Source organism: Euprymna scolopes, chromosome 17, assembly GCF_053919585.1.
Source record: "Euprymna scolopes isolate OS-2025 chromosome 17, ASM5391958v1, whole genome shotgun sequence".
NCBI classification, from domain to species: Eukaryota; Metazoa; Mollusca; class Cephalopoda; order Sepiida; family Sepiolidae; genus Euprymna; species Euprymna scolopes.
The window spans coordinates 71,098,630-71,170,718 of NC_136498.1; the positions used below are offsets into that span (position 1 = coordinate 71,098,630).

The 72,089-nt window shown below is 34.7% G+C and overlaps 1 protein-coding gene across 1 annotated transcript; it reads left to right on the forward strand.

Moving 5' to 3' along the window:
* The first annotated feature begins 1,019 nt into the window (after nt 1-1,019).
* Nucleotides 1,020-30,721, forward strand: LOC145296784 (uncharacterized). Its single transcript, XM_080142850.1, has 6 exons — nt 1,020-1,406; nt 9,802-9,910; nt 15,203-15,311; nt 18,654-18,673; nt 21,847-21,968; nt 29,503-30,721. Exons 1-6 carry the CDS (start codon nt 1,281-1,283, stop codon nt 29,626-29,628), a joined length of 612 nt encoding a protein of 203 aa, XP_079998976.1. The 5' UTR covers nt 1,020-1,280; the 3' UTR covers nt 29,629-30,721.
* Nucleotides 30,722-72,089: the final 41,368 nt, after the last annotated feature.

Sequence of the window (72,089 nt, forward strand, 5' to 3'; positions counted from 1 at the left end):
CCAACCGTGACCATATCCACGAAGAACTAAAGCACAGACAGGATATACAAAAAACCTATCACGATAAAACAGCCCATGACTTACCAGCACTTGTCCCTGGACAACACGTACGTATGTGGGATAACCAAACTGGAAAATGGAAACCAGCAACAATTCTCAGCAAATGTACAGAACCTAGATCGTACATCCTCAAATTGCCAGATGGATCGTCAAAAAGACGTAACAGAGTCCATATCAGAGCAGATGGAAAAGCAACCCATAAACATGTTCACTTCAATGACCAAACCCAATCTCAATCTGGACTCCCTAACACAAGCATCTCAAACCAAATAAACACTAAGAAACACGCACCAAATATAACAAGACATGGTCGTGAAATCCATAGGCCAAACAGATTTAAACAATAAACATCTGAACAATGTGTACTACTTTTCTTCCTTCTGGTAAGGGGGGTGTAGTGTTATCATAGAACTACTTTCATACGCGTAACAAGGAAATCATGGCGTATGAATATTGATGTAAACCGCCTAATACATATCGTATTCGACAACATGGCGTAGACCTATACACACGTACCTTCAATCTCTCTTCCTATGTAAATATGTAATAAAGTTCTATATCAAATAAAACCACAACTTGGTTATCAATTACTTATAAGAACAAACATAAATAAACGACACCCCCCTTTAAGGGGATAGGTAAATTAAGACATTTCCAAGTTGAAATAATTTAAAATGTTTGGGTCTCATCAAAGTATAGTATCTGTTTGTACTGATACATTTCATTTTTCTGTTCTCGGTCATTCTAGATTGCCCCTTTTTTTGTTCTCAGTCATTCTAGAGTGCCCCCATCTTTATTTATTTTTTTTTTGGAAGCAGGATTTTCCCCACATAACAAACGACCTTGTATCTAAGTCTGTCCTCGTGAGGAGGCCAATGTGCAAATTCACAGGGGGGGGGGGGCAAAAACAAAGGGACGTTACTCTCAGCATAAGTTATCTCCCTTTGTTTTGTTTTCCTATACATTGTGAACGTCGAAATAGAAATTTAATTAAAAACTTAGCTTTGATTATTTAATTTTTAAAATTTACATAGCTGTCCCGTTTTAATTTCGATTTATCAGATTAATATTATAATTTTATTAGTTTCAAAAAGGTTAAAAGAAAAAGTCCAATGATTTTATTTAGTTCATGAGCGGCCGATGAGAGAGAGAGAGAGAGAGAGAGAGAGAGCGCGCGCGAGCGAGCGAGCGACATCTTTACGTTTACGAAAGATCACGAGATGGCTTCCGAGAAAAAACTTCAAACTGTTATCCAAGGAGAGGCATCTGAATCGGACGATGATGATGATTTGGGTCCAAGTCCTTTAAGATCTTGTGATGTCCTGATTCCTATCCCAAGTTATCAGGTAAGAAATGTGACGACCACCAACAATAAAAAACAAACAAACACTGTTTAGTGTTTACAAAAAGCAGACTGTTTGTTATGATAATGGTCCCCAATATTATATGCATGTTTGCTACGTATATACTTTTCTTTTTTTTATATACAGAAACGTTACCAACAATACGATGCCCCCCCCCAAAAAAGTTACCAGGAAATACAAAATTTATTGTAAAAATGAGTATAGAAACAGAATAGTGGTTAACAGTATTCCCCACCCGGGCCCACCCGGGCCCTGGTCATGCTACGAATAGCATAAAATATTTAAATAATAACTTATTATTTAGACATCCCGTTTTTTTTAACATAAGGGCGTTTACACCCACTTTAAAATTTTTACAAGCAATACGAAACCCTCTTTAGAAAAAAAAACAAAACAAACAAACAAAAAAAAAACGAAGAAAAAACGTTATCAAAAATAATAAGCCCTCTAAAAATCGTTATGAAAAATATGACAGCTCCCCCCCCACTAAAACGCGAAAACGTTACCAGTAGTAATACGAAGTCCCCTAAGATCGTCGTTATCAACAATAAAATCTCCCCTAAATGTTATCAGTCATGCAAGACTTTCTTGAAATGAATAAATAAATAAATGAATAAATAAATAAGCATGGCAGGTGTGTCAGAAATTTCGTGAAAATAGTGAATAATTCCACCCCATCTTTCCAAGCTTATAACTCCTCGAAAAATACAATTCAAGCCCTAATTTTTTTTTTCAATTAAAGGAGCAAGGACCAAGGTTTAATGAAAAAAAAAAAAAAAAAAGAAAAAACGTGTTTTTTTTTTAAAAAGGTTTTAAACTTCGGACTTTACAGGTAAATTTCTAAAAAACAGTATATTTATTTTGTTTTAAATTTGAATATATTATGTATTGATCTTTTCTCTTCAATTTGTGAGTAAATAATTATTTACTTTTCGGTGTCTAAATTAATTATTATTAGACATTTCAAAATGGGAGGCGTGAATTATTCGACCCCCTGTCTTTCCAAGCTTATAACTCCTCGAAAAATGTAATACAAGCCCTAATTTTTTTTTTCAATTAAAGGAGCAAGGACCAAGGTTCCATTAAAAAAAAAAAAAGAAAAAACAAATAACGTGGTTTAAAAAAAAGGTTTTAAACTTCAAACTTTACAGGTAAAATTCTAAAAGAACACTGTTTTTTTTTTTTAAATTTGAATATATTATTTATTGACCTTTTCTCTTCAATTTGTGAGTAAATAATTATTTGGCCCGCGTGAATATTTTTTTTCGAAAAGACGATTATTCCGGTAGCTAAAAAATTGTATAATTTTAAAAGTATTATGACATGCTGAATGTTTGGAATTAAAACCGGTACGTGTACAGTTTATTCAAGACATTAAAAAATGAAAATATCTAAAAAAAAAAAAAAAAAAAAAAGGTTATATTGTACGTATCTGTTTTGGACTGAAAATCTCCGAAAAAAAAAAAAATCATTTAATTTGATCGAGTAGTTTTTTTTTTTTTTTTTTTTTTTTTACAGCGGAAAAACAAAACACGTTCTTATGAGAGCGCATTGAAGTCAGCCAGTGGCTGACTCAGCCACTGTGAAATTTGCTGAACATGCCACGGGGAGATAACTCCATGTAAAGCGCCGATACTCCCTCTCCATCTTTAATTCTAGTTTTTCTTCCTAAAAATCGAACTTTTTGCTCGGTATCATAACAAATTGTTTTTTTGCTGTAAAAAAAACAAAACTACTTGATGAAATTAAGTTAAATTTTTTTCCGGAGACCTTTTCGTTCCATAACGGATACGGGCAATATAACCTTTTTTTCGATATTTTCATTTTTTACTGTCTTGACTAAACTGTACAAGTACCATGGTTTTAAGTAAAAATAACAGTACTTAATTGTCATGACGAAAATAGTAATATATCCAAAAATTGCGAAAATCCAACGGAGTAGAACAACTGCTATTGTGTATTTTAGTAAAAAAAAAAAAGAAAAAAAAAAGTCTATCGCTATCACCTAATAGTACAAAACGTCAGCCATTACAGTGGTGAAAAGGGAGATAAGTATGTTTCTGTAATCGTAATCTTCAAGATGTTCATATCTAGGGAAAATTGTGAGAAATTCCTCTTTCACATGGTTTAAATCCAAGACAGTGGCAAAATAAGACAAAATACAACAAAGGCCTACCTTCAAATTTCAATACAAAATTTTACTAGTTCCTCATTGCAAAAAAGGAGTGCCCGTTTTGCCTCCGAAATGGAGCTGGCATCAACCTGGAAAGGTAATAGCTTTTATGTTTTCAACAGAAACTGGATGCAGATTCATCTGTCTTTGAAGACCTGTGAATATAGCCGTTAGAAGGGGGTTGGTATGATTCTTCCTGATTAAAGGGTTGAAATACAATTACAGGAGACTAAACCTGACCTATTGTCCTCGAGTGAAACTGGCATTAACTCATCTGCTTCCTTAGCTGACTTTTCCATCAAAGGTTAACTTTCATCTAAACCTGACCCTCAAGGTTGACATGGAATATGTGCCTACATTAGGGATAGTTTCACCTGCGGCAGGGACATCTCCAAAGAAGACCCCAAACGTCCATACGTGTGCTTTAGAGTAGCACTTACAACACAGCGTTTATATTTGCTCTCTGTCAACCCTTACAATGATGGAGTAGCAATATTTGAGAGTATTTTTAAGAAGATTGATCATATCCTGTCTACTTATCCCTCAGCCAACATTCATGTAGAGATTTCAATGTTCACAATGTTAAATGACAAGTCCACTCAAGCAAAACTGAGGATGAAAGGAGGTTTTGTCATGATTTCTCACTTGCTTGACCTAACACAGATTTTTAATGAACTCCCCTGAGTACCCGATGCTGACGGACATTTTGCGGGTCTTCCAGATCCTTTTCTACCAACATGCTCTGAACTGTGCTCATCCGCAGATCTGTCTCCATCAGGATTTTCTGATCAGTTGATTGTCTCGATAAAAATAAAAACAAAATATAACAAAACTCGAAATGTCACTTTCCATTGAGTAATGCATCGATACTCGTTGGCTGACTGGGACAGTTACTGAACGTTCATAACTGAACTACCTCTACGCACCCTATCCAGTCTTGATAGAGTTCAAAATTGGATTGAAAACCTTTTGCCTCCAACCTTTTTCTCACAAAAGAAACTTTTCAAGCCTGTCTCTGCTCTGTTGTTATTTTCATAGCAAAATTATTTATTTATTTTTTTACAAGGGAATCACCACTTATCAAGACCCAGAGGCCACTCGAGTATAAGGATTAAAGAGTGTACAGTGGTCAAAAGGACAATATAGTAATCATTAGAAGTGTAAATTTGGTAAATTGGATTACTTAAGGCGAATGGCTCATCAAGAACTTGTTTAAATTAGACTTGAAGACAACCATATTGTAGTCAGCTGGAAAGCAGGCAAACGGATGAGAGTTCCACAGGTGTGCAGTTCTAAGAAAGAAGCTTTGTTCATGGAATCTACGTTTAGGTTTAGGCACAGCTAAAGAGTGAGGGAAATTATTGATAGTATTTTCAGCCAGACGAGTATTTCTCGTGAATGTTTAGTGAGGGGGGACCATAGATTGTAACTCAGACGAGCACTTGCCATGAAAATAACGATAAAACAGAAACAGGCTTGCAACGTATTTTCTGTGAGAAAGAGGTTGCAGGGAAGAGAAAAGGGCATCTCTCACTAAACTACATTCTGAAATCTGTCAAGGTCTTCCTAGCAGCTCCTGTCCAGATGTGACAGCAATACTCCATCCTTGGATGTACCTGGCTTTTATATAGGTACAGAATTGCATCAGGAGTGAGATATTTACTGGATCGATAGAAGGATCTCATCATTTTTCCAGCGACCTTGGCAATGGATTTGATGTACGTGTTCCATTTCAGATCAGGAGTAAAGATCAAGCCCAGAAGCTTGTCAAAACATGGAGCCTCCCCAAGACGAGAGCCATTCATTTTAATTGATGCCAGATGGGGATCAGAACGTTGATGATGTAAAGATAGAAGCTTGATTTTAGATGCATTAAAAGTAACCAGCCACTTTTTCCCCCATTGTACCACATGCTCAAGATCAGAAGAAAGAGAATCAGAGAGAACTTTGTTGTTTACGGCCTTTGATGTGCTACCATAGATAGTAGTGTCATCAGCAAAAATGTCTACAAATAATCTAAGGATGTGATTTGAAAGATCATTAATGTAGATCAGGAAAAGAGTTGGACCCCCGAGGGACTCCAACATTAATACTATGAGCTTCTGATTTCTGCCCATCAACCACTACTCTTATGAACCTATCAGAGAGAAATGATTTAATAATTGAAAAGACAAAAGACGGAAACCATATTGAATGTCACTAAGAATGCTATTTTTGCTGAAGTGGTTGACTTAATGCACAGGAGACTTATTGATCTGTATTGAGAGAGAGAGATGACCGATCACCTAAATACTTTAATACAGGGCATACCGATGAGATTTTCCAGGGTGTTAGGAAGCAATTTTCCTTAAGACAATGCTTAAACAGCTTTGAAAGTATGGGAGCTAGTTCTGGTTGAAGCTTTTTGAGCATTATAATTGGAATACCATCAGGGCTAGTTGCTTTACTGAAATCAAGGTTTTGATTATCTTGGCAACGTCATGCACAGATATTTGTATATTACATAGCGTGTTTTCTGATACAGGAGGAAATACGGGAGGTTGGCAGCCTTGGTCGCAAAGGGTAGAATCAGTTGCAAAGTTCTTGGCAAAGAGTTTGGTTTTGTCTGATGCAGATGAGATTACCTCAGGTCCATTGATGATAGTTGGGGTAGAGCACACGTTTCTGGTCAGGATCCTGTTTGCTATTTGCCAAAACTGGTGGGAACCAAGCTGCTGCCCAGCCACTTTGGATTTGACGGACAAAGCATACAACTCTCCTGCATTCTTTATTACTCTTTTACAGTGGTTTCTGGCAGTCCTGAAAGCGGCTTTAGTCTCAGTACACTTGTTACGTTGGAAGCAATGGTAAAAGTGATTTCTGTGCTGTTACATCCTTGGTCCGGGTTTAAACGCACAGCAGTAATTTAAATTCCAGCTTATGGACTTACTACAGTTACTACGTGCACCCGGCTTAAAGAAGGGTAAGGGGATTTACCTCCAGGGATGGCTATGCAACTGGTCCCCAATCTAGTTGAGTGTAAGCAAATTTCATGGTCTATTAAATTTTTCTGAGTCTAATCGAAACAGTGAGAAGTGAGCATGCGAAAGGCGGCAAAAATAAATTCAATATGAAATAATGAGGAGGTCGGAAGCAGAAATATAGTTTATATGCATTTTTTTCCTTTTATATGGGTTTTATTTATCCTTTTTTTTTCTGTATAAAACAAATGAACAAACAAACAAACAAAAAATAACCTAGGATTGCAATAACATAAAAGTCTTTTTGGTGAGGAAAGAGGAGGAGAAATTCACGAACCTTCATGGCTAACTCAGAGTCAACCGTATAACGTTTTTTCCTTTTTAAGGTATCATACGTTTTTTTTTCGCCTCTCACTCCATGAGCCAAGAAAATGAAAACATTCTCTTCCCTCACAGAAAATGCCAACTCAGACTAATTCTTTTTCTTTCTTTTTTCCTCTTTCTCCTTTTTCTGCTACTGCTAGTGTTCACGATGATCTTGGCATGACCTCATATTGACTCCAAAAAATAACTTAACCCCAACATCATCGCAGTCTTTTCTGCTCTGCCATAGACTTACATCCACTGTGACTTTCATCCACTTTGGGGTCTCTGTTTTGTCCCATGGCCTTTGGACCGTGACAGTGTGCAATAGCAGCCGCACATTCCAGAGAGAACCACAGCTGGCTGTTAGATTTTTGCTGGAATTTTTTGGAAGGTAAATGGTCTATACCTACAATTAACCATTCCATCAGGTCTGACTGAACTCCAATCTATGGTCTTCCCCTTGTCAAACTTTCACAAAAACACTCGACTAGCTACAACCACTATATACAATTTCCCCCCACTCTCTATCTGTGCCTAAATCTAAACGCAGATTCCATGGACAAATCTTCTTTCCAAGAACTGCCTGCCTGTGGAACACTGTTCCGCTGGTCCGCTTCCTGGTTGAATACAACATGTTAGCCTTCAAATCCGATGTAAACAAGTTCTTGCTGAGCTGTCTCCATAAATAATTAAATTCTACCCAATTTATACCATTAACAATTACTACATTACCACCCTTATTAACCTTTATGCTCGAATGGCCTTTGGACCTTCATAAGTGGTGACTCCCAAGTAAAAAAAAAAAAAAAAGAATGAGTCAGCTATAGTATTTGACTTAGCTGATTTGTTACTCGTTGACATAGACATTCTAACAGAAACTGAACCGCTAGCTACACTATACTCCTAGATATGTTGCTGTCATTGCTCAGAGAAACCACCACTTCAGTTGCTTTAAACGTAATAGATACTTTAAAACTAAAATCATTTTTAGGACTATCAGCAATCATTGTAAAATGATTATAAAAGATGCAAGAGTGATATGCTCAGTTCAAGTCCATCCAAAGTAGAGGAACAGAGGCTTTGCTTCCATGAGTTCTGTCAAAGAACAAACATGATCCTAAACAGATGTGCATCATGTGATATCATTTAATGACAGTGTTAAACCTTCGAAAAGTGGCGAATACTTATATCTCGGCAAGGATCAATTCTTCAACCATCTAGTTGATAGTCATCGGCTCTCATTCATCACTGAGCAAGCCACTAAATCACTTTGATGTATTTAAAAAAGTTTTTTCAACTTATTTTGTCATGTCAGCACATAACCAAATGCCTCACGTAGTTCAAATCTAATATATAAAAGGCTGTCTGTCTGTCTTCATATTTTCAAACTCTGTCTCCTCCGAAACTAAAAGTAGCAGAATGGCCTAAATCAAAACGTGGATTTCATGAACAAAGCTTCTTTCTCAGAACTGCGCGCCTGTGGAACTCTGTTCCGTCTGCCTGCTTCCCACCTGACTACAACTTGGATGTCTTCAAGTCCAACGTTAACAAATTCCTAATGAACCACCCCCTTAAGTAAACACTTCATCAAATCTCCACACTAATGTACTGTACTTGCAATAACCCTTATCCCTGAGTGGCTTCCGGGCCTTGATAAGTGGTGACCACTGTGTAAAAAAAAAATAAAAAATTGGCGCTAGGGGCCTCAAATGATTGGATTTTTTATGAACTGTTCTTTTATGGGTCTTTATCCAGTTAAAATAGTTTTTCAGGGGTTAAAAAAGTTAAAAAGGTTCAAAATTGAAAAAAATCGTTATACATTTTGTACATTCATTTTAATTTATTTCTAATCAGTTCATATATGTGTCACGTTGGTAGTGTAGTAACGTCACCAGCTTTGAATGCTACAGTTTTGCTTTTGATTCTAGCTGATGACACCCAAATCCTTTTTTTTTTTTTTACTTTTGAAATCACAACTCTATAATGATATATACGAAATCTGGACAAGTAACATATTTAAGCATATGCTATGACCGGGCAAAGCTGGGCACCCCATCCCCACTAGTACTATCTAAAGTTAATTTCAGTATCTGAGTTTTTGAGATGAGGATTATTTGTATTCTGTATGAAATTTGGTCAGTTTTGCAATAGCCTCAGCATGCATGTCTAAAAACTGAACACATGTCTGACAGAGGGATATTTCCTGAAATATAATTATACGGATACTCCATCTGACCATACTGATGCAAAACTTCTACCCAGTCATGGCTGACAGAATGAGAGCACGCTATCTATGTGGATTAAATGAAGGGTTTCTATTCAGATTTTTGAGTTTGACAAAGAATCCTGAGTTCAACAAGATACACTTGAAGAAGATCAGAGGTTACATTGGCTGAAACATTGTGAGAATAACACTCAGGATGAGAACAGATTGCCTGAAGAATCCAAATAATACTAGTTAATTTCAGATTAAAATTTAGCTAATAACTGTATCAGTTTATTTACTTATCTCCCCTCCTTCATGGTGATCCTGGATATGACCTTAAATTATATCCAGTGGTGAGGCCCCAGCTTGCGGACTTTGGGGAGTGTGAAGCCACCCTTTAATTACCATTGCTCCCAGGTCCATTCTGACCCGGAGTGGTAGTACCTGTTAAGGTCCCAACTATGGGTTAAATAGAAACTGATTTGAAAACAACAAATATATTCTATTAAAAAATTTTTCTTCAAAATCTTTGGATTCGGCATTAAATAACCCCAAAAGGGTTGATATGCCGTAAAACAAAACAACCAACCAACCCTCATATGGTGTTGATATTCTCTCCTTTGTGTGTGTGTTTTTTCTTTATTCAATAGCAAATCACCTTTGGTGTTTCAGGAATTAAAGACACCAGTGTTTAAGGGAATCGTGGTAGTTGGAGAAGCTTCCGAGTCAGATGAGGAAATCAACACAAGCAGTGTGAACACATCCCTACCTCCATTAAAAGGTGAAGTGTTTTTTTTTTCTTAGTATTCTAGTTTAAATGATTGAGCACCACAGTTATACAAGCAGCTGAAAAGGACAAGTTTAGTATTTTTATTTTCTGTATTGGTAATATGTAATGTTATTGTTTTTTATTTTCTGTATTGGTAATATATAATGTTATTGTTTTTTATTTTCTGTATTGGTAATATATAATGTTATTGTTTTTTATTTTCTGTATTGGTAATATATAATGTTATTGTTTTTATTTTCTGTATTGGTAATATATAATGTTATTGTTTTTTATTTTCTGTATTGGTAATATATAATGTTATTGTTTTTTATTTTCTGTATTGGTAATATATAATGTTATTGTTTTTTATTTTCTGTATTGGTAATATATAATGTTATTGTTTTTATTTTCTGTATTGGTAATATATAATGTTATTGTTTTTTATTTTCTGTATTGGTAATATATAATGTTATTGTTTTTTATTTTCTGTATTGGTAATATATAATGTTATTGTTTTTTATTTTCTGTATTGGTAATATATAATGTTATTGTTTTTTATTTTCTGTATTGGTAATATATAATGTTATTGTTTTTTATTTTCTGTATTGGTAATATATAATGTTATTGTTTTTTATTTTCTGTATTGGTAATATATAATGTTATTGTTTTTTATTTTCTGTATTGGTAATATATAATGTTATTGTTTTTATTTTCTGTATTGGTAATATATAATGTTATTGTTTTTTATTTTCTGTATTGGTAATATGTAATGTTATTGTTTTTTTTTTTTTTAATTGTATATTGTTGGTCCTCTAACAAAAGGAGGGTGGACCTGTAAATTCACCTTTGTCCGTTCGTCTGTCCGCACTTTTCTCAATAATTGCGCCTTGGAATTTTTTGAAATTATGCACACCATTAAACATGATATGAGTAAAAACGTAACAGAACAGATTTTCCAGGAAAACTCCAGTTGCTCCCCTAGGGATGCCTTTTGGGTTAAAATGGCTAAAATTGCCACTTTTGTGCTTATCAAAAAAAATTGATTCCTTTGATTTTTATAAAACTTTTTGAAAAGTTGTAACTAACTGATTTCTATATAATTTTGGGTGTCTATACTTTGTGATAACTCTTGGGTATGCCCCAGGGGCTCTTTTAGGGCTAATAAAAACACTCCATTTTTGGAACTATTTTACCATATTTGTCCAAAATTTTCTGTGTATGTCTATTTAGCAGTTTTGCATGGTGCTGAACTCAAATTTAAATATGTTAAGGCCTTGGGGACTTTGGAGGCTAAATGGGGGTGGAGGGACAAATGATGGAATAAGTCATTTCTTTTTTTGCATGGTGCAGAACTCAAATTTACATATGTTAAATCCTAAAACTGCACCGTTTGTTCATTTTCACCACGATTTGACGTCCCCTGGGGACTTTTGGAACTAAATAGGGGAGGGAGGGGGGCAAATGCTGAACTTTGTCATTTTTTTTATGCGTCGTTTACTGTGTACTCACGGGGGACCATGCGTGCTTCACTTGTATTTAATTTTATCATGAGTCATCATTTATCAAGGAGAAAAGTCACTCAAGGATAAATATCAATGAAATGAATAGATTGTCAGTTTTATGATGAATATTATGAACATGAAATTCTTTAGCATATTTGTATATATATATGTATATATAACAGCTTTTGACTACCTGTTTCTCTATATCTTTGGATAATCTACAGCATGAATATGTATATAATCTTCCTCTGAGTAAACAACAATGTCTTGTAACAAGTATAATCTCATGACTTTCCGAATGGTATATGGTGTTGAAATAAGATATTGATGGGATTAATCCACCACAGCTTTTTAAATATCGGTGAAACTATGACTGCAGAGAAGCAAGGCTTTACGTTGCGAATGAAACAGTTGCATTTGTGAGCAATTTTTTTTTTTTTTTTTCAAGTGACAAATAGAAATAATAAAAAACTTATCATTTGGCAATTGTTTCTTTTTTTTTTTTTTTTTTTTTTACTGACAATCTTTCAAAGCTTATTGCTGATGTCTTTTCAACCTTTTTTTTGTTTAAATAAAACAAGCAAAGTCAAATTATTCTAACAATAACAGTTTACTAGAATATGACATTTCTGAATTTTTAAAAGGAATGGTTATTAGTATTATTTGGATTCATCAAATTACTATTCTCATCTGGAGTCTAATTTTCACAATGTTTTTGTCGATGTAACCTCCGACCTTCTTCAGGTGTATCTTGTCAAACTCGGGGATGTTTCTGTCGAACTCACAAGGACCCATAACGCAAGCAGAGTACTTGGAAAAATCAATTGTAAAAAGTGATATTCTCCTGAGGGTTCAATCCTCAGTGTGGGCGACTGAAAAATACAATGCCAAATTACTTAGGACCTTTATCCAGTCATGGCTGACAGAACAAAAGCATGCTACCCCCATGAAGTAAATAAAGGGTTCGTTTGAAATTCCATTCAAATTCCCGAGTTCAACAGAAACATTCCATTCTCGCATTTGACAAGATACACCTGAAGAAGGTCGGAGGTTACATTGACTGAAATGTTGTAAAAACTCACACTCAAGATGAGAACAGTAGTTCGATGAATCCAAATAATATGAATTTACGAGAATAATATACATTTTTTTTCTTCTCTTTTTTTTCTTTTTTAAACAAAGGCTGTCCAAAAATCGTCTAATTAAAATTTTTATACTTTCAAATTTCAACATAAAATTCAGTGTTTATTTAGAATTACACGGTTTTCCAAATAAAAAATTCAGAAAAATCTTTATAATGTACATGGAACAAAAATATCATATTCCAAAAATCATGCGAGTTTGGCTAGTAACTTTTCTATTTGGCTAGTAAACAAAAATATTTAGTTGTCAAAGGTTAACTCAAGATAAATTTGTCAATCGTGCCCTGAGAAGTATAGTCAGAAACTGGTAAGCGTTACATTCCAATGACCAAAGGATAGAATCGGTCTACGATCATATTTTTTGTATATTTTTTAGACTTTTAATTGCTTTATTTATTTTTATATAGGTGTATGATTATATTTTTCAGTTATTGTCTTACATGTGTTTCGCTATCATGATGAAAAATATAGTATCTATGCTATCATGCAGCTCATCAGAGACGAACAGATATCATTAAATATTGCCACAAAGCTCAAGAGATAAAATTAAAAGAAGGATACCTAAGATGAGGAAGATGAAAATTCAAATACTTGAAACACAAGTAATACTGTTGCCATATCTGGGCAGGAGCTGCTAAAAACAGCCTATCCTGCCTTGACAGAGTACAAAATAGACTTCGTGGCTTAGTGGGGGATGCCCTTTTCTCTACCCTGCAACCTCTCTCCCACAGAAGAGACGTTGCAAGCCTATCCTTGTTTTATCGTTATTTCCATGGCAGGTGCTCGTCTGAACTCCAATCTCTGGTCCCCCCTCGCCAATCTTTCACAAAAAACACCCGTCTAGCTGAATCCACTGTGAAAAATTTCTCCCACTCTATATCTGTGCCTAAATCAAAACGCGGATTCCATCAACAAAGCTTCTTTCTTAGAACTGCACACCTGTGGAACTCTGTTCCGTCTGCCTGCTTCCCACCGGACTACAACTTGGATGTCTTCAAGTCCAATGTTAACAAATTCCTAATGAACCACCCCCTTAAGTAAACACTTCATCAAATCTCCACACTAACGCAATGTACTTGCAATAATCCTTATCCCTGAGTGGCTTCCGGGCCTTGATAAGTGGTGACCACTGTGTAAAAAAACAAAACAAAAAAAAAAAAAAACATTTATTCTCCAGAGAACATCACCAGGAGAGACATCTAATCGAACAATGGAAAGTTCTTAAAATGCCATGTTGGATTGTGTCGAGCAAAGCTAGGAGTGTAGATTCATGATTTGAAGTCAGACAATTCCAGTAAAGTTTGAAAGAGTCTATTTATAAAATATTTATAAGATATTTATAAGAAAATTTTACCTAAAAGAACCCTACATAATAATGTCTATATGCTGCTAGAAAACATTGAATAGTTAAATACGGAACAATCATTAGTTAACTTAGTAATTATACACACACACATGCACCATAAAATGTATACACTCTTTAAATTATCTCAACTTGCTACATGATTACGCTATACCACATTCTGAAGAGATGTTTAGGAATAAAAAATGGCACTTCCAGCAGAATGGAGCACTTCCCGAGTATAATCCTGATGTAAGAGCATATCATATTAGTCGTGTGCGAAACATGTAGAAGGAAGAGGAAGTATCGAGTACTGTCCACGTTCACCGGATTTGCCCTCTCCTCGAATGGATATTTCTCTTTTTTGGGGTGGTGGGTCGGAGTATATTAAACACAGGGTTCACACCACAAAATGAGCTACAATGAATGAGTTGAAAGCAACCATTCAAAGAAGATGTGTCAGAATACCGATTAAACTATTAGGAACGTTTTCGATTCAATCAGTGAGCGTTGTTAGCTGTTCATGGAGCATAATGGCCAACAATTTGAATTTTTAGTAAATTTTTAGTTTTAATAATTTGAACACTTGCGATAATTAGCTGTTTCTATCTTTGTTCACAGTATTTTGATGTATGAAACTTTTCTTTCTTATAATAAATGTTGGTTTTATGGTCATTTAAAGAGTGCATACATTTTGTTGGGGCACACTGTGTATATATATATATATATATATATATATATATATATATAAAGTTGGTTATTTTGATTAGTTGATAGTCTTGACTATTTATTTACAACTAAGATTTTCTAGGTCTGTGCCACTTGGAAAATTCACCATCCTATTTCACAGCACACAAGGTAAGATCACTTTATCTGATGAAGACAATCCTCAATTTCAACACACAAATGACACTGAACCTGGTTGCTGCTATTTGCCAACCAAGTACTACATCTGGTAGGACACCAACATTTAACCCTTATTCTTGAGCGGCCTCTTGGCCTTGATAAGTGGTGATGCCTATGTAAAAAAAAAATCCCTGTAAAAAAACTAACATTGTCATTTCCCCTGACTAAGATATCGTCGTGTGACTGGGGACTGTTTGTGAATTTAATATTTCCTAGAAACTTCCTACTATGGTTGAAGCGCAATCTGCTCAGGTTGGATGCTGCATCAGGTACAAGTCTGAATCAGAGCCATTGGAGATGGTTATTGAGTGATTCATTTCCATTAGAACTTGATAAAATTGTTTCAAACGTTAATTTTATTGCATATTTAAGTTATGATCTTTATAATAATAGAGCTTTGTTTTCTTTCTAGTTGATAAAGCTGTCTACGGTGATGACAGTAGTGTGAATAATTCCCTCACAGCTTCTCCGTTGTCGCGGCAACGGTACCAAGACGTGGACCAACACCCAAAATATGATACGTAAGCAATTCTTTTCCTTCTCTTACAACATTTAAAAACAAAAAATTGGCACTTCTACACTATTGAGACAGAAGTTCAGAAATCATAAAATTGAATTTCACATGAAAACAATAGTATCTACATATTCCTCATATTTTTCAAACAATTATATCCCAAAATTATGAAAATCGACAAGGTAGAAAATTATTTATTAAAAAAAAATGAAAAATAGAATTTGATCAAAACGATCGGAAGATGCAGGAGCGTTCAAAAGGGAGGTAATTTTCCATTTTGATTTAGACAAGATGGTAGCAATTTTTCACCTGCTAACATGATTAAAGTTGTTTTGTTTAATAATTCAGTAATACTCATGTAATTTTGACTGCATAATTTGGAAGCGAACATTGTAACTTATTAGGATTGACGAAAAAAAATTAGTTGAAACCATTGTTTTTTATTGAAAACTCCATTTATTGACTAAAAAATCTTGTCCTAATTCTGAAGAAGCGCCAAAAAATTCTGAAGGCCATGTTTTTTTGTTTTTGTACGTCACCTTTATAATAATCCGTAAAAATTGGTTAACTCGTTGGATCAATATGGAACGTTAACATATTTATTCCAATCTCAGGAGTATCAAAAGTACCAAAAGTAACTATAACAGCATGCAACTGAGGTTGGTTGAGCCGGCTTCAAATGAGCTCACTGCATTCCACGCCATGGCATATAGGAGTATGTATAATGGTAGCACCTTAAATGACTCCTTTGTTGTATCTTGAGAGTATCAAGATAGGTTGCCATGTCTGGTCCTTGTGCATTTTCCAAATCTTTGTTGCTCCAAGTGCCATACATAAATCATCTCAGTTGGTGAGCTAAACTTGATGAATATATCTGCTGCCTTGTAAGATTTGTCTGTGGAATAGCAAAGGCCCATCACTTGTAGCATGATCATTTGCCAGAGAGTGTAACTTTGTGTCTTTACGTTGTGGCGACATTTCTGGAAGGTTTGTTATGTCCTGGCATGACACGACTAGCTCCCAAGTTATAAATAATGTGTTAATCCCGTCTGTTGATTGATGGATCTGTGGTCTGATTTCCGGCATCATTCTCTGAAATGTAATGCTTGTATATGATGTGTTTTTTTTTTTTTTTAGAGGTGGCAAACTTTAAATTGACAACTCTATTTTCTTTAATCCGAGGAAAACATTTGATGAATGTATAATTTCCTGAAATGGACCTGTTAACCTTGTTTGTTTGGTTTAACCCCATTAGATTATTTACATTGGGAATATGTAAAGATCCCTGTCTATGCTGATAAATTAGACACAATAGACAACTTAGAAGACAACATTCGACGTGTTATTGCCGAAATACAGTTAATGTGTGGAGTTTGTGAAAATTGAACCTCTAAATTATGCAATGTATGTGTGAGCAATGGGGCCCTATGTTTGAAATTTTATTTAAACTGTCCTGGGTGTCCGGTGTTGCCCGGGTTTTTGGAGGTGTGTATTGAGCAAAAAAAAAAAGTGGTAGTAGGCAGGCAGGCTCAAATCTATACCTCGAAGGAGAAGAACATTAAAAAAAAAGTGACATCTTTGCTGTTGTGTCCATCGCTAAACCAGAAGTGTCGAAAGTTTAAATTAAGGCTAATCAGTCGAAAAAAAGAGGGGATGATTTTTTGAAAATATCGGTAAAAAAAGCGACCCTTCCCTGAAAAAAAGTGCCCAGTTGAGAGTGAAGGAATTAATGCTTTTAGCCAATTTTTCGATATTTGTCTTCTGAAGGGTTGAGCTTTAAAACGATACCGATTTCATGAAAATCAGTTGCCTCTGTTGAAAGTTTTAGGCAGACATACATACGTACATACATTTAAACAGACAGGTGAGATTTATTATTATAAATGTCAAAAATTATTCTTGGGAATAAAGTACATATTTTTTAATTTAAAAAAAATTTTTTAAATTTTTTTACAAGATGATCAAGGCCCAGAAGCCACTCAGGGATAAGGGTTAATGCATGTACAGTACGTTAGTGTGGGGATTTAATAAAAGTGTCTACTTAAGGGGGCGGTTCATCAGGAATTTGTTTATGTTGGACTTGAAGACATCCAGGTTGTAGTCAGGTGGGAAGCAGGCAAACTGAACAGAGTTCCACAGGCGTACAGTTCTAAGAAAGAAGCTTTGTTCATGGAATCTACGTTTTGATTTAGGCACAGATAAAAAGTGGGTAAAATTTTTGACAGTAGTTTCAGCCAGACGGGTGTTTTTCGTGAAAGATTGGCGAGAGGAGACTAGAGATTGGAGCTCAGACGAACACCTGCTATGGAAATAATGATAAAACAAAGATAGGCTCACAACGTCTTTTGTGTGGGAGAGAGGTTGCCGGGAAGAGAAAAGGGCACCCCCCACTAAGCCACGAAGTCTATTTTGTACTCTGTCAAGGCAGGATAGGCTGTTTTTAGCAGCTCCTACCCAGATATGGTAACAGTATTCCATCCTTGGGCATACTTGATCGGGAGTTTGAAAAAAGTACTTTCAGGTAATGTATCTTTAGCCATAGTTATTGGTGGTTGAGAAGGTTTCTTGTAATTATTGAAGGAAACAAGCTTAGTTTTGGCAGCATTGAATGTGACCATCCATTTTTGTCTCCATTCAACCACAGATTGGAAATCTTCTAGTGTTCCTGCCATTTCCTTAGATATGTGTTCATTCGTTTTCGCCTCGTGCATGTTATAGAGTGTGGTGTCATCAGCAAATATACCCACCTCGGAGACAATTTGGAACTCTTCATTTTATCTATAGGAGTAGCATGCTTTTATTCTGACAGTCATGACTGAAGAGGGTCAAAGGTTACATCAACTGAAATGTTGTGAGAATAAAACTCCAGATGAGAACAGCAGTCGAAATGAATCCAAACAATCCAAATTATCAATCCTTATCTCAAAAATTTAGAAACATACTTTATCTAGTTTCAAATTTTAATTTTTCTTAATGAGAAGGGAGTTAATATTCTCTTACACAAATCAAGTACTCTTTTTTTATACTCTCTTAGAGATTTGGAAGAATTTTACAGTCAACTATTAGGTTTTTTCATAAATAATGACATTTTCAAATACATTTTTTTTAAATATTTAAAAATTAAAAACAAAAACAAAAAAAAAAACAATACATTTATCCATTTAGCTTAAAGAAATATAACATTTATTATTTTAATGGATACCCTGGTATCCAAAGATAATGAAAACAAATTTTCCTAAATGATTTTAGAAATTTCTTTTATATAAAAAATAAATAGATTAACAATTATTTTGTGTTTATCATTCCGTTCTCTATTCAAACATCTTAATATCGTTTTATATATTCACAGGTTGCTGCATACAAAACTTCGTAAGTATCACTGCTGTAAAAATAATTATCATTGTTGTTCTCCTGTCATCCAAATCTGATATTTTATTTTACTGATCTTTTTGTAATGGAGATTTTGTGTCTGTAACCCAAAATGTGTCACAGTTCTCTCAGTTATTAGACCATATTTTCATGATTGTATTTAAAATCTCTTAAACACACACACACATATATTTTCATATTGTCGACTTCTTTTTGTGTGAATGTATGTATATATACAGATCATGTCATATGCTACTGGTACAATGTAACCCAGTACTACCTGCCTCATGGTCGGGTCACCGGCGACTAAACTGGTTCCCCCACCAGACTTGTTTGGTGAGGAGGGCGGCTAGTATCCCTGAAGGATTAAAAACAAGACCTTCCAAAGGGCGAATGAACTCTTTTTCTGAGTCAACGGCCAACTAGCACCGTGTATATTTGTGTGTGTATATGTGTATTGGGGTGGAGAGGGCTCCCGTAAGCCGTGGTGAAGGCAACCTTTCTAGGAGAAGCAAATCTCTGATTTAAAAAACAAAGCGGGAGAACAGTACCCGCATTAAGCTGGTCTGCAGTTTAATTTGTTGCTGGCTATCTTGCTCTTGCTTGTTGCTGGATCTCAACATTTTGAACCGAGAGAGAGAGACTTAGCTGTTGTACAAAGCTAAGACTCTGTAACATCATCTTTGTATAGATACTCCCTCAGGTATTTGGGCTCATGGATTTTAAATGTCTGAGGGAGTGGCACTCGTCTGACAAGACGTTGCAATCATCATATATATACACACATACACACAAAAGGAAAAATCGACAATACAAATATACATACTAGTGCATATTAATTTAAGCATCAATTTAATAAGGAAATTACATTCAATAGGAGTAAGGGATATAAATACTTTTTATAACTAGGTATTTCAAAGACTAATGCTTTTCATTAGAAAAGGGGAGGAGGTGATAGGGAGTATGTATTTTTGTGTTTGTCCATTTTTCTTTTTTCCTTCCTTTTGTATCTAAGCTTCACCTTACATGTTGAGTTTATTATCCCAATAAGTCTCCATTAAAAGAATCTTTTAATTCTTCTTGGAGCCCCTCATGCATATATATATATATATATATATATATATATGGGTGTGTGTTTTCAATAATTTTTTTATGATGGATATTTGATGTCTGTAATCTAAATTATGTATCAATTTTACTTAATTATTATACTATAATTACATTACTCATGATTTTATTTAAAACTCCACAGATAAAAAATTTATTATCTTGTACAGGGTGACTTAAGTCTATGCCTCACTTGCCCACCAAGTTTCAGCCATCAGTGTCTAACAGTTTTTGTTTTATCATTGGTCAATGATAAGTGCACCTAGATACGATTTTCCAAATTGTCAATACCTGTGACACACTCTCCTCTCTTGACACTGCTCTGATTTTGGCTCTGATGACTCTCTTCCGGTTTAGGGATTGTCTAGGGATTGTTTTGAGAAACACTATCTTTGAAACACCTATACAGATAAACATTTAGGGAGTGTGAAGCCCATTCAATATCATACTTCATACTGATGAAACGATTACCAAAGTGTCCCTCTTTATAAATGAATTGCAATAAAAAAGATTGCTAGATATTTATGAGTGATTATTTTGATAAGGTAGGCATAGACTGACTGTTAATTGTACCAAATATGTTTGTATTGCAGAAAGGATTGTAAATTTTATTAATGATTCCATGAAAAAGAATGAGGCTTTATATATATATAAATTACAATTAAATTTACCAAAATGATTCAAGATGGTAAAACTAAAGTATATTATAAATATTAAAGAATTAATTAAGTACTTCCTTTAATTTGATGTGCTGCAAGCCATATTTTGTTTATAACTTCTTTGAATCATGTTGTGGTGGCCATCTTGGATTTCCTGGTCGCCATCTTTGATTTTTATCAAATTACAATGTCCATCTTCATGATGATAAAGCCTTATTTACTATTTTTCTTAGCTGTTTTTATGATGTTTCATTTAAAGCTGTTAAAATTAAACCGAAATATGCTAATTAGTATGCAAGTTACCAAGTGAAATGATCATAAATAGTCATCTGAACCTCATTGTGTTATGATAACATCTTCAAAATGTCATCATAATATCTTAAAAATTAATAATATCTTAAAAATTAATATCTTAAAAAGATCTGAATTTACAGCTTTTTAAAGATGGGTTAGTCTGCAAAATTTTGCAAATTTCCTATCATTTTCAGTCACAAGCTTATATGCCTTTAAATAGGACTAACTTAAGACAGAATGTCCAGTGAACAATGCATTGTTTTTGATACTTTGAATAATCATAACTCCAGTTCTAATGGACCAATTTTAAAAAAGAAACCAAAGATATTATTTCTTTGCTTTATATATTCTTTTCAATAATGCTTGATTTGAGTTTATTCGATGTAAAGAAAAAAATGATGTGGTATAGATACAATGTATTGTTATTATATATTAGTTTGTGATAATCACTAGTCACATGATTTGCATAGAGTATGATAGAATTCCTAAATAGCTAATTTTTTTTGAATAAAATTTTATTTCTTCAATTTCACATTTGAAATACATTTGCACATTTCTTACATTCCCCAAAAGTCCTTTTCTCATTATTTCTCATTAGTTTCCAGTCCCTTCATCCATCCCACCACTTAAACATTCCTGTTGCATTTTTAAGAATATCTTTATACCACCCCACATGCCACACACTACCTTAACCCAACCATAACATTCTGCCTTACTTCTTCCCCCACTTTCTAATACACTATTTTATTACATAACTATTCTCTACCAAAATACTGCCACACAAAATTTCTCGTCCTACTTTCTACTATATTTCCTCCAACTCTAAATTATCCCTACTTTACCAACCCTGCCATTACCTTTTCATTCTTCCACCACTACTAGAACTTTATGTATATCTACTTGACTCTGTTTAATAAAGTGTTTTCTTGACAAAGTTTCTTACACAAAACTAAATATTGAAGTCAAAACCAACATGAACTCGTCTTAATTATTTTGTTTTATGTAGTTTGTCTTTGCATCCTTTGTTCCTTTTTTATGCATTGGATCTTTGTTTACAGATAAAAAAAAACTTGGGATAAATGTTCATGTTATTTGTGTTATTTATTTGAATAGGCGATCGGAATGTTGCTTTTGCACGTCATATGAGAGACGTCGTGAAACATGTTTACATTTCTGCAACGAAAGACCTCACCTCCAATTCACAGAATTTGTTTAAAACGCAGGCAGCCATTCAGGTGAGGGTGAAAGGAACTTTATCTCAAATTTGGTTCTTCTTTAAGGCAAACAAAAAAGTTTTAATGATTTTTTTTTTTTTTGTCTTAAACCAATTTTCCCAATTTTGGAACTGTGGATAACAAACCACTCCCCCATTATTAATCACTCTTACAATTCATTTTCAGTCAAAAATTTAATACACACATTTATGCTTTATATATTATTTTATTAAAAAAAAATTTTTTTTTAAAATCTTTTGAGATGAAGCTTCAAAATTTGTGTATTTTTCTTTGCGGACTGTTATCCTCATCTTCATCGTTGTTGTTTCACCACATTTCAACCAGCTCATCTTCTGGCCTTCTTCAGGTGGTTAATCACGACAGGATAGGAATCCTGAGTGTTGTAACTGTATCCTCAGTAATTACTGCCTTCCATAGTTGCTGTTGTCGCACCAGGTTTTTGGCCAACTAATTCTCTGGCCTGCTTTGGGTAGAATTGAAACCGCTATCTTCAGACAATGCTCACGTGGAATCATAGAAACTCGATGCATCTATCCACTGCACCATAGATCCTGAAGAAGGCCAGAAGATGAGCTGGCCAAAGCGTGGTAAAACAACAACAAATATCTATCTATCTATCTATATATATATATATATATATATATATATATATATATATATATATATATATATAATCTTGGAAGTTTCTTTAAAATCTTAAAAAAAAAATTTGTCCTTCATTGGAACATTATTTTGTCAGTAAGTCAATTAATTTCCCAGATCGTTGAATAGTTTTACTTACATGAACAAACAATAGTACCAATATTCTTAAAGGAATCAATTAGTTATTTACCATGAAACACTGTTTTGAGGATTTAAAAAATTCATATATATGTATGTATATATGTCATAAATTCACGCATAAGCTAAATAGCTCATTAGTTAATAATGACCTGTCTATCCAAAAATAAACAAGAAACAAAATGATATTAATAAATAAAAATCGATTACAAGAAATAATTTTCATATGACTATTTTTTAACACCCAGACTTTTACCAGACTTTTATTTTTCTGTTGAGGAAATTACCAGACTTTTATTTTTCTGTTGAGGAAATTAAAACAAAGCAAAGTCTTGCCTATATATTACTGTACTAAATCCGAGTTTATCAACGTTTGTTTCTATTAAGCTTTCTTCCTATACAAAATTCATATTAAAATATTCTTTAATTCTGAGGTTGAATTATATTCATAAAGCATTCAAATTCATTAGTAAAATGTTTTAAGAGTAAACCTGAATTATGTCCCTTCGGCCAATTTTATTTTTTATACATGTTTGAATATACAATTTATGGGGAAAAACATATGCTTTGATCCAACCTTTGTACTACTGTTCTCATCTTACATAACATATCCAGATATTCTTGGATGTGAATTTTGTTATCAGTCAGTCATATAGTTTCAAGGAAGTGGGTGAGATCGTTTGAGATTTTGGTCTGTAATTGATGTTTCTTCTGCTGATTGTTGTGGATTTTATCTGGGACAAGCTCATGCCCTGCATATCTTGTGATCCTCTTAGAATTGACTGGTAGTTTCAAGGTTAATCCTAGCTTTAATGGTCTACAGCATCTGTATAGGCACGTGTTGTAGTTGATCATTCTTGTCAGTGGTTTGATATAGTTTTCTTTTTTTTTTTTTTTTTTTTTTTTTTTTTTTAGTCCTTTCTATTTTTGTAGCGATTCAATATTATGTTTCTGAAATTTTGAGATAAGGATTAATAATTTTTTGTCACTTGAATTTTTCAGACTACTTTTTTCATCTCTGTAATCCAAATAATCTAAATAATTAATCCTTATCTTAAAAACACATAACCCTAATTCTATTCTAACTTCTAATGGATTTTTCTGAGCCCTCCTTATTCTAGCTTTATGTGGAAAATTCTGTTTTTAAGCTTATTTTAATGCTCCTGCATCTAATCTTGTTGCAAATATATATCTAATCACTAGCAAAATGTCAAGTCAATTTAAAAATTCATGTTTTTAATTTGGAAAAGTATGGTGTTAGAAGCATGTTAAGTGTGGTGCCATGTTAAATCCATTCCTTTCAACTGCAATCATGCTTCCATACACATGCACTTTATAGTGTACCTGTGCATTATCATCTTTCGCACACATTTAACATGATAAGATCGTCCGATTAGTAAAGATGGTGACTATTGATTAATCTGATGTTGCCAAAATAAAACATTCTGACTGCATCCATTTTAAAATGAATTATTCTCAAATCAAATTATGTTGTTGCATCAACTAAAATAGTTCTGCGTATATGAAATTTCATGCAAATGTGGAAAACTGTACAAAGGTGAAACCGGTCGATCCCCTAAAAGGTAAGGCTAGAAGAACACAGGGAGAGATCGAAAAGTCCGGACTAGCTGATTGATTACATATGGAAAGTAAAAGGAACGCACTTCCGTTTGTGGAACGAGGTAAAAATAATTAGCAGAGATGCAAGGTGGAGGGTCAGGCAGCTCAAGGAGGCAGCATATATGCTAAGAAAAGAAAAAAAATTATCAAGCATACTAAGTCTAGAAATTAGTAACATTTGGGAACCTCTAATTGTAGAAAAAACATATTGTATACCATTAAAATTTTGGCGATGAAAGGGAAATAATCCCGTGTCGATCTTTATTAGAGTTGCATCCACTTTACCATAGAACAAACTAACTCACAGAATACAAAAAATATCTACAGAGTCGGTTTTCTCTTTACTTTTCCAAACAACAACCAACATGCCTGGGAACAGTCAAAGACTAATTCTACCATAACGTTGTACAAATAACACTCAAGATGAGAACAATAGTCCAATCAATACGTGCAATATAAAATAGTACAATATATCTATAAAAGTGAAAATGTCTGTCTGTGTGTTTGTCCCTACCAAACTACTCTGTCAATTTTTAGTCTACAGACATGCGATTTGACATAAGGGGTATTGAGAATTGGGAAAGTCTTTTTAATCGGTTTTCAGACAAAAATTTGGCTGTCAGGGGGTCAAAGTTCAACGATTTGATCTTTGAAAACTCTATCAAACTCCTCTGCCAATTTTGGGTATAAACACTTGAAATTTTAGATGTAGGTTACTTGGATATGGATCTAGCTTTTTAATTTGATTTGAGCCCAAAACAATAAATGTTAAGGGGTCAAAATTGGGATCAAAGTTAAAAAATAATTAACCTCTGCGGTCTCTACCAAATTATTCAGTCAATTTTTGGTCTGAACATTTGAAATTTTACATAGTGTATTCAGATATAGAGCAAGCTTTTTAATCGGTTTTTGGCCAAAAATTTGGTTGCCAAGGGGTCAAAGTTCAAAAGATTTGACCTTTGCAGTCTAGAAAACTATTCAGCCAATTTTAGGTCTAAACATTTGAAATTTTACATAAAAGGTATTCAGACATGCAGCAAGTTTTTAAAACAGTTTGTGGGCGAAAATATGGCTGCCAAAAGGTCAAAGTTGAAAGAGTTGACCTTTGCAGACTCTAATAAACTCCTCCGCCAATTTTGGGTCTAAACACTTGAAATTTTAGATGTAGGTTACCAGGACATGAGTCAAACTTTTTAATATATATATATATATGCACATAAAGTTATGAACAGTACATAGGGCCTGAGCAAAGTAGGGCTGAACTGGTAGTTTTAAATAAATATATTGAGTTGGCCAAGAATTTTCAAAATGGGAATACAAAATGATCTTTAGTAGGTTAGAAAGATAACATTAAAAAATGAACAAATTTTTTGGCCAATTGAATGTTTTAGAATGTGATATTCCTCTTAATGACCGACAGAATATTTAACTGATCATTATTTTTATGGCAATGAACCGATGGTTGTTCAATGTCAAGTTAAGACCCTGCATATCGTATATTGACGAGGCTGATTATACCAAAACTTGATAAACTCCTGACAATTGGTCAGGTACGTTGGTTAGCCCATGTTATAGGAGCGACTTTTGGATAAAAAGATGTAGAGACCATGAGGTAGAGGGTTAGAGCAAAGTTGGACGATCCAAGAAACTTGGATGCAAACCATCAACAAGATGAATCCATATTAAATAAAGAAGTAGTCAACCACTTCAGCAGAAATAACCTTCTTAGTGACATGCAATATGGTTTCCGTTCTGCTAGATCTACAGCAAATGTGCTAACGGTTATATCTCATAGGATTAGTGGATCTCTTGACAAAGGCTTCCTTTCTAGGGGAATTACTCTTGATATATCAAAGGTCTTCAATAAGGTATGGCATAAAGGTTTACTTCACAAGATTTCCAGCTACGGTATAACAGGAAATGTTTTCTCAATTATTAAATCATTTCTCTCTGATAGGCTCATAAGAGTAGTGGTTGATTGGCAGAAATCAGAAGCCCACAGTATTAATGCTGGTGTCCATCAAGGATGCATCCTGGGCCCAACTCTCTTCCTGATCTACATCAATGATCTCCCAAAACATGTACTTAAATAATTTGTTGACATCTATGCTGATGACACGACCATCTATGGCAACACATCAAACGCCGTAAATGACAAAGTTCTCTCTAATTCTCTCTCCTCTGATCTTGAGCGTGTGGTACAATGGGGGAAGAGGTGGCTGGTTACTTTTAATTCATCTAAAACCAAGCTTCTATTTTTACATCATCAACACTCTGATCTCCATCTGGCATCAATTGAAATGGATGGCTCTTGTCTTGGCGAGGCTCCATGTTTTGACAAGCTTCTGGGTTTGACCTTTACTCCTGATCTGAAATGGAACACTTACATCAAATCTGTTACCAAGGTCGCTGGAAAAATGGTGGAATCTTTCTACCATTCCAGTAGATATCTCACTGCTGATGCAATTCTCTATCTATATAAAAGCCAAATACGTCCAAGGATGGAGTACTGTTGCTATATCTGGGCAGGAGCTGCTAAAAACAGCCTGTCCTGCCTTGACAGAGTACAAAATAGACTTCGTAGCCTAGTGGGGGATGCCCTTTTCTCTTCCCTGCAACCTCTCTCCCACAGAAGGGATGCTGCGAGCCTGTCGTTGTTTTATTGTTATTTCCATGGAAAGTGCTCGTCTGAGCTCCAATCTCTGGTCTCCCCTCGCCAATCTTTCACGATAAACACTCGCCTAGCTGAAACCACTGTCAGTAATTTTCCCCACTCTTTATCTTTGCCTAAATCAAAATGTAGATTCCATGAACAAAGCTTCTTTCTTAGAACTGCATGACTGTGGAACTCTGTTCCATTTGCCCACCTGACTACAACTTGGATGTCTTCAAGTCCAACATAAACAAGCCCCGTATAAACCACCCCCTTAAGTAAGACACTTTATCAGATCTCCATTACTAATGATTACTACAATATTATCCCATTGATTACAGTACACACAATAACTCTTATCCCCGAGTGGCTTCCGGGCCTTGATAAGTAAAAAAAAAAAAATTGTAATGAAATTTTTATTAAATGGATCTTCAAGACTTGGAGATTACAGGCTGTCAAAAAATGTTAGACATTTGACTAAGATGATAAAATGGATGATGAAGATGATGACAAAAAATATTGTTGTAGAAAGAATTAATATGCAATGATTTGTGATGCTGACATCGGGAAGAAAGTTGGCGAAAGTAATGCACACCGTGACTTACACAAGCGATGGTGCCTCTATCTATCCTGTTGTATGATGGAAATAAGGAAGGAAAAATAATGCCAACCTTTCATTTATAGATGACTTATTAATATGCATATGGTGACAATGATACATTTGAAAAGGATGAATGAGAAAGCACAGATGAGTTTTGATAGATGAGAGAGAGAGATATCGACAGAGTGGATGGTAAAGATTACAATAGAAGTCAGGAGTTAGCAAGAAGGAGCTCAAACACGTATTTATGTTTTAGGTACTTGTACAGTTTAGTCAAGGCATTAAAAAATGAAAATATCAAAAAAAGGTTATATTTTACGCATCCATTATGAAACAAAGTTCTCCGAAAAAAAAATTTCACTTAATTTCATCAAGTATTTTTTTTTTTTTTTTTACAGCGAAAAAACAATTTGTTATGATACCGAGCAAAAGGTTCGATTTTTAGGAAGAAAAGCTAGAATTAAAGATGGGGAGGGAGTGTCGGCACTTTATATTGAGTTATCTCCCCGTGGCGTGTAGTTCAGTTTCAGCAAATTTCACAATGGCTAACTTCAACACGCTCTTATAAGAACGTGTTTTTCCGCTGTAAAAAAAAGTACTCAATCAAATTAAATGAAATTATTTTTGGAGATCTTCAGTCCAAAACGGATACATACAATATAACCTTTTTTTCGATATTTTCATTTTTTAATGTCTTTATTAAACTGTACAAATGATATGGTTTATTTTTATTTCATTTTCACTCAATATATTATATTTAACCAGGATTCCTTCATTTAAACAGACGCAAAATGTCACAGAATATAGCCTTTTTATTCTTTTGTACTTTTCTGTTATTTTTGTGGATGAAATAAAAATAGCTACTGAGTCTTTTTAATGTACAGGAGTAATCTTGATGATTGCATAATTATCTGCAGGTGACTAATATAGAAGAATAAAATGCTCCAGAAAAAAATGTATAACAATGAGATTTTAAACAGAAGTTGTGGATTGTTTTGAAAATTACATTTATAAAATAATATATTACATATTATTTATAGATTTATCCATGAGTACACATTTTGCAGTATATATGGCCCTTAATGTGTGCTGACTTACCAAGATTCGAAACCACAACAACAGTTACTGGTGAAGTTTGCATATACCTTCGAGTTTTTATCTTACTTTCTTTGTTACCCAATTATTACTTTAGTTTTTCTTTAAAGAATATTTTACTGAAAATGACAATTCTTACGGAAAAAGAACATTTTTTTACTTAATAGTATTAATCTTGAAAAACATTTATTATTTCCAAAATAATATTATTATAAAAAGTAAATTACATAGGTTGCTGTAGAAAATCTTATGGAATTTAAATGGAGTTTCATTAATTTAATAATATTACGAGGTAAAATATTCTGACATTTCCCATTTTAAAATGAATTGTTCTCAAATCATGTTGTCGTATCAACTAAAATAGTATAATTTTATATAAATATTAATCTATTACAATCTATACTTAATCTCAGTTTTTAGCACTATGTTTAAATCATTGATCTTTTAAATTTTTATCAATTTTTGTGTTTTTTCTTTGATTTTTTTTTTTTTTTTTTTTTTTTATAAACTTTTCTTCATTCCCAACAAGTATATTGCCATCAAGATGTGAGAAGCTGTGGTGAGGGGAAACTTGACGGGGGGACATCCTAAATGGGGAGCTATGCTGTAAGATATTTGTTCTAAATTTCTTCATAGGTGGGGAAACAGGGGTCAGGATAGGAATTCCACAGGCAAGCAGAAAAAAATTATCGGAATAGGGTTTGTTTTTATGGTCATTATCAAGAATGATGTTATTCATTTTATTTCTTTGCTTATTTTTTGTTTTCTCTCGTCTTTGCTTTCAGGATGTTTCTCATAATATGCGCCTGCTAACCAACGACTTGTTTCATATTCAAGACAAGATTGATATCATTACAACATGCAACCTGCTGCCTACAATGAAGGTTGAGTTACCACTCAAGATGAACTAATCCAAGAAAAAAATCATCTAGTATTTTGGAGAAGGGGTGGGGAGGGTCATGTTCTGTAATGATTATGAATGCAGACTGATTCCAGAAAATTGAGTGCAATGTCGACTGAATCTGTTTTTGTCCAATTGTATACCTTCTAACTATTAGCAGAAAAAAATGTGTGAACGTACAACACCTTCTCTCACCTTTATGGATACGATGGCAATTTGACTTTGAATAGCTTACAATAAACCGTTTACAGTATTTGCATGCATTAAGCAAAGGGTTGATATGTCATAAAAGGTACTTGGCCATAAGCTACTAGTTATAGCCAACATATTATCTTAATGTAAGTTTGGAAAAATTACAAAAAACAAATATTCAGAAGTCTGGTTCTTCTTTTTTGGTACTTATGTAGTTTTGGTGCAGTGCTAAAATAATAATGTTATTATTTTGAAAGCCATTCTTAAGCTGGGGAGGGGAGGGAGTTTTGTAAGTATTCTGTGCTTCCACCTAACAATTTAATAAAAAAAAAAAAAAAAAAAAGAAGATATCGTGAAACTTGAATTTAACCTGAAAAAACTATTTAAAAATATTGCGGGACCAAAAATACATAATGACCTCTTTTTCCTCAGTTTTTTTAAAGGTCACATTCTTCATTCATTGCCTCCACAATTTTCTGTTGTCTGTTGATTCATGAATTACAATGTCTTCAGCCACCAATTGTTTCAAAGTTCTTCAATGTCTTCTTGTTTTTTGTATACAACACAAACTCTATTAAAACTAATTTCCTTGAATTTCTTGAAGACATACCTCAATCTTCATCAGATAACTTACGTCCCCAACTTTTCCATTGATGAATTTGTTCTCGCGATCTTTATTAATTTCACTAGGCTCATTCTAGAAATGCGACCATTAGAAAAATGCATTGATTCATGCAAAGCAAAAACTTTATTATGTTTCTTAATTATTTAGATGACGATTGATAATTTGTTTTATTTTTATTATTTGAACTACTGTTCTTATTTTGAGATTAAATAAAAGATAATGGAATAGATTTAAACCTGAAATGAAACCTAGCATCTAATTTCCATGAGAAAATCAACATTGTAAATGTTTGGTTGTTTTTGTAATTTCTCTTAAGATACTTGAGTTGACCATAAATACAGGGTGTCCAAAAAGTCACTGAAGGGTTTTGAACTTAAATAGATTCTTTATTTTTGATATCTTTCTGTAATTTTAACACAATCTAAGACATTGCGAAATTAAAAATAATCCTTCAACCCTTCAGCGACTTTTTGGACACCCTGTAGTAATATATTAGTCAATCTACAGACACTGTTTCGCTGTATCTTTATTCATGAAAAATAATGTCTTTTAAACGTTGCCCATTTTCAGAATATTGTGTAGTGAGCTGTGACATATTGACAATTGTGTGGAACGTCATTGAATCAATGTTTTAGGATGCTGCTCCACGCTCTTACACTCTTTCCCTATTTTCATTTGTGATGATGTTTCAAGGTCTGCCAGCTTGTGGAAGATCAAATACAGCTCCTTGGTCTTCAAATCGATGCACAAAGTTTTAAATTGTGTTGTGACTTAAGCTGTCTCTTACATCAAAATGCCATAGATAAGCTCTTCAAGTCAAAACAATTGATCCCTGATTTTGGTAAAACAATTTCACAACTTGTGTACATTTTTTAACGCTAAAATTATCTATGATTAATTTCGAAAATAGTATCTTTAAAACATCTGAAATGGAGAAAAAATTAATCATTAATGGTTAAATGACAAAGATTTTCAACCCTTCAGCGACTTTTTGGACACCCTGTAGTAATATATTAGTCATCCACAGACACTGTTTCGCTGTATCACAGCTCTTCGGTATGACTAGATTAGCACTGATCTAGAGTCTGGGATTGAACTTACAACCATTTAGCTGATAGTCAAAAGCTCTGATCCCCAGTCTATGGGATCGGTGCTCACAAATGGTCTCCTCAAATATTTATTTAGATAAACATTTGACCGCTGTTTTTACAGTGCTCGATTTGTTTGTTTATTTACGTTTGCTATATATATGTATATGTACTTTGTACTGAAACTCATCTAATTACATTCCACCTGCTAAACTTTTTATTTTTATTTCCAACTAATGTAAAAAATAAAAAAAGAATTGCGAATACAATTTCTGATGAGTAATATACAATTGTTTTTATTCAATTCTGATATTTCTATTTCATTTTGAACATTTTTTTTCTTATTGCTTGTAGGTGAAATTCAAAATAAATTAACAGAAAAACTTTTTGCTATACTTAAATATTAGGCAAAAATAGTTATCTGCACCAAAAGATATGGAAAATTATTGAGTAAAATTTTAATCTATCTTATATGTCTACGTGTGTGTGTGGGTGTGTGTGTGTGTGTGTGTGTGTGTGAGAGAGAGAGAGGACACTTCTCAATCTATATACTCAACAGATTTTTTATCTACAGGCTTGAAATTTGGTATATAGGATATTCAGACATGTGGAAAACTTTTTAATGTTTTCATCCGGACAAAAAGGGCTGCTAAGAGGTCAAAAATTAAAAAATTGGTATGTAGGAAGCCGCTTGATTTTTATCTGTTTTCAACTGTTTCATGACTGCACATGCGTGATCATGAAATATGATGGCTTCCTTATGTTGATATGAGATGGTTTGAAAACACTCTTTAAAAGTCATGTCAAACTGGTGTAATTGTTATTGTACTTGACTTGCTGTCTTTGGGTTTTGGTTTCGATCTCAGCTCGATTATTTTTTTTTTTTTACTTACAAAAAGTGAATTGTTTAGAAAACAATACTCGGATGCATATGTCTCAGTTTCTTTCCGTTTTTTTTTTTTTTACTTCGTTTTTTTTAAAGAAATTTAATACTATGTTTAATACTTACTGTATTTTTATTTATAATAAATACGAATACTGAATTAATTAAAATATATTTTTGTATTTTATGACGGAACTATGCCAGGCAGCCTGCTAGTTAAAAATAAAAATCAATTTTATCATATATTTCCCCTTATGTCCCATGCTCTCCCTTTTAAAGACATAAATGTGATTGTACGAATAAAGAATCAGAAATCTATGATAAAAGTAATCCATATTTTTAATTAAAATTCTCAATCATTTTCCAAATTTTTGGTATAGATACTGATAATTACACAAACTTTTCCTGTGAATTTCTTTTAACTATTATATTTCACCTATATATGCCTACCTACAAACTGTTTACTTTCTTGGATACTTTTTTATCATCTTAGTAGCTTTATCTGAACTCCATGTGTGGATCACCATCTTTAATTTCATATTGTAATTGGAATCTGATGATCACAGATGAAATAGTTTTAGAGAATATTAATTATTAATCTGCACCATAATTGGCTTTGTAAGTTCTCTATATCTTACCCAACTGATTATCTATTTTGCTAATCCTAACCCTAACCCCGCAATGCCATTTGTGTGATAATTTTAGTGTTTAATTACTCAAATGCATAACATCCAAATTTAAAAAGGTTTATTACTGTAAATAGTGGGAAAACTGGCTTGTAATGTATACGAGGAATGGCCTGGTTGTACTTGTCTTTTCATTATTGATAGGTTATTCAGAATAGTTTATTATATTTAAGGAGAGTATCATACTTTCTCTACAATACTTTGCATCTCACTATCTCATTTAAGCGAGTATTTCACAATTCTGTTAGTCTAAGCTGTCACATGATCACTTTAGCCAATCACAGCTTTGAATCTTTCAGACTTTTTTTTGTTATTATCTAATGCGTAGAAGAGCTTTGAAGTATAAAAAAAAATATTTATCTGTCTTAATATGATTTCTCCCCCCCCCCCTCCCTCAACTTTGGGTTAAAATAATAACTTATGCTGAATGAACCATTTACAATATATATATATATATATTTTTTTTATATTGGAAACAAATAATCAAAAAAGGGTTGATATACTGTAAAAGAAATGTGGAATAATGGCTGAAACAATCATTCAAACTCCGTATTATGGAAATACATTAATATTTTTATTCGTATTTGATTTTAAAAAATGCCACTGAATAATAAAAAAAAAAAACATGAAAAAAGTGTCTTGGAAATTTTTTATTTATTTAATTTTTGTTAAGTCACTCACGGATAACAGTTATGTCAGCAGTGCTTCCATTCATATTGAATTTCTCCTTGCCACAGGATTTAAGCAATACCAGTTCAGGAGTCATTTGGTTTGTTATTGTGCAAGCTTTGCTTCACTATGGAATTCTCATATCGCAAGAACGCTTCAAGAAGTATCTTATTGTCTCTAGAAGGAGATCTGTCAGTCCAGCTAACCAATGTAAGAGTTAATGCTGAAATGATTAGCTGTGATAGGAATAGGGAATTTTTAAAACTTACAACTTTTTTGGGGTACCAGAATCAGAAAGGTTTTAGTCTCATTTCTGATTCTGAAAACAATTCTTTCTTTCGTTCTTTCTTTCTTTTTTGTTTAATACTTAATTTTCTATAGCTGGTTATTAATGATGAAATTTATAAATATTTATTGTTTTTAAAATGCCAGTAAAACTAAAATTTATAGATCCAAATAAAGAATTTAGTTAAAAATGGTGTGGGTGAAAATGGCATGAGTGGATTAATAGAAAAAAAAAAATGGCACAAGTGAAAAATAGAGATGAAAAATTCATGATGAGTTTATCAAAATCTTAGTGAATGCATAAAACAAAAATATCAAGTTTCTCGAATAAAAAAAATAAAAAAATTATCTACATTTTAAAAGTTCATAATTCTTTGCTACCTACTCCAAAAATAATATTTTACTTTTTAGGCGATTTTAGAATCAGATTCAGGAATTTAGAACAGAATTGGTAATTGTATTAGAATTAGAAAAAATCTTGGAATAGTCCCATCACTTGTAAGAAGATCAAAATAGATAGTGTTGTGTAATAACTGCTTTATTTCTCTAAGAACTTTTTCATCATGTTGATCAATATGGGAAATACATTGTCTCCTGCAAAAAGCAGACAATATCCAGCAAAGAAGATTATCAATGTCAATTATGCTGATCTTGCTTTGTTAGCTGATGACAATGCTAATGCACAAAAGTTACTACATATCCTGGAAGAGTCAACTAAAACAAAATATATGTCCTTCCACTAAATTGAAACACTCGACAGAACACCATTCAAACAAGTAGATGACTTTGAATCCACCGAAAAAGATGTCCACGTCAGAATAGTCAAAACTTGGAGTGCACTTTATTATCTGAAAGTTATATGGAAATCTGCCCTCTCAGAACAGATCAAGAAAAACATTTTTAGAGCTGTAGTGGAGATGGTGCTGCTTTGTGGTTCATCAGCATGGAATGTCAGTAAAAAAAAAAAAGACTTGAAAATAAGTTAGATGGAACTTATGCTAGAATGTTCTGGGTAGTGTTAAACTAAAACTGGAAAACACACCCAACCCTTAACCGTCTGTATGATATCTTCAGTAAGAAGAACACAATATGTTGGACATTACTATAGAAGAAAAGATGAAGTCATCAGTGATGTGGTACTGTTAGATCCTAAAAAAAAAGAAAACGCTAAAGTAGGAAGACTTGTCAAGACATACACAAAATTATTGACAGAAGACACTAGCTTACAAATTGGAGATCTTCTTAAGGCCATGGAAGATAGACCTATGAAGGGAAAAAGTCAATTTGGTTTGGGAAACTTACCCGATACAATGATGACTTTCATAAATTAGGGACAGTACAACTGGATGCAAATTGATACAGTTTTTAAAAAAATTTTTTTTTAAGGTTGTCAAGGATACTTCTCAACCTATATACTCAACAAATGTTTGATCTACAGACTGGAAATTTGGTATATAGGATATTCAGACATGTGGAAAACTTTTTAATCCGGAAAAAATGGCTGCTAAGGGGTCAAAATTAAAAAATGGGAGTCATCTTCAAAATGCATCGTTGGATTGCCACGAATAACAGGGTGATGAAAAGAAAGTTTTTTGCCACGGTTATGGTCTTTGGTATATATTTTCAAGTGAGGGCCACATCATACCCCCTCACATCTTCGAAGTTGGCTTGAAAGTCAACACCAAAGTGTACCTCGATGTGCTGAAGAATATGGTTATCCCTTGGTGCAATCGGGTGACCACTGGCGGACACTGGATATGGCAGCAGGACTCGGTGCCAATATTTACCAAGCTCCTGCCAGCTCTTGTAGAAAAAGCATATTCTCAGTTCCTGACTCTTATCGAAGCAGTGATTGAGGCTGAAGGTGGCTACATTGAATAGATGTAATCTCTAATACATAATCAAGTTACCTGAACTGATCTTTTCAATAAAAATTTAAAAATAAAGCTGTAATGTTGTTTTCTTTAGGCGACACTTTTATCGTTCCACCCTGTAAGAGTATAAGAGTTAATGAGATGGATAGATTGACAGTTAATGATGAAGAATGTTATGAGGGAATTGAAAATAAAGAATGAAATGAATAAAATTTTATGACTTACAAGGGCGATTTATAAAAATGTGTTTATTAAAATTGGACTTGAAGATGGACATGTTGTAACCCCCAGGAAAGCAATCTTGTGGCAACATGTTCCAATTAATTTCTTTGAATATTATCATCATGCATGAAACATGTTGAATAATGGCTACTCACATTAATTAACCCTGCTTATATGTGGTAGTCTTCTTTACCTTATGTGTTAATTCCAAGCTATGTTGTTACCAGCTAACATGGTCATAGGCTTCATGTGGATGAAGGCTGGTTTGTGTAGGATGTCTGCTCATCTTATTATCTTACTCCTCTGTCACTTTTTGACGACCTTTAGTGCAAAAGCGAGTTTTGTGATGCTCTTGTTGTTGTTCCTTAACACGTGTTCAAATGATTTGAGTTGCCATTCCCTCATTTTGTCCTCGATCAGTGCAATGTTGCAGCGCTTTTAGATATCTTTATTGCAGATGTAGTTAAACAGTATAAATTATGGATTTCCAGCGGAGCATTTTGGTTTTCATAACAGCAAATCTTCATTCTACCTTCCTTATTGTTAGTAAACTGAAGGTGGCTACATTGAATAGATATAATCTCTAATACATAATCAAGTTACCTGAATTGTTTTTTTTCAATAAAAATTTTAAAATAAAGCTGTAGTGTTATTTTCTTTAGGCGACACTTTTATCGTTCCACCAATTTTTAATAGTTATACATATATTACTAGTCTGAGTGCCTGGTGTTGCCCGAGTTTTGGAAGCATGTGTTGAGAAAAAAAAAAGCGGCAGTAGGCAGACGTCTTAGCCGTTCATCGCCAAACCGGAAGTGGTGAAGGTTTAAATTAAGCCTAGTCAATTGAAAAGAAGGGATAACTTTCAAACATATTGGCGAAAAAAGCGACCCCTCCTTGTAGAAAAGTGCCCAGTTGCAAGAGAAGAAATTAATGTTTTTAACCAATTTTTCAATGTTTGTCATCCGAAGGGTCGTGCTTCAAAACGATACCAATTTCGTGAAAATCTGTCGCCTCTGTCGAAAGTTTTAGGCATACATACATACATACGTACATACATTTAAACAGACATGTGAGATTTATATAATAGATAGAAATTGCTCAAGACAATGTGTGAAGCCACTTGATGTTAGAAACAAACAAGAACGAAATATGATTGTGCCTATTGGCTTTGGTCTAAATCAGAGAATATGCAAGAACACCTGCCATAATAGCATTTATAAGAAAGACTGCAACTGGCAACATCATGTCTGTTAGAGATAGGATGCAAAAAAGAAGAAAGGGTCGTGTCAATCAAATTACAGATTGCACCTTATGAAGAGGCTTGAGGGACAGAGATTCACTTAATCTGATAGTAAATTTGTTAAGATAGAAAATAGTTTTACGTGTGAGAAATATAAAGAGTGACACACAGAACGACTTTATTAGATGTAGAAAGAGCAATGAGTTGAAGATAAAGATGATTTGATGGAGGGTGGAGGGGAGGCAAAAAAAGTTTCAGAGTCGATTTCACCTCAAGAGTCGAACCGTCCATGAGAATCTCAGAAAGAAAAGAGACGCGCCTATGATTGAAAGACACAAGCTGAGTCTTAACAAGAGTAAAGGAAAGCAGCCATTTTGTATGCCAATCGACAACTAAACTCAGGTCAACTTCGTGATCAGCTGCATATTTCAATAAAAATATAAAATAAAAAGTGGTATCATCAACAATGATTTCCTTTTTTTTTTCTTTTTTTTCAGAATAATTTAGTGTTCATCATTTTTAATCTCCATATTTGTAAAAAAGATAATCTAATATATAAACGGCTATATGTCTGTCTGTCTGCTTTCGAAACTGTACTGACATGCAAAAGTTCAAGTGTAATGTGAACAGACATCTTGCTACTCATCTCCCTTCATAATACCCCTGCAACTTATATCCCCGATAGTAGCCGCCTACTTCAAAATGGCACTGTGCCTTGTTTGAGGTGAAAATTGAAAAAAACAAAAAAAGCTTCCAGATTGATACTACATGCATGAAACACTAGTCCTCTTTCGAAGTAATCTCTAACAAGAACCATTCCGGCAACTTTTGGAAGGCCCCATGAAAGTCCTTTTGCATGTACGTGTCGATGAACCTCGTCACAGCCTCTTTCATCTCAATTACCTCATAATGATAGCCTCAAAGGTTTTCCTTGAGCTACAAGAATAAGCAAATGTCATAGGGAGCAAGGTCTGGACAGTAGGAAGGTTGAGAAACCGTCTTGACACTCAACTTGGTCAAGTAATCTTTGACAAAGATGGAGTTGTGGACTGGTGCATTGTCCTGGTAAAAATGTCACTGACGCAATTTGAAGACTGCTTGCCTCTCTCAAAAGAATCTCTTTCTGAATTCTCTTAAAACCTCAACATAGTATTCTTTGTTGACTGTCTGTCCAGTGGAAACCCATTGCATATAGATCATGCCCATGCTGTCAAAAAAAAAAGAAAAGGATCATCATAAGTTTCTAGGTGGATTTGCTCTGTCTAGCCTTGTTGGGTCTGAGAGAGCCAGCATGCTTCTAGAAACTCTGTCTCTTGGTCTTTAGGTCATAGCAGTATATCGAGCTTTCATTGCAGGCCACAAGAGCATTAAGAACTGCAAGATCTGAATTGATCAGCTTGAGCATCTCCCTGCTGTCATGACAACGTCTTTTTTCTGATCTTTTTGGGATAAACTTCACATAAGTCTTCCACATCTTCAGTTCCCCGTAAATAATTGTGTGTACAGTTCCCACGCTGACATCAAACTGTGCACTTTTTGCCTCTATAAACACACAACGTTCCTTATCCATGAAATTCTTTATTTGGCAAATACTCTCTTGTGTTCTGACATCCTTAATCCTTCCACAACTCTCATCATCCCTAACAGACTCCCTGCCTTCCTTGAATCTTTTATGCCACTTATCGTTCTCCTAAAGTGTCCTCATGTCCAGATTGCATTTTTGAAATTCACCAGCTGTGACAAGCAAGCCTGCTGTAGAAATTCATTTGAACCCAAAATCATAATAATTGGCCAATCATCTCATAGGATGTATAGCAATAATATACATAATTTTCAAGAGTCTACGGCAATTTTAAATGCTTGAACGAAAAAGTCTGTAAACTTATTTAAGACACCTTGTATATTCAGATTGCCTATGGTGATCATTCCTGCTAGCCACTACTTCCACATCTTCACATTTCTTCTGTTCATATCTTCAAATAGGAATGTCATTAAGTCTCAGAAGATTTTCTCTTTGCTTTCTAAAGAGATAGTTACAAGGACTCAATATAAGTGGTTTCTGGAATCTTGAAATGAAAAAGAAAATTTGACTTAGAATGGAAAATAAATCAACACACATATTTTGAACATACAGACAAATGGTACAAGCATAAACCCACAACAGCACTCGAAAACGAGAACCACAAAATTCTATGGGACATAGACATACAGACGGACAAACCCATCCAAACAAGAAGACCAGATGTCGTAATAATTAACAAGAAAGAAAAATCCTGCTAAATCGTAGACTTTGCTGTCTCAGCTGACCACAGGGTGAGTATGAAAGAAAAGGAGAAACGAAGCAAATGCACAGAGCTAATAATATATATATAAATATATTACTTTTCCCTCTGAAATCCTTTTCTTTCTCTCTCTCTCTCGCCCTGTCTATCTGTCTGTCGTTCTCTCTGTCTCTCTCTCTCTTTCTCCATATCTTTCTTTAATTCTCTTTCCCCTTCTCTCTCTCCTTATTGAGGTCTTTTTATCTCTTTCTTTCTTTTAACAGTAATTCGATTATCTACCTTTTTGGGTGATCTTTTCACTTGATATGCGCCTATGGTTCTTTTGTTTTTAAATTTATTCAACAGATGGCTTTCATGCTTACACAATCATCAGCATAGGAAGTAATAAATACTGCCTGTTAAATAATTCAAATTAATTGCATTCCATATCTATGTGGTCGACTCCTTATTGTCTCTCCGCCATGTTGTTTCGTTCATGCATTTGAACTTGTTTTATGGAAAGACAAGCTAGAATAAAAATTCACATCAATCATGACATTTTAAATTAAGATTATTATTATTATTAATTTTATTATTATTATTATTATTATTATTATTATTATTATTATTATTTAATGTAACTAGCTTCTTGCCTCATTCCATAGCTAAGCACAAGGGACATTCCTAAAGTAATGCCTACCATATTCTATTTTACCCAAATAGATCAGAAGTTGCGTTATTACGATAACTGTCCTTATGCATTCATGACCTGAAAGTTTCATTTCTCTGTTGCAGATGTTGACGGTGTGGATGTGTGTCAGAAGCAGAGGTGCATCATCGTATTCCTTCATGCAGAAAAAATCTGCAGAACAGATCAACATTCATTAGTGTCTATTTAATGTTTATGAAGACGATGCAGTTGATATCAGCACAGTTAGGAGATTGGTTAGGCGATTTCAGAGTGGCGACAGAAATGTGAGTGACAACGCACAACCCAGATACCCTTGCACAGCCACCACCCCAACGCTGGCAAAAGTGCATTGGGAATGGTGGTTATTATATAGAAAAATTAATTCTGGGGCACAAAAGGTTGCTTGTTTTAATGAAACCACTCTCATCTTCATAGCTCTTCAACCTTTTTTTTTTAGTTAAAATATAGAATGTATTGCTTTTATTTTGAATGTAGGAAAAATCTAGTTCCCTAAAAACAAAATGGAGACCCTGGATTGCGACAAAAATTAAACTTGTCTCAATTGATAAAAAGTTCTCCTTCACTAGCGGAGGATAGAACAAACGAAGTGTAGTATCAGAAGATATACTACACTTTGATCTAAGAAGACAAGAAAAGGCAAGCCTATTGAAAGAGAAAAATGTTCATGTGTCACAAAAGATTAGAGATAATGCTGTAGGATGAGAAAGAGACTTTGTGTGTGTACCGCAATGCATGTGGGGATAGCCATGTTGATTTTTTTGCATTTAAATCTTAGTTAAACCCTGAGCCCAAAGACGGGGTGAGTTCTATTCAGTGCCAAGAGAAAAGTTGGGAGTGGACAGGTCCGTTCTACGTGGAGTTGTTGTTCGTCTAAGATCCAGGAAGAAAGAGAGAGAGAGAGAGAGAGAGAGAGAGAGAGAGAGAGAGAGAGAGAGAGTGTGTGTGTGTGTGTTGCCGGTTTAATCTTTTATAAACTCAGCCACGTGAGTGAAGGCTGGCTTCTGATTGGACAAGCCAGGAAGGAAGTGTATTCAAAATCAAAATCTCCAAACCATGAGAGTTCACTTCTGCTTGTGTTCATTGAAATTTCGTCTGCTACATCTTTTATCTCCTTACCATAGTGGGATGATGTGACACAAGGGTTGAAAATGTGAGATTTGAAGAGCCAGCACTCTAGAGGAAGAGAGCTCTGGCCAGCAAAAATGCCTGGACAGCCCCTTTGGAATTTTGTGGTAGGGGCATTTTAGGCGATTTGCAATAAACTAACCCCTTCTCAAAGGGAGAAGGTAAAGCCAGGGAGTGTGGACCTCCTAGAATTGCATAGAATTAAAAAGATACCTCAGTCAACAGGGAACAAGCTGTACCAACAATGGCTGAAACTGTTGCCTTTGAAGACACCCGGTCATCCCAACAATAGCCAAGACTCTGTTGGTTTTGAAAATTCCTGGCAAGACTGAGTCTTTATCAAAAGCTCTTGATTGACAAGTCATTTTACTGCAGTCAAATTTCCCAGTTTAGTCTCGTTCGCATGTCTCCAGTTGAGCCTGTCAAGAACCCACGAGCCTAAAAGTCCCAGACAAGCTTATGCCATGCATACATGCGTTGGATCTAGAAGAAAAACAGAATAAAAAGGTAAAAATAAATGTTGAGCTTTTATATTACACACAAATAATCTGGAGTGAATATTTATTGTGGCTTAAAAAAAACTGCTGTTAATCAATCAGGAGTCGAAACATTAAAACAACATTTGCTAACTCCTGCTGCTGCTTTGAATGGTGGACGTCTTAACAAGATGAATTGTAGAAGCAATAAAAGAGAACAGTGTTAGGAATGCATTAAGTCCACAAGTATGGACGAAGATGAAAAGGTTAAGAACTCTAAGTGCTGTTAAATGAATGTAGTAAGGAAAAGGAAAGTGTTCTTGTCTGAAGAAAGAATGAATGTCCAGTTTAAGTAAAAGGAAAACTTCATTTATGAAGAAGGGTTGAAGTCATTTGCCATGTATGTTTTTAGTTTCATTTTACTTCAGCCGATATCGAAACCAAGGAATCTCTTCCTGGGGCTAACACTTGATCGCTTTATAAAATACAAAGATATTCGAATAGTCCATTCAAGTACTCTTTTCTCTCTCAAATATTGAGGTAGTAAAGAAGTTCGCAACATAATTTTCCTCTCCCCAATTGACGTATTCAAATGTTATCGTATATCTTTCTTTTCAGTCTCTTATTCTTACTGAATCCAGGACAAGAATTCATCTAGTCTGGTGGAGTATCCAGCTTCGTGCTGTTACTTGAAGTAACATAACTTGGAGAAGCTGCACCATTCCTTGTAAAAACCAGTGGTGGTTAGTTACACTGATGAGATCTTTTTTAAGCAACAAATACTATGTGATTTTGAATATATTTAGTCATGGCTTACTTGTAGCAAAAAGTATCCTCACGCCAGGGTGTCTTGCAACCTTTTGTAAAGAGAAGCCTTAAACACTCGAGGATAATGTATACTAGTCATTCAAGTTCTCTTCAGTAGGCATTCAAGTTCTCATTCAAGTTTACTTTTGACAAGTAATATGACTTCTCAAAGTTTATAAGTTAATTATTTTCACAACTTTTCTCTCCGATTGGCCAATTCTAAAACAGCCAATTCCAACAAATCACAAAACAGATACACTTATCAAACATCTATTGTTTTCGGGTGTGTCTGTTGGTGACCTCATGAATAACGTGAATAATGGAACCGAATATTCAAATGACATCAGATCTACTACACACTAATAAGGTTGAGAAATCTACAAACTCAAAACTCAAAATCTAGGCGGGTCGCTGATTGTCTAGAATTTTCTGATAAATATGTAACACTATCACCCGTCGGGTGGTACAGAAAGTAATAACGAAAATAATATCAATAATAATAATAATAATAATACGGAAAATAGTCATGAATGGTCAAGGAAGACGGAAAGACCGAGGGGGGAGAGCACTAGCAAGACCTTCACTAGAAGAGTGCAAAGACTACTGGGACCTTGGTGATGCTTATTGCAAGACAAATCCCAGAGAAGACCAATCATTGTAGCCAGGAAGGAATCAATGGTAAACGGCAGTTGCGATTGTGCAAAATCATTTGCAATGGTTGAAGAAAGTGAACAGCACTGGAAATTTGAAGAAATTTTCTGTCACTCAGATTTCATGGAACAGCACCGGTTATTGTAGTGGACAATCACTGATGATGCCCTGTGCAAGTACTCCTAATGTGATGAATGACTGGAAAAATACAACGAACAACAATAATGAAAACAGCTGAAATATTAAGGAAAACCCTTGAATGTGGAGACTAACACAAATGAACCACAATCGCAGGCCAGACAAACTCCTGCAGAAACAAAACATGAAGGGGCACATGTCAGAGCATCCACCATTAAAATACTTGTAAAGCAGGCAGAGGGATGCAACATTTCGTCGGTGGGACAGGGGCTGAAGTTTAGATGATAATTTAGGATTTATTAGGTTAGCAACTCTCTTTCAGACCCTGTCAACGAGTGAGAGACTAGTAGCAGATGCACCCGCCCAAATGTGGCAGCAGTACTCCATACATGGGCGAATGGTGGCTTTTTAGAGGTACAGGATACTTTCAGGCGTAAGTAACTTCCTAGCACTCATCTATATATTAATAGGATAGAGTGTGTGTTATTTATTTTGTGTGTCATGATTACCCCCGAATGACTGTTGTTTAATTGTATGGACTTCCATTTCTTGTAATAAATAATTTTACCTAGAATTCTTCATAAGTTTTGGTTTCGGTTTCGATTATATCTGGTTGCACTTAAGTCATCTATTTTTTTTTAATAAATAATTTTACCAAGTATTTTTCATAAGTTTTGGCTTCGGCTTGGATCATAGCTGAAGGAACTCAAGTTATATATATATATATATATATATATATATATATATATATATATATATATATATATATATATAACTTGAGTTCTATCAGCTATAATCAAAACCAAAACCAAAACCAAAACTTATGAAGAATTCTTGGTAAAATTATTTATTACAAGAAATGGAAATAATGCAAGCGTGACACACAAAATATCACACACGCTATCGTATTATTTGAATTCTTCGGACTACTGTTCTCATATTGAGTGTGATATTCACAACGTTTCGGTCCGTGGTTACATCGACCGAAACATTGTGAAAATGGCACTCAAGATGAGAACAATAGTCCGAAGAATCCAAATAATACGACTAACCAATACTCGTCTAAACAAAATTCAAAAACGACACACGCTATTGTATTAATATATAGATACATACATTAAAAACATGAGATTCGTCTCATTCTTTAAAGAATACTTATCTGATAATTATTTTTATAGTAAGAAAGTATTTCAAACAAGGATTTCAATTATTACAATAAATACATTAATTATTTTTGTTAAGGCGTTAATGTGTGATATTATCGACGTTCCCCTTCAACTATTACGAAAAAAAGGGGTAACAGTATAATAAAAAACAAAAAGGAAATAAGTTTATTTGATGATGATGTGCCCAGTTGAGGGTGAAGAAATTAATGTTTTTAGCCAATTTTTCGGTATTTGTCGTCTGAAGGGTCGAGCTTCAAAACGATACTGATCTTGTGAAAATCCGTCGCCTAAGTCGAAAATTTTAAGCAGACATGCAAACATACATACATACATTTATATATTTGATTGAGATTGTCGGACTGACTTCCTCATCTTGGTTGTTATTGTCACAACGTTTCGGCCGTTTTGCCCTCCGGCCTTCGTCAGGTGAACGGTTTGTTAGGAGTCTCGAACCCAACCCTTTATTATTATTACGGGGGTACCGTGTTCGGACTCCAGCTAGGCTTTGGGACATAGTTGCTGATTCTCTGTTTAGATGTAGAGACTTAAAACTCATACCAGCAGGGTTGACATTAAAAACAGCAGTGGATTCCAGGAAGGCACGTAGAGTCGCGGAAAGGGCAGGGCATGCCCTCGTTCGAGAAAGGATCCAACACACCCGCTGGAATAAACAAAAACTAAGGAACGAAATCTCCAACACCTTAACATCGTTCCTTGTCAAAGTGACCCAAGAGGAAGACAGGGTGAGAATCCAATCAGATCTGGATAAATCGTACAGACAAGAATATGAGAAGGTCAAAGGACGCCAAATCAAGAAGCTCACAAAGCTCAAAGACCAGAGGATTGTAACATCAAAACACCGCTCACCTGTGAAAGCGGTCATCAACCTCAGCAGCCGCCAACTGAGTCACTCAGAGGAAGCAGTACTAAATAAAGGTCTCAACTTCGCAACAACAACCAAACGCGTTCCATTCTTAGATATAATAACACACATGGAAGATATAGCCCTGAGAATCCCATCAACCCAGGGTGATGAAATAAGATGGAAAGTGAGACAAGTACTCGAGAAAGCCAAGCCTCCTAAATCAAACATCTCGCGGGAAGATAGGCTGGCTATAAGAAACCTACAGTGTGACAGCAGTATAATAATTCTGCCAGCAGACAAAGGCAATGCTACTGTGGTGATGGACATGTCGGAATACTCTGAAAAAATGGCAGGCCTAATCGCAGATGGTAGCTATGGTAAAATAAAGAAGGACCCAACTTTGAAAACCGAAAGAAAGCTGTTACAAATCCTTACGAAAAACAAGGAACACATCGCTCCGATGAGATATAGACAGCTGGTCCAGCATTACAATAAGCTACCACATATGTACGGTCTCCCTAAGATACACAAAGACGGTATTCCCCTCAGACCCATAGTGAGCTGCCGAGGCTCAGCATGCCACCCACTGAGCAGGTACCTTGTGGATATAATAAATCCATTAGCAGGCAAGTCAGCAACACATGTAAAGAATTCTGCCCACTTCACGGAACTGATCAAGGGAGCACCCATCAGTACAAACCAAATGGTAAGCCTAGATGTGGTTAGCCTGTTCACTAAAGTCCCAACTAGTGAGGCACTAGCAGTAATTCAAGACAAACTAGCTGCGGACCTCTCCATAGAAGAGCGCACATGTGTACCATTGCCAAACTTAATGGAAATGCTGACATTCTGCATAGAAACAACCTACTTCAGAATGGGTACTGACCTATATCGACAAGAGGAGGGACTAGCTATGGGCTCGCCATTATCACCAGTGATGGCGAACATATACATGGAATACTTTGAAGACATGGCCTTAGGTTCAGCTCCCTTAAAGCCCACCATGTGGCTAAGATACGTTGATGACACCTTCATACTCTGGCCCCATCAGGAAGACATCCAGGCTCTCCTAGATCATGTGAACTCAATAAGACCATCGATACAGTTCACAATGGAGAAAGAAAAAGATAACCAACTGGCCTTCCTTGATATACTCATATCACGCACAGAGCATGGGTTTAAGACATCCGTATATCGCAAGCCTACCTTCACCGGACAATACCTAAACTTCAACTCCCATCACCCATACAGTATCAAACATGGAATCGCACGCTGCTTACAACATCGAGCAGAGACAATAAGTAGCGACACCATTACATACCACCAAGAAATGGTCAGGTTGAAGAATACCCTCCGTCGTAACAACTACCCCGATAGCATACTATCCACCAGACGTGTTAATAGTATAAGAGAGGAGAATGAAACCCAAAAACCTCCAACGGTCTGCCTACCATACATACGAGGCATCTCCGAAAAGATTCAGAGAATATGTGCCCCCTACAACATCAGGACGGTATTCAAAAGCGAGTCAACACTCAGACGACACCTGGTACGAGTGAAGCCCCGCATGGATGAGAACATGACCAAAAACTGCATATACTCCATCCCATGCAGTTGCAGAAAGGTTTACAAGGGTGAAACATGCCGCCCCCTTAAAGTACGGGTGGAAGAACACCGAAAAGCGGTAACTAAAGGGGAGACGGAAAAATCGGGTATAGCCAACCATGTCTGGATGGAGAGGGGGGATCATCGCCCCCTATGGGATGAAGTAAAAATAATAAACAGAGAGACCCACTGGAAAGTGAGAAAACTTAAAGAAACAGCTCACATGCTCGGACATAACAACCTACTGAGCAAACCAAGCATAGAGCTGAATGCAAATTGGACACCTCTGATAGAGAGAGAAAACCTTGAATAACAACATAGGTTTAACATTAACAAAAACCAACTAAGAACTGTCCTAGTGACATATGGCCGAGTGGTCCTAGACGTTGTATCAAAGTTTACAGTTACCCAAAAAAAGGTGCTGAGTTCAATCCTGAACGAAGGCAGTGAAAAAAGTAACATTGAAAAACAGAGAATCAGCAACTAGCTGGAGTCCGAACACGGTACCCCCGTAATAATAATAAAGGGTTGGGTTCGAGACTCCTAACAAACCATTCACCTGACGAAGGCCGGAGGGCAAAACGGCCGAAACGTTGTGACAATAACAACCAAGATGAGGAAGTCAGTCCGACAATCTCAATCAATGAAAACAACTCATCTCAAAAATACAGACAATTACTATTTATATATTTGTAGCTCAAATTTTCGACCCAAACCAATTAAAAAGCTTGCCCTATCTCTGAATCCCCTTTATGTAAAATTTCAAATGTTTAGACCAGAAATTTTCTTTAGTAATTTGGTAGAGACCGCAGAGGTCAGATTTATTTTAACTTTGACCCCTATTATGACCCCTTTAACATTTATTGATTTGGGCTCAAATCAAGTTATTAAGTTAGATCCATGTCCAAGAAACCTATATTTAAAATTTCAAGTGTTTATATCCAAAATTGGCGGAGGAGTTTGGTATTCCTAAAGGTCAAATCGTTGAAGTTTTACCCCTTAATAGACAAATTTCCCAAATCTCAGTCTGTAGACTGAAAGTTGTCAGAGTTATTGTGTAGGGAAATGTACACAGACAGGCAGGCAGACAGACAGACGCTTCCACTTTTATAGATATACTAGCATTTCAGCCCGGCGTTGCCAGGGTGTTTGGAGGTATATGCTGAGCAAAAAAAAAAAAAAAAAATGGGGGTTAATTTATTTAACTTAAACCCCTATTATGACCCATTTAACATTGATTGTTTTGGGCTCAAATCAAGTTATTAAGTTGGATCCATGTCCAAGGAACCGAATTTCTAGCCGAAAACCGATCACATCGATTTTCCCAAATCTCAGTACCCTGTATATACAAATTTCGAGTCTGTAGACTAAAAATTGACAGAGTTATTGCGTATGGAAATGTGCACAGACACACACATACAGACAGACTTTCACTTTTATAGATTGACTGGCAATGGGTGGCCGGCGTTGCCCGGGTGTTTGGAAGTGTATGCTGAGCAAAAAAAAAAAAAAAACGGTAATTTTTTAAAACTTTGACCCCTATTATGACTCCTTAAAATTTATTGTTTTGGGCTCAAATCAAGTTATTAAGTTAGATCCATGTCAAGGAACCTATATCTAAAATTTCAAGTGCGTAGACCCAAAATTGTCGGAGGAGTTTGATAGAGTTCTCAAAGGTCAAATCGTTAAACTTTGAACCTTTAATCGCCAAATTTCTGACCAAAAACAGATCACATCGATTTTCCCAAATCTCAGTACCCTGTATATCAAACTTCGAGTCTGTAGACTTAGAATTGACAGAGTCATTCCATAGGGAAATGTACACAAACACATACACACACGGACACACACACACACACATAGACGCGTTCACTTTTATAGATATACTAGCATTTCAGCCCGACGTTGCCCAGGTGTTTGGATGTGTATCAAATCGTTGAACTTTGACCCGTTAACAGCAACATTTCTGTTCGAAAACCGATCACATCGATTTTCCCAAATCTCAGTACCCTGTATATACAAATTTCGAGTCTGCAGACTAAAAATTGACTGAGTTATTCCGTAGGGAAATGTACACAGACAGACAGACACACAGACACACAGACGCGTTCACTTTTATAGATATATAGATAGATATAGATAAATTTAAAAAAAAAACATTTTGCTGATAAGTATTTTTACGGTAAAGAAAAAGAGAAGCCGGTGGATAAGCAGCCGTGGATTTTTCACTCGTCTCAAAATAAAAGTGATAAAGTGAAATGCAAGTGCGATTAATCGAGAGTGCAAGAAAAATCGGATAATTAGATTTTATGAGTTTCCCGTTCGCATCAAAGACGCGACGGTTGATATTTAGCCGAGTGCTTCACGAGATGAAATAGAAATTAACTGCAGTCATCCAATTGCAGTTAGAAAAACAGCCATTCAAGAAGGAAGCCGATAAACGATCTCAAACCTCATAAACGAGAGATGAATGCAGTTTTACACCGATATTTCATAAACGAGACGATAGAAGACAATTAACTCTATTCAATTAAGTGTTGATGGTGATAACATCTGAAACATAACGTTATCGCAATATCGATCATGAATCGCAATTACGGGCTGAACTTTTATTTAATACTAGCAGGCAGCAAAGTTTTATAATTATATAGATAAAGCATATCTTATAAAATCGGCTAGCTGAAAAGTTCAACGTGTCTTCACCTAATGGCTACCGTCTCAGACTATGGAATCTGATATCAGATCTAGCTTCTTTCTTAGAACTGCACGCCTGTGGAATTCTGTTCCGTCTGCCTGCTTCCCTCCTGACTACAACTTGGATGTCTTCAAGTCCAACGTAAACAAATTCCTGATGAACCGCCCCCTTAAGTAGACACTTTAAATATCCACAGTAACGTACTGTACTTACAATAACCCTTATCCCTGAGTGGCTTCCAGGCCTTGATAAGTGGTGATCACCTTGTAAAAAAAAGAAAGAAAAAAAAGCAGAATTAAAAGTTGTCGAAGGCGACCTGAAGACTCCCATATCATTACCTTCTGCACTAAGGTTTAAAGGAGGGTGCCATTCATTTCTCATGATTACTCCGCTTACCCTTGATCATTCCCTCCCCTAGAGTACAGAGTGTTTAGCAAGAGGTTATCAAATGCTATTTTTACAGTCAGTATGATTCAACCGAGGATTTAACACTTGTCTCATGATCCTTTAAGTACCGACACCCACCTTTAAGGGAGGTGACGGTGGCTAAGTGATTAACGGCACGGACTGACAGCCTAAGTGTTTGCAAACCCGTTTTGATATCTGCCGCTTGCCTGTTTCCTACCTGACTACAACTTGGATGTCTTCAAGTCCAACATAAACAAACTTCTGACAAACCGCCCCCTTAAGTAAGACACTCTATCAAACCTCCAATACTAATGATTACTATAATACTATCTCATTGATTACTGTACACGCAATAATCCTTATCCCTGAGTGGCCTTCGGGCCTTGATAAGTGGTGACCCCCATGTAAAAAAAAAGAAAAGAGTTTTCCTTCTCCTAAATGGATGACCTGACAAGATCTACGGATTCACCACACCGAAAGGGGTAACCGTGCGCCTGTTTCTACACCAAGTATTTTTACGCGCCCTCATGGATGAAAATATTAAGTGTCTTACTTTAAAGTTTTGCTCTATTCTAAATAAATGAACGAAAGATTGGAATAGATTCCCCTCTAACATTAAGAAGAAATTGTGTATCTATTATTATGAGAAGTTCGAATCCAGTTCGTTCTACAGAAACATCTTCACTTAGGGATGTTGGCAACCTTCACGTGGTTCCCTCCTATAAGTATCTGATATCATTCTAGAAAGAATTCTTAAGAGGAAAGTTTCGGGGAAACAGATGCCAACAAAATCATCAGGAATGATGAACAACAACAACAACAACAACAACAACAACAATAACGACGACGACGACGACGACGACGACGACGGCGACTCCCACTAGACACTTTTATTATTACGTGAAGTGGGCCAATCTATTGTCTAATCACTTATGTGCGACGTTATCTTCCACTTTAGCAATATTATCACGTGGTTCTCTTAGAAACGGATTTTTATGCTTATTTCCTGAAAAAAAAAACACTCGTCCCTCTGAAACCACTATCAATAATTCTCCCCACTCTTTATCTGTGCCTAAACCTAAACGTAAATTCCATGAACAAAGTTTCTTTCTTAGAACTGCACGCCTGTGGAACTCTCTTCTGTTTCCATACTTTCCAGCTAACTACAATATAATGTACTTCAAGTCCAACGTAAACAAGTTCTTGATGAGCTGCCCCCCCCCTTAAGTAATTACCAAATCTTCACTACTAATGATTACTGCGATATTGTCCCATTGACTGCCATATACACATTAACCATTATCCTCGAGTGGCCTCCGGGCCTTGATAAGTAGTGACTCCTTTGTAAAAAAACAAACAAAAAAAACAAATAAATAAAGTTATAAAGTTAAAGTTATAAAATTAAGCTAACGTTTTGGGAAATGACGTAATGACAGGACGTAATAAGTATAAATAAGTAGTTACTCTGCACATCTTAAACAAGAAGAGCTTTAAGCCTCCTACAATTTTCAGTAGAATTTCCCACAAAGGATATAAGTGCTGTAATAATCAGTTCTAAGTTACAATCTCATAGAGGGTAAAGATGTAATCCTCAAAAACAGACAGTACTAAGATACAATTACAAAATACTTAAGACCTTTGAACGTTGATGGGTGACGGAATGAAATCAGTAGATTTTATTAAGAATTCCCTACAATTTCCGTATTGATTCTCGAGTTCACCATAAACATGCTCGAGTTTGATAAGAAGTATCTTAAGAAGGACAGAGATTATGTTGGCAGTTACATTTTGAGAAAACCACCAGAAAGTCTATAAAGTCTTTCTCATGGGCGTTGGATATCTTACCGTATGGACGTCTTTTTAGGAATTCTCACCTCCTCCCATACGGAGATAGCCGAAAAGATTAATACCCTGTAATCCTTTTAGTGAACTTGCTACGTGATACGAACCAATATACAGAGATGAAATAAGTACATAGACACCTCACATAATAATTAATGTATCTACGATGCTTTTGTTAAGCTATACATTTATTATGTTTTTTACTAGAATATCTTGTCTTTTTCTTTTCCAGTTTTAACAACTACTAGTCCTTTTACTTTTCCATGTTTAATCTTAACCATATTACTTTACATGCTCGCATTTTCCTACGTAATTTATTGATGTGTTTCGGATATCGACATAGCTATTATATATCACTATTTAAGAATAACACGAACCAAAGAAGCATTAGAAATTTCAGAGCAGAGACATAATAGGTTAGCATGAAGGTGGATTTAATCAGCGTCAAATCGTCGTAATTCCGCTTTCCAATTCATCGGCGAGGGAAAATAATCAATATGATCTTAGGTTAATCAGGACAATATGAGATCAGTCTTCAATTTTAATGATAGTAAAACTATTTACTACTTTCACACCTGTGTGTGTGTTTTTTTAAAAAACTTTTACTATTGTTAGAAATCGATCCAGACCACACATGAAGCCACTTATTGTAAAGAGCTAAAATAAATAAATAAATAAATAAATAAATAAATATACTACTTCAATCTCAAAAATCCAGTCAACGATAGATCTCGACCAAGAAAACAGCAATTCGTTCCCCTTTTTAAGAAATGTCGCTTATGTAGTGTAGTTAAAGAAGAAAAAGAAATCACTAAAAAAAAAAAAAGATGGAAATGTTAGGGTTAAATTAACATGTTTTAATTGCAGTAATTATGGGAGTTAAGAAGGAACAAACATGACTGCTTTTTACACTGTAGACAATACTTTGGACGAGAAAGAGAGGGAAAGAGAGATAGAGAGAGATGGAAAGAGAGATAGATAGATAGATAGATAGATAGATAGATAGAGAGAGAGAGAGAGAGAGAGAGAGAGAGAGAGAGAGAGAGAGAGAGAGAGAGAGAGAGCATCTCCACTGCCACTACTATATAAAATAGGAGACCTTATAACTGATCGAACTGAACACACCTGTTGTTAATTGCTTACGTGTATAAGAAAAGATTTGTATAATTAAGATTAGTCGGACTATTGTTTTCCTTTTGAGTGTTATTATCACAGCGTTGCGGCCGATCTAATTTCCAATCTTCTTCAGGTGTATCTTGTCCGACTCGGAAATCTTTCTGTTGTACTCGGAAATCTGTATAGAACTTCGAGCGAAACCCTTTTATTTAATCCATGAGGGTGTCATGCTCTTGTTCTGTCAGCCATATCAGGGTAGAAGTCGTAAGTAATTCGCAATTATATTCTTAGTATCGCTCTCACTAAGGATTGGATTTTAATCACCAGAAAAAAGTTTCACTTAGAACTGGATTTTATCTAGTATTTTTCCCCATACATCACGGCGGCTTCGTGCGGATTCCCGAATTTGACAGAAACATTCCCGAGTTACAATACACCTGAAGAAGTTTGGTGGTTATATCGACCGGAAGGTTGTGAAAATAACATTCCAGATGAGAACAGTAGTTCGAAGAATCAAAATAATACGAATAACCAATCCTCATTTCAAAAAGCTAGAAACAGAATCACAAAAGATTTGTAGTAACGCTGCACTCCATCTCTCTCTCTCTCTCTCTCTCTCTCTCTCTCTCTCTATTCGGCCTTCATTTGAAAACATCTAATGACGAAATCATTAATTACTAGGGCTATGACAACAGCATATTCTTTTCATTGTTTTGACCCCGAGTATATACCCAACACAGTAAGGCACAATTAATCAACCAAGAACCTCATACTATATATAAAAGCATATAAGATATCAACGGATATACACTCGAGAGTCAAAACAATAAAAAGAATATGCTGTTGTCCTCGCCCTATTAATAACATATATTAGATAATTTTACGCATAATATAGTGAATAAGGAAATGTTTTATTTTTGTATAAAGTTAGGTTGTGTGTATAATTATTCACCAGACTACTGTTCTCATCTGAAATTTTTCACAGCGTTTCGGTCGATATAACCTGCGACCTTCTTCAGGTGTATCTTGTTGAATGTTTCTGTCGAACTCGGAAATTTGGGCGGAATTCCGAGCGGAACCCTTTATTTACTACACTGAGGTAGCGTGCTCTTGTTCTGTTAGCCATGACTGGATAGAGGTCCTAAGTAATTCACAAATGTATTTTTCAGTCGTCCAGAGTGAGGATTGAACCTTCAACCTTCAGGAGAATATCACTTTTACAATTGATTTGTCCCAGTAGTCTAACCACTGCGCCACGGTTATTTCTGTTGTGAAAATCACACTCAAGATGAGAACAGTAGTCCGATGACGAATCCTCATCTCAAAAATTCAGAAATGTCAAAGTTATGCCGTGTTCGTTAATTCACTACCGGCATGCTGAATATCAAGCATAACAAGTACTCAACAGAGGTCGTTTGATATATTGTTTTGTGATCCATATATACGGCATAATCATGTTTACACACCGGTTCTCGCAAGGTCACCGAAGTTAAGCAACGTTGAGCCTGGCTAGTACCAGATGGGTGACCATTTGGGAATTCTAGGCTCTGTATGTACTCTCCGCTCACCTCGGCATTGTTTTCAGTTGTCCTGTCCCTCAACTTGTCACTGGTATGCAACAATGTTAACTCAGGGGAGGCGTGGTTGGAGACTGCGCGACTCTTGCAACACAAATTTCATGCGCAGGCACCCTTACAGTGGGTATCCATAGTCTGTCAAGATTGAAGGAAGCCACGATCCATATATAGCATTTAAGAAAAGAGCTACTAGATGTAAAGGGTGATAATGTGGGCTATATTTAGTTTGCTGTAAAGTGAGTAAAAGGGAATGTACTATTACCATGTGAAATTCGATACATCTCCGATTTTTCGAAAGTTCAACAAAAGATATTAGACATCAATCGATAAATTTATGCTAAATTAAAATTTTTTGAGTATTTAAAAAAAAAAATGGGGATCATACTATGGGCACCCTCATATTTGAAAATTAAAATATTTAAAATTTGCATTGGATCCATAGTCTTTAGACACAAATGAAATAAGATTACATGAATTAACTTTTTAAAAACCCATTAAGCTTAAGTCTTACATTTTTTTTAATATTTTCTAGAAAAAAAAAACGATATAATAGACTTTTTTTTATCAAAATAAGAATAAAGATTCTAAACATAAGGCTAAGAAGCATTGCCTTCTGATTTTAATCTTTTAAAAGCATATAAGTTTAATGCAAAACTGTTCTTTTTATTATTATTCAATTTTTACCCCAAACCAAGGCACAATGCCACTTTGAAGCAGAGGGCTACCATCAGGGACTTAATTTGTAGGGGCATTATGAAGGGAGATGAGTAGAAAGATGTTTGTTCACATTACACTTGAACTTCTGCATATCAGTACAGTTGGGAAAGCAGAATCCCGGAAGGGAGTTCCAAAGACCTGCAGTTCTGGGGAAGAAAATATTGGAGCAAAAAGCTTTCTTGCACCTAGGGATCTCTAATGATGAGACTTAGTTGCTTGTCGGGTTTGTCGGGGGTAATTACGTCGAGGAGGTACAAGTGTTTGCAGTTCGTCAGAGCATTCACCATTAAAGTATTTGTAGAACAGGCAGAGGGATGCAACATCTCGTCGATGGGACAGAGGCTGAAGCCTAGATGACAGTTCAGGACCTATTTTGTTTGGGGAATTACTTTTACATGTCATCGGACGTGTATTCTAGTAAAATATATAATTTTTGGAATACTAGCAGGCTGCCCGGAGTTGTTCGGTCGTAAAATATTATATTTTAATAAATGAAGATATTTATTATAAAACAATACCGTATGTATTAAACGTAACGTTAAATTCTTAAAAAAAAAATGAAGTAAAGTAAACGGAAAGAAACTAAATGTGCATACGAGTATTATGTTTTTTTTCTAAACAGTTCACTTCTTGTAAGTAAAAAAACAAATACTAGAGCTGAGATCGAAGCCAAAACCTAATGAAAGTGAGTTAAGTACGATGATCATGAGACCAGTGTCATGATCTTTAAAAAGAGTTTTCAAACCCAATTATTCTTAACATAAATAAGCTGTCGTGAACCAGTTGACAAACAGACACAAATCCGATTACTCCCAAGTACCAATTTTTAAACTTTTGACTCCTTGGCAGCCTTTTCTCCGGATGAAAACAGATTACAAAGTTTCCCACATGTCTGAATACCCTATATACCAAATTTCATGTCTGTAGATACAGAATTTGTTGAGTATTTAGGTTGAAAAGTGTTCTCACACATGCACGCATTCTCTATTTTATAGATATATAGATTTACCATGCCTTAGGCTTTATTTTATGCCACTCTGCAAACTTGAAATGTTGCTAAAATCTATAAAATATCAAAAATAAAAGAATATGCAAAAACAACAGTAACAAAAATTAAAATGTTAACGTACAAATACGTTCATCTGATCAAAACTTCAAATTTTTCGAAATCCCAAGATTAGAAAAAAACATTATAAAAACTTGTATTACAGATAACTTTTATTGAATAAGTGATTCAGATTTCATTAAAACTGAATAATGTGTTATGCCTTTTTTGTAATTAATACAAGTAACGCATTGATTTGTTTATAAACATTGGTTTACTAGTGGTGTGTATCGTTGATTTTGAGGTTATGAACGCCTAGTGCCACTACTGTATTTAGAAACATATAGCAACATATGCTGGTGGTGTGTATCATTTATTTTGAGGTTATAAACGCCTAGTGCCACAACTGTATTCAGAAACATATAGCAACATATGCTGGTGGTGTGTATCATTGATTTTGAGGTTATGAACGCCTAGTGCCACCATTGTATTCAGAAACATATAGCAACATATGCTGGTGGTGTGTATCATTGATTTTGAGGTTATGAACGCCTAGTGCCACCATTTTATTCAGAAACATATAGCAACATATGCTGGTGGTGTGTATCATTAGTTTTGAGGTTATGAACGCCTTGTGCCACCATTGTATTCAGAAACATATAGCAACATATGCTGGTGGTGTGTATCATTGATTTTGAGGTTATGAACGCCTAGTGCCACCATTGTATTCAGAAACATATAGCAACATATGCTGGTGGTGTGTATCATTGATTTTGAGGTTATGAACGCCTAGTGCCACCATTGTATTCAGAAACATATAGCAACATATGCTGGTGGTGTGTATCATTGATTTTGAGGTTATGAACGCCTAGTGCCACCATTTTATTCAGAAACATATAGCAACATATGCTGGTGGTGTGTATCATTAATTTTGAGGTTATGAACGCCTAGTGCCACCATTTTATTCAGAAACATATAGCAACATATGCTGGTGGTGTGTATCATTGATTTTGAGGTTATGAACGCCTAGTGCCACCATTGTATTCAGAAACATATAGCAACATATGCTGGTGGTGTGTATCATTGATTTTGAGGTTATGAACGCCTAGTGCCACCATTGTATTAAGAAACATATAGCAACATATGCTGGTGGTGTGTATCATTGATTTTGAGGTTATGAACGCCTAGTGCCACCATTGTATTCAGAAACATATAGCAACATATGCTGGTGGTGTGTATCATTGATTTTGAGGTTATGAACGCCTAGTGCCACCATTGTATTCAGAAACATATAGCAACATATGCTGGTGGTGTGTATCATTGATTTTGCGGTTATGAACGCCTAGTGCCACCATTGTATTCAGAAACATATAGCAACAATGAATTGATCATGGATAATGTGGCCAAGACAACTAACGTTAAAGATAACAATTTGAAGGAAATTCATACAAGTCAATGTTTATTTGTTTTCAGTGTATAAAGTTTTGTGCGAAAAGGGCACTATAAGTTTATACGTGTTTTCGATCAGCAAACGCCATTGTAAATGTGAAATAGTTAATGTGTTGTGTAGGCGTTAGTGTTTTTTTTTAATTTTCTTCCTTTGAAGATAATAACGCTGGGTATGGGGCAGCCAAACCAGCTTCCAACATTTCCCTACTTTTTATTGAAACCAACCGAGAGCTCTTTTTAGTATCCTCGTTGTTCCCTTAAGTGCAATTGTCTGGAACTCTTTTGCACTTGGTTCACCAGGAATATTAGTTAAGTAGGACTTCAGGTTCTTCTTCAGAAGCCTTGTAGCACCTATAATAACTAGTGTGATTGATATCTCCCTAAGATTCCAGTTTCTTTTCATATCATACATGAGACCTTGATATTTAGTCTGTTTCTCCCTTTCAGCTCTGTTCAGACCTCCATCATTAGAAACATTCGCTTCAACCAAGGTTGCAACTCTCTCTGACTTTTTCCATATAACTATGTCAGGTTTCACAGCAGCATTTTCAAGGTAGGTGTCTGTAGGGATTATATGGTCGTAATGTATGGTATATAAGTCATTTCCAACTGTTCTTTCAGGTTGATGTTCTCATGATTTGCTACTACATTGGATGTTTAATTGTTTACAGATGGTCCAGTGGATGTACTTACATACTCCATCATGTCTCGTTGTGTAGTTGTCATCCCCCAAAAGAACATTGCATTGCGTATGCATATGACTAAGGCTATGACAAGAGAATATTATTTTCATTATTTTGACTCTCGAGTATATATCAGTTAATATCTTATATGTTTTTAGATAAAATGATGTGCTCCTCGATTGATTAACTGTGTCTGTGTCAGATATATACTCGAGAGTCAAAAGAATGATAAGAATATCCTCTTGTCATAGCCTACTTAGGACTATGTGTGCGTGAACTGAGAAATGCAGTATTAATTTCCCCAACGCCCGACAGAGGGTCGAGGGAAGCTATCGTAAAGCATATATGTTAGCGCTGTCGTGGACGTTGGCTCAAACTGTCCATTGATGGAAAAAAATTATCATTTTATACATTCAAAACAGCAAATTCGATAAATTCAGAGAAATGCACTTACTTAGCTTAAAATGATTTAATTTGTTGTTTTTTATTAATTCAGGTGGGTGTATGCGACAAGCTATACGCGCAGAAACGGTTTTATGCATTTTTTATATTGGGCACCAAAAAGTAAATTTCACCGCTACAACACGACACCAGATTAGTCACTTATGACTCACATCCTGAGAAGGTGGCATTCGGAGATAGCGACAATGGTGGAGGCCCGACCAAGGCTGGCAGTTCTTGTCTCCTAATATGTTTAAGACATCATACAGAGTCTTAAGGAATTCACTTGTGCTTACTTTATCCATCCACTGATTGACTCTATCGCGACAGACGTCCAGATCTGTCGTGTCTCTTTCGTCAGTCGAATCTGCACGTGTTGTCCGGCGAGCGGAATCAATTGATCTCGAATGAAGCTGTTGAGCGGCTGCACACAGACTGTCGTTCATTGGGTCGTAGACGCGATGTTGAAACGTAAAAATGGATGCAGATTTTCTAAGCGAATCAACAAAATATTTGGGATCCGTGGGTGTCACCTGCGGGGACAGTGGGTCCGTTTCATCATTTTCCTCAGTGCCGGAATTCTTCAAGCAAATCAGATATTCCATTAAGTATCGAAATCCTTCAGATTTGTAGTTATTGTCTTTCGGTTCATTTAGCGTGTCTTTATTTTCGATTCTAAAGTCGAAATCGGAAGAATCATTTTTTTTATAATTTCCAATTGCGTTATTTGATTCGGGATATTTATATTCTTTTCCACTGCTGAGTGTATTCTTAACGTTTTCAACGTTGCTTGCTCCAGAGTCAGTGTGAGTAGGTTCAACAAAGGCCAGGTTGACCTTTGATTTCTTGTTTAATAAAATCGCATTTTGATCGGAGCTTTTACAAGTATTTAAAACAGAAACAGTTCCGTTTGAAGTAGGGTTTCGGAGTTTTCTACTCATTTCGTTTCCATTAATGGCTTCAATCGACGAGCTTCTATTTGGATTGCGATCATAAAAGATCTTGGAAGAAATATCGCCAGAACGAGGAAAATCGGTTTCGTTTGATGATCTACGATCATGTCTTCTTTCTTTCTTGGCAGTTTCTTCAAAGTTTCGAATCGCTATCGCATGGCAATCAAAGAAGCCTAATCGGGGTAGCGGGTTCCTAAGTTCTCGCTCTGTAACTATGGACATATTAAAATTACGAGGCGAAGGATTCAATGCAAATGCCATTTTCTCAAGCTTCGGAAGCGGCATTTTTTTATTTTCAGTGACCGAATCTCTATCTTTACTATTATATAAAAGCAACTACAACAGCAACAGTCTGTGTGTGTGTGCGCACGCGCGTGATTTTCCTCCCTATGGACTCCTAAACCACTAAGCCGATATTTTAAAAATTTCACAGAAATTGTGCCTGGTAGCGTTTTCAGATAGGTTTTGTATCGGAATGTCTTCGATAAGTATCGATAATCGAAAAATTCGATGAAAGAAGAAACAGACGATTTTGACTAAAGTTAACACCTTATACAGTCTAACATCACAAGTGCGCTTGAAAAGTTTATTACCACAAAAGCGGAAAGGCCCAGCATATAAAAGTAGGCTCTTTGATATGACAGAGGCGCGTTCGAAATGAATATTTCTGCTTAGAGCACAATTGAACCATGATACTTGATATTTGCATTTAAGACTTTAATTCGAGCTATTATATAAAAATAATTTATACAATTAATAGTAGGTTCTCTACAGTGTAATGCCAACTACAATGTATTGTGGACTAAGTAACAGCGGGAAGGATTGAAAAAAAAATGGTCGATTTTACTGATTTCGATGACAATAAAATATAAGGGTGAAACATTCGTTAATCCTTATTTATTTCCGTTACTAGAAACATTTTAAAATTCGAATTTCATATCATTAGGATTTAAGGCCATTTGGTATATTGTGACCAATAGTGAACTGTGTAACAAAAAGTTGTCTAGCTTAAAATTGAATCGACATTCGACAAGAAATTACCTAAGATCTATTAAAAAAAAATTACAGGTAAAAGAGCGTAAATAAAAGATCAGTTTTAAATATAAGCTTTAATATATCTTTTATAAAATAAGTTTGCCCGTCCGCCACTTAACTAATTAGCGCGACAGAAGAACCACCAATACGCAAGTGTAAACTTAAAGGGGTATAATTTATTTCAAACTGAAGCAGTAGAAATATTAATACAGTTTTATTTAGAAGGAGACGACAACTGATTTTCCTCCAAGTTACTTACGTTAATCACAAAATTTTAAGCTAAGAAAGTCATTAACCAAAAGTAACGGAAGAAAAGTATGTAAAAGCAACAATCGAACGTAAAATTTGCAAAGTGAAAATGTATCGATATTGAACTGGATGTGTGCACAAAACGGCACTTTCCACATAAAACTAAATTAAGAAGAAGAAACTGAATATTAGAAGTCAAATATTTCAGTTAGGGATACGTGTCAGGATATGACGTCACAAAAACTAAGTTAAAAATAGGACGTGGGAATGAGCTTCTTCTTTGGTTGTGAGTTGGTAGGATTCGCTCGTCTCTTTTTCTTTTAAATTATGTATTCGTTCACTCCTTTAAGGAGAGGACGATGAAAATACACAATTTTACACTGTTCTAATCAAATATAAGAAAAGCTTGTATCTATCGGCTAAAACCTGTTGTTAGCTTTTTTTCTTCCTTTTTATGTGTATGACAAGAATGAAAAAAAAGGGAATCTATGAAAAACTGCTGTTGCTATTTCTTTACGGCGACTCGGGCTACAACTTAATGACGAGGACAGTAAAAGAGTAGAAACGAGTGCAACGTCACTATCTAATGAACCAACTACTTACGACAAAATTACGGGTTACCTGGTGCAATCGAAACTTTTTCACAAATTAAATGATGCAAATGGCTTACTAGTGCCAATTGACGTTACAAAGATATAAAATAAGATGTCGGTCACATTTTTAATGTTTGACTTTAACATTTAAGCTAACAAGCTAAAATTTGATTCAGACTAGCAAAATCTATTTGTTACTGTTGTTTTATGCTATTTACAATAAAATAATGTAGTTCGTTAAATTTATTTCAAAAATGCATTAGTGAATATGGAGAGATTTTTTAAATAAACATCTAAAAAGAAAAATAAGCTAAAGTGCATGTGCTTTATTCTATAGTAATAATACTGTTCGTAATTTGCTTTTTCTACGTAAGTACTAAAAGGCGTCGTATATTTACAATAAATAAATAAATAAATAAATAAATAAATAAATAAATAAAATCAAACTTTTGTTATTGTTATTGTAGTACCATGCTATTGGTAGTAAATGTACGTACTTTGCTTAAATTTATTTAAAACACACTGATTCTAATTCAGTAGTTTCTTAACACCCAGACATTGTTAAATAAACACCTAAAAAGAAAAATAAGCGAAGATATTTATCTTTAAGTAAGAGTTAGTGATTCTTATTTGCTATTTTATCTTAGTTATAGTACCTAACAAAAACCGTGCCGGTTATTGAACGAAGAAATATTAAAAAAAAAGTAAATTTAACGCAATGGATTTCGGCCAACGCTGGGTAATTGCAGGTTGTATGTAATCAAATAAAACTACCCTAATTGGGATTTGCTCAGTTAATTTCCTTATTTACGAACTATTCACGGGGGAAAGTAAGATATCTTTGTTTATCTGTCGCTCAAGTTGTTATAATTATCAAATCAGTGAACGTGAAATAATTGATTTACTTGTCAATTGTATCGATCTTGAATAATCAGGTGTTTCTGATTGACAACCTTTGTAAATCGGTAATCAAGTCTCGTTGAGACATTGTTTTTTTTTGTGTGTGTGTATCGTCTCACTGAAGTTAAGGAACGCTGAATGAGGCCAGTACTTAGATGGGTGGCTATTTGAAAATATCGTGTGTCGTAATGTTTGGAAGTGGAAGTTAATATTTTTTATACTATTTTTTCACCCTAAACAAGGAAGTAAAGGGCTATTATTTGTAATCGCGCCTAACAACGGATTGTGGGGAGTTGATATATGAAGTGTCTGTACACATTATATCTTAACTTCAGCAGATTAGCACAGCTAAGGAAGCAAGAAACGGGAATTCCAAAGTGTAGCGCCCCGAGAAAAGAAACTCTTAGCGCAGAAGGCTTTCCGGCATCTAGGGACCTCAGTAGTGAAGAGGCGGGTTTTTGCTGCTTGTTGAGTTAGTCAAGGAGGTACAAGTGCTATGAATCCACTAGAACACATTCCATTAAAGTACTTGCAAAACAGGCATAGGGATATAACATTGCAGCTATAGGACGAGATCAGATTAAAACTTATTGGTAGCAACAGCAGAAAAATGTGTAATCTTATGTGAAAAAGAGCAAGTTTTGGACAGAAAAACATTTATGTACATCTTCAAAACAGGTGTCAAGTGATTTCTTTAACGCGCTTGTAATGAACAGTTAGACTGCATCTTCAAAAAGCTTGTTTGATGGAGCAGTGATGTGGACAGAATAAATGGCTTTCGGCTGTAAAAACGCATCTTATACCATTATTTAGAGTACAAATTCATAACCGCACTTTCGTGTGGAGAATAGTACTAGAGACTTGATTAACAAGCTTTAGTTTTGGCAACTAGTCTCGGCGAAGAAAATCTCCGCAAATAAAACAGCAACCCTTCTCCGCTCATCGCAGATCTCTTCCAGGATATCGTGAATCTCGCATTTCAACTGGTGTTACTTAACGTCGCATCAAGAGAAAAGCGTTAGAGATTGCGCAATTGTTACTTCACCGTAATCTCCTCATCAGGCGTACACAGTTTCTGAGAGTACTAATTATCCAATCCAATAATCTGTAAATAAAATACACAAAAATTGAAATGAGTAAAAAATGAAGGAAAAATGCAATATAATTTATTTATGTTCATATAAACTAGCGAATGTAATCATCTATGGAAGGCGTTAGATATTGGACGAGTAGACCCATTAGTATATAAAATAGTTAGTTTAGAATAATAGAAATAAAAAGCCATCCAAGTTCGTCGAAAATAATGCAAAACGTGGCTTACACAAGCTACGGCGCCAGTGTCTATCCTGTTAAGTGATAGAATCATGCAAGGAAAGAGAACAGAAAAACTTTCGTTTTAGACAGCTTATTAATATACATATGGCATAAATTTGCATATGAGAACAATGACGAACGTGAAAACGTCGAGTGGGAAAGCACAGATCAGCCTTTTTTGGGGCAGCTGTGAGTGAGAGACAGAGAGAAGGTCGGTGAAGATTACAGTTAAAATCGGGAGTTGGCAAGAAGTTTGGACGAATATTTATTATTATTATTATTATTATTATTATTATTATTATTATTATTATTATTATTATTATTTTAAAATCTTAGTTTCAATCACAATGTCAATTAGATATACCAAAGTTATGATTGTTAAATTATTGGGACTAATAGAAATGAGTATGATGTCACATTTCTCAAAGAGAGAGTGTGAGACAGAAGAAGACAGTCCGTTTCGGAGCATGCAGCGTTTAGATGTGTAAAATGATAGGTGCCAACAAAATACAGTTAATTAGTGATTTTGACCTCTTCTCTTCGTTTTCCTCATAGATAAATGATTTAGAACAAAGATTAAATGAAATAACTATCCGCTGCCTTCCACCAGAACTTATTTGCTGACGAAAGGGTGGAAATAATAAGTATGTAATAAAGATGGCAGCTTAAATGCTGCATGTGTGACACCAACGTTGGAATGCAACAATGAGTTCATATACAGACGCATGATTTAATCTTTTAATAAATGCTCCATCCTCAAATGATAACCACGGACATGTTAATGAAATCCACACTATTTTCTGCAATGTAACGAAATTACGTACAAACATTGTACCTGACTGATCATTCAACAGTTTTTATTTTATCATCGTTCAATGATATGCGGGGACACTTTAGTGATTATTTCATCAGTAGACGGTGTGATCCTGAATAAGCTTAGAGTAAGGGTTAAGATTACTGTAAGACGATGCCTCCCTCAAATAGTAACTATGGAATTATCAATCAAATTCACAATGTTTTATTTTAATCAGGCAATATTTGGAACAAATAAACTCCAGTCTTTTATTGTCATTCAAGGATATATGTGGGGCCACTTTGGTGATCATCTCATTAGTAGAAGGTTTTATTCTGAATGAATTTTGCACGATAGTTTTAATTTTTATTTTTGAGGTTATCTCAAAGGTAATGTCTATCAAAACAATCCTTAAATTATTACTATACTGTTCTGGTTCTCTCTTTCAGCTCTGTTCAGACCTTTTTTTTTACACAGTGGTCACCACTTATCAAGGCCCGGAAACCACTCAGGGATAAGGGTTATTGCAAGTACAGTACGTTAGTGTGGAGATATAATGAAGTGTTTACTTAAGAGGGCGGTTCATTAGGAATTTGTTAACGTTGGACTTGAAGACATCCAAGTTGTAGTCAGGAGGGAAGCAGGCAGACAGAACAGAGTTCCACAGACGTGCAGTTCTAAGAAAGAAGCTTTGTTCATGGAATCTACGTTTTGATTTAGGCACAGATAAAGAGTGGGGACACTCACTTCAACCAAGGTTGCCAGTCTTTGTGACTAATTCCATATAACTATGTCAGGTTTTATAGCATTTGCAAGGTAGATGGCTGTAGGGATTACATATATACGTAAGTAAAAATATATTTGTATTGGCAGTTAATTTGTTTTATAGATAATCTTACTTTCATAAATTATGCTTTAAGAATTTCCGATTAGTTGATGAATCTAATTAAATTGTAGGCCAATGTTTTTATTATAAATATTTTAGAAATAATATATCGTATGGTTTTGTTTTAGCTAATTGTTTTTAATTTGAACATGAATACGAAATATTTAAAATATGGCTATAACATCTTTCAATAATAAAATATGCACAAGATGGATTAATCACGTGTGCTTGGAATTCATTGTCCTTTTCTGGGGGGAAAGATGAATGCCTATAAACACTGCATTAAGTAAGTTATTTTTATTTTTAATGTTTCTACGAATTTTAAATATCTCCATTCCCTTTTATCAAGATTTATTTTTTTACCAAATTTTTTTTCCTTTCAAGGAAATAAATCCCAACTGTTTTCTGAGAAAGATACATTTATCTTTGATGAATTCTTTCGTGAGCTACAACTATTCAACGAAACACGTGTATGGCGTACTTCACAAAATGAATAAAATATGAATGTGAAATGAATACATCTTTTGGATTTACAATAAGTAATAATATACTTGCACTGAAAGTGAAAATTCATTTCCATTGTGTTTTATTTCATTGTGAAAATTTATATATACCAAACTAAAGATGCATCTACACCACACTCATTTCATTTTATTAGTAGTATAATTCATCTTACACACGTTTCTTTGAATGGTGGATATTTACCAAAAAACTTATCAGAGACAAATTTATGTTTCTCGAAAAATAGACACAGTTGGAGATTTTTTTTTCCTTGGTTTAAAAAAGATAGTGGAAGAAAAATAGTATTTCTTTAAAGTCATATAAGTAAAGATCTTATATATATATATATATATATATATATATATATATATATATATATATATATATATATTAGCAGCGTTTTCTTTGAAGAAATATTTCATTAAATATTACTGATGAATTTTGTCTTTATATTTTTCCTAGAACTTTAATAGATGCCTGATGAGTTTTAGAGGTATTAATATTACAGTTAATGATAGTGGTGCCGCCAAAACTATTAATAAGCGCTCTAAAATACACATCCCTAACTAAATACTATATATATATATATATATATATATATATATATATATATATATATATATATGTATGTGTGTGTGTGTGTGTGTGTGTGTTTATGTTTTTTCTTTATCTTTTTCTGTTTGTCTGTCTCTCTCTCGCTCTTTCTCTGTATCTCCGTCTGTCTGTCTGTCTGTCTGTCTGTCTGTCTCTCTCTCTCTCTCTCTCTCTCTCTCTATATATATATATATATACATGTGTGTGTGTGTGTTTGTGTGTGTGTGTGTGTGTGTGTGTGTTGCTACGAAGTGTCACTCGGAGTTTTAATTTCCTTTAATTATGTAGATTACAGCACCTATCAAATGTAAAATTAATCAATATTATATAATATAATAATTTCAAAGATTTAAGCTAATACCATATACATATATACTCGTAATTTTTTTAAAACACAAAGCTGTATCAATAAAAAAGAAGATAACACCGACTAATATTGGATTATATAAAAATATTTTCATGAACTTTTCTTCATTGATATTAATATTTAATCGATATGTATTAGAATTAGTTGCATTTCATTCATCGCATACTTTCCAACTTTAATATAAAAAAACTGTAAATATCACAATTGGTTTTATACTTACGTTACATATGACTAACCAAAAACTATGCATACGCCCATGGGTATTACTAAATAATTAAATATATTAGAATCACACATTAGTGAAACACATGATAATCTATCTATTAATACCGTAGTACCTTTAATGTACGTACGTACATACGTACGTACGTACGTATGTACGTATGTCACGGTTTCCAGATTATTAATTATTCGACCAGGATATCTTATACAGTAAAACTCCTTTAATTTGAACTTCCTCTGAAGTTGGACTTCCTCTCATTTGGACTTCCTCTCATTTGGACTTCTTCTAAACCTGGTCTTTCTCTAAACTTGAACTGTCTCGTCATTGAAATTATATTAGCATATTTGATGCGAAGTTGCAGTAAAATTGTTTACATGGTTTAGTCAGATATTGCGCAGAAATGTTAATATTGGTCTTATGTAATGAATGTAGATTAGCTATTGATAATTAATTTACACTAACTGTAATTTTTTTTTTTCAGATTGCTATATTTAAAATAGTGTAAAACAACCCATCATAATGGCTTGCAACTCTAAAAGAAAACAAGTAACACTGACTTTACTCGAAAAACGTCAAATTATAGAAAAATTAGATGCTGGAGTTGAAAATAGCATTATATTGAGTGATTATAAGATTGGAAGAAGTACACTGTTTTACATCAAAAAGAAAAAGGAGGAAATATTGAAGGCTGCTCCTTTCTATCCAAATAAAAGACATGTCAAAAGAAGGACTCTTCGCAAACCAAAGCAAGTTGAATTCGATCGAATATTGCATGAGTGGTTTGTAGCAAAACGGAATGAAGGTGTAGCAATATCTGGGCCCATGTTAATTGCTAAAGCAAAATTTCTTAAGGAAGAGTTGAATATCGCAGAAGATATGAAATTCAGTGAAGGCTGGCTTAAGAGCTTTAAGAGTAGACATGGTTTAAGACAATTAACAATGTCAAGCGAACAATGGTCTGCTGATGCACACGCAGCATCAAATTATTGTGACAAATCCAAGACGATAATTGCCGATTATGGTTTAACACCAGAGGATGTTTACAATGCTGATGAAAGTGGCGTAAATTGGAAGTGCTTACCTACAAAAACATTAGCCGAATCCGAGGAGCAGAAAATAAAAGGATTCAAATTAAATAAAGAAAGACTAACAGTGATGGTATGCGCTAATGCTTCTGGAACTTATAAACTTAAGCTTCTTATCATCGGCAAATCAAAGTGTCCCCGAGCATTGAAAGGAGTTTCGCCTTTGCCAGTATCCTATTATTCTTCACAAAATGGATGGATGAATCGACAGTTGTTTAAAAAATGCTTTTTGCAAGAATTTGTGCCAGTTGTCCAGATGCGTTTTCTTAAATTAGGAAAACCTGATTCAAAGTGCTTGCTTCTGCGTCAGAACTAGTGTCATCTTGCGGGAATATTTTTGTGTGCTACTTACCACCTAATGTGACTTCTCTCATCCAACCTATGGATCAAGGGATTATTTGCAACTTAAAATATTTCTACAGAAATGATTTCATGATGAATATGATAAATAGTATGGTGAGTATAAGCGATTTTTAGCGCCATTTTACTACCGAAGATGCCATATTTTCTCTCGCAAGTGCATGGAATCAAGTTCGAGCAAACACATTCACAAAAGCATGGGGTAAATTATGCCCAGCGCCAAAGGCTTCTGAACTGAAAGAAGCCGAGAATACATCTGGTCTAGAAAAAATTCTTGAAACCAAACGGTTACCGACCAACCACGCTGTTCTTAAATCAATGATGTTGAAATGTGGGTGCAACAAGATGAGGAAACTACTGATCAATATCCTGAAGGCAGTAATAGTGATGAAAATAACGACAGCTCCCATTCTCTTGACCCTAATGTAAATAACCAAGAACACTCTGATGAAGCAATATCATGGGATGATGCAGAAAAGTCTATGGAGACGGTTATAAAATTTCTAGAAAAAAAGTTCTTACTTTATTGACAACTATGTTTTGCAAGCAATGTCACTCCGAAGAGATATAATCATAAAGAAGCTACAGAACCAAGAAATTGTAGATTTTGGTGATCGCTTATGGAATACAATGGCAGCGCCCGAGAGCTCAAACGATGAAAATAGAAACTGCAATGAGACTCATTCAATGAACAAATAAAATAACTGTTTTTTACCTAAATGTATGATTTCTGTAGATGATAACTTAGGTAATAAATACCTAACAAGTAAGAGTAGATTTAATTTATTTTCAATGTTTTCGTTCCTGGTAATAATATTTAACAATTCTTACTTGCAATATATCGTAAACTCAACTTAATATATACTTGAAGTATCATATAGCAATGAATTTCATTTATTATTTCTTAATTCTTCGAAAATTAAAGTTAACTGCAGCATATTTTTTTATCACGAAACTTGATCAGCATCCTCTAATTTGAACGAAGCGGGTGTTCGAATTATAGGAGTTATACTGTATATTAAAAAGAGGATAGAAGGTAATCACATACTACGAACGTTAAATATATAGAGACGCTAATTTAACGTTCGTCGTATGTTATCACATCCTATCCCTCTTTTTACTAAATGGGATCTTCCGACCAGCAAAAACGGAATGTAAAAAAAAACAAAAAAAAAAAACAAATAACATTAAAAATTAAAAAAAAAAATGTCGTTTTTGGGCCCTACGTGCAACTAAAATATATCTTCTTTGTCTTTTGGGGAGAATCTAAGATTAGTATTTGTTCTGTTTAAAGATGATATAAGGATATCGTGGGGTTTTCGTTCGCACCGGGCGTCGATCCAATGAAAATTTGTCACAGACTGCTATAAGGATATAGGAATAAACCGTAATAACAAAATATGTTCTGATTCTGACACTACATTAACTAGATTGCTTAGATAAATACTTTTACAGATTAAATAAATTGGTCACAATAATATCGCGGGGTCTCCATTCACACTGAACGTCCAAATAATACCCAGCAGCAATATATTACATATGAAAGATGTTGCCGTGGAATTTCCATAGGTTCCGCTATTATATAATAAATACTGGTGAAATATAATGGCAATAATTTTTTAATATCAAACATAAATGCAACCTTACACTTCAACAATAATTTAAGTATTCCCTGCATACATCCGCTTAGTCCCTGTTCTGTAGATGAGATACCACTCTAAATTTCAAAGAAATATCACGATATCATCTTGGTTCATCGAAATAAATAATTGAATAATTGAAAATTATTGAAAACTTTCAACATTGTCATTTATACTATATACCTCGTCAATTGTTCAACGGTATTGTTTTTTTATAAAAAAAACTATATTTCCATAGTCTCCAAACACACGCCTTACGAACCACATAAACTACAACCCCCCCACATATATATATATGATTACTTCATTTAATCACATAAGTTAATATACGAAAATATATTTTTATGCATGAATTTTAAGTATTTACTTCAACAGTGCTCAATAAATAGGTAGAGCTAGGTAGTAAGTTAAAAAATATAGATGGCAACTAAGCTACACAGAAAATTCCGCGTTTTATTCCCGAGAGAATGAAACCCGAATTTTCACGAGAATGAAACGCGGAATTTAAGCTTAAGCCTGACTAATTCTCACGAGAATGAAACGCGGAATATTCTGTGTACCTTAATTGCCATATATATTGTTATAACTTTCTCTCTCTGTCTCTGTCTGTCTGTCTGTCTGTCTCTGTCTCTCTCTCTCTATATATATATACACTAATATATATATATATATATATATATATATATATATATATATATATATATATATATATATATATATATATATATATTAGTGTTCATACGATTAACCGGAATCGTAATCAGAACTTTTTTGTGTATTGGACTTGAAATCAGAAAAACTGTCCCTATTTTCCGATGCCAAGAACAATTCCTTTTACTATCTTTTTTTTATTTGATTTTGTATAAAAAAAAAATCTTCCACTGTTTGTAGTAATAATAAAATAAACAATATTTATTGATTAAAACTACCAGCAAAAATAAAACCTTCACATCACCTCCACAACTGTTTTTTTACGTCGGAAAAAATATATATGCATATTTAAGATATGTTTTTCGGCAATCAGGACAAAATAACCATTTTATTGCTAAATATTTAGAGATTTAAAAAGAATCGGAATCGGTAAGTGTATCGGAATCAGGAAAAATTTTTGAAATCGACTCATCACTAATATACATACATACATACATACATATATATATATATATATATATATATATAGAGAGAGAGAGAGAGAGAGAGAGATAGATAGTACCTATTTACAATGCCTCCTCACAGGACAGAGTTAGACAGAAGGGTCGTTTTTTAACGTGGAGAAAAGGTACAAAAATAAAAATTGTCTCCGTCGTGAAGGATCTCTCCTCCACCGAAAAAGAACGAGAAACGGAAGCGCCGCATCTGAAAAACAGATACTACACTTTGATATAGTAGTCAGAGTTGTATTTTCCATTTTGCTACGGGTGATATGAAAGTCAAA

Coding starts and splice junctions, on each gene's coding strand:
- LOC145296784 (XM_080142850.1), top strand. CDS start 1,281: ATGGCTTCCGAGAAAAAACTTCAAACTGTTATCCAAGGAGAGGCATCT. Junction 9,911..15,202: donor ATCCCTACCTCCATTAAAAG/GTGAAGTGTTTT, acceptor TTTTCTTTCTAG/TTGATAAAGCTGTCTACGGT. Junction 18,674..21,846: donor GTTGCTGCATACAAAACTTC/GTAAGTATCACT, acceptor TTATTTGAATAG/GCGATCGGAATGTTGCTTTT.